Here is a 66,139-nt window from a genome sequence, read left to right on the forward strand (position 1 = left end):
GAGTCTTGGATAAGCTGGTCTATACCCTTCTGTTGTTTAGGTACCGTACGTTGATAGGCAGCTTCTTTAAGGTATGCTTTCATTGGAGATAATCCTGCTCGACAATGACCTGGGTGAACAAGAACATTCAAACATTGTTTGCACATAACCTTTGGCTAGCCGGTTTTCTCATCAGTAACCTGATCAAAATGCTCCCAGTATGATGAGCTCTTCTTCCCATCCTAATGTATTATATCCTGTAATTCCTTCTTTGATCCAAAGTCTGTCTATAGCCACTACCTAACAAAGTTATCCTTCGACATATCAGAATAAAGGATCCAATTTTTGCGAAATCTAGGTCTAACACGTGAAAGTGTCTCAGGGGGGCGCGATCGCGGGGGTGGGAAAACAAAGTCCGAGTCTAATGTAGAGATAATAGTATATTGACTATCAGGGATATACTGTGTATTATCTGAATATAAGAAGTCAGGTTCATAGAAAGAGTCAGAGAATTGGGATTGCTGGCTTTGTAATATCTTCGGGTAGGATACTGCTAGAAGTAATGATTAAGAGAGAGGTAAGGGGACTTACGAAGCATTAAGAGAGGGAATGCTTAGAGGATAGATAATAAAACCTGGGAGTTACAGGAATATGATTGTAGATTTGATAGATCAAGTTTCTAGATTCTCTTCTATCATGATTGGTTTACTAGTAACATTAGTGCGGATATCTACATGATATCCATTGGATATCATGCGATTATCCACGGATTATCCACAGATTATCCTCTAATATCCATGGATAATCAGCAGATATCCATTGGATGTCGTGGTATCTGGCAGATATCCGGCAGATATCATCTGATGATCTCTTAATATCCACAAGCTCCGAACAAAACCAAGGAGGTCTATACACCCATGCTATATAATCAGACTCAGGCTCCTTAAGTTATACAAGCAGGATCGAAGAATATGGGTAAGGTAATATAGCATGAGAAGGCTGAACTAATCGATCTACAAGATATTCAAGTTCTGTGCCAATAAGGTGAACATACCAGCAGAGGTAATAGCTTCAGCAGTTTTATATAGTAATCTCTGGTACTGATATATATTTTATAAATGCCAGGCGACAGTATCATGCGACGCCGCCAGGTGGTACTGGCAAGCCTGTCACGACCAGAACAGGCGTATATTACGGAACTTAATCAGCTAATTATGCATCCTGTGCCAGGCTAGATTGGGTTAATCTAGCGAGAATTATGCTAATGCGGATATTAATAAAATATCCATATCGTATCCGCGCGGATTTTGATGTGGATAAAGATAGCAACTCAGGTATCTGGTATCCGCATGGATACGATATGGATAGCATTTGCTATCTGATATCCGCGGATATGCCGCAGTCTAATGGAGATTGACCCGGAACATCATTCACGACTCTGGCTCTTGAAGAATATTCTTATTCTATGTCGGGTGCACTTTCTTCGAGGTATTCGTGAAACTATTCGCAAAAACCGTTTAAATCATCATCTTCGGGCACGAATGGCAGCACTTCTAGATTGTGAATCTGAGGAGGACTATCAAAAATGGTGTGATTATTTGATCTGTAAGTACTTTCTAACTAGTTGGACAGTACTTTGCAAGTACTTGCTAATCAGCTACCTTAAAAGGTTATGAAGAACCGGCCGTGCAAAACTGGGCTCGGCACAAGAAAAGTGCAGTTATTGCAGCAGGCCTTAACAAGTACTGCTCTCTTATTCCCCATTATATTTTTGATCTAGTTCGGAAGAGTACAAATGCAGTTGAGCAGACACATAATAAGTCTAATCGCCGTGGAAAGCACTTGACACTCTTACAAGCCATTCTAGAGTAAGTACTAACTGCTCTTTTAGTACCTGCAAACTGCTTGCTAACCACTTATTCTGTATATGTAGGTCATGGAAGCTAGATATACAAGATATCCAGCAAAATCGAGCATATAGCTCTTATGGTATACGACACCAGCATGCAACTCGAACTCTTGAGGCAGGATATCTTAATCATATGGCTTACTCTGGTATGTTTGATCTATACTTGTAAAATACTTAGCAAGCATTTTCCAAGCACTTTACAAGCACCTATACTAAGGCCTTTTATAGAGCTAGCTCGACAAGAGGAAGAATCTAACTCTTCTGAATTAAATATTGAGGATAATAACCAATTATTCTTTCCATCTTCTAGTAGTGGAAGGCCATTACAAAGAACTCCAAGTCAAAGAGGCAGTCGAAGAGGCAGTCGAAGAGGCAGTCAAAGCCAGCGAGGAAGCTCCCGGGCAAGATCAAGGTACGATACCTTTTAAGTATTTAAAAACTATTTATTAAATACTTACCATACACTTTACTAGCACCTCCCAGGTTAGTCTTCAAAGAGTTGCTACTGCAAATTCACGCGACCAATCTCAGAATTCCGAGCTGCAGAAGTTGGAGGACGAGTTAAAGATCCAGAACTTGAAGGCTGAATTGCTTGCAAAACAGATTGAAATAAAAAAGAAAGAGCGAGAATTGCGTGAGTTAGAGTTAGAAAACCAAAAGTAGTTTTAGTTATTAATCAGTTTCCAAGTACTTATAAAGTGGTTCGTTGACTAGAGGTTATAGTAGTCAAGATATATATTTTTCCCGTATCCTTGATGTATCCACAATTCATCCCAACCCTCCATGAATTTCTATATTGATTACGTTATAAATGCTTTTGAAGTACTCTGCAAGTACTTTACAAGTACTTGACATTGTATTAAGGGTTGTTTCATCACTTTGTACGCTTGCTTTTGACCTCTAAATAATGTATGTAAGTTTGTTGATGGTAAAGGTATTGAAAGCAACAAAGCGGTAAGGGAGATACAGATGTAAAGTCAACGTGGAATCAGGGGCACGGGCCACATTCCACCCGCCTTTCTGCCTGAGGCAGACTAGTGCGTCGATGCCAGCTTTTAGCGCGTCGAACTCAGCTGGTTTCTGACCGAACGACGAATTTTTGCTCCACGTTACTACTTCCTCTCTTCAACGCGTTATTTTATCACCACCACCTTTAAGAATACCTTTATCTAAAGAAAATCGGATGCAAATGGCAATTTCTGCTTATCAAAATGGAAAAGCTAAATCAGTACTTGGTACTGCAGATATCTATGGTGTATCTGATTCCACCCTTCGCGCCCGTCTTGAAGGAAGAAAAGCACGCTCAGAAACACGCGCCAACAGCCATAGATTAACAGCTCTTGAGGAGGATGTCCTTGCTAAGCGTCTGCTAGATACAGATCAACGAGGCTTTTCAATTCGACCAGAGTTTCTGCGTGGAATGGCGCAAACCTTACTCAGGAACTGTACACGGAATCTACTCGAAACCCTAGGTATTAACTGGGCATCTAAGTTTGTTAAACGCCATCCTGCACTACGCACACGATACAATCGAAGAATATCATACCAGCGTGCAAAGCAGGAGGATCCAAAGGTCTTAAAACCATGGTTTGAGACTGTACGAGCAACTATTCAAGAATATGGCATACACTCAGATGATATCTGGAATTTCGATGAGACTGGCTTTGCAATGGGCCTCTGTACAATATCTAAGGTAATCACTGCAGTTAAACGCAGTGAGAGACCTTGTATAGTTATCCAAGGAGATCGTGAATAGGTTACCATAATTGAATGCATCAGTTCGAAAGGGAGCTATATACCGCCAATGGTTATTCTAAAGGGAAAAGAACAACAAGCTACTTGGTATCAGGAACCCAACCTTTATCAAGATACAGGTTAGAGGCTTGTACTAAGTCAGAATAGCTAGACAACAGATAAAATAGGCCTTTCCTGGCTAAAAGAACTATTTGAACCCTATTCTAGATATCTTTTAACTGGTGCAAAGCAGTTGCTTATCCTTGATAGTTATTCAAGCTATCGAACTGCAGAATTCGATAATTTCTGCAAAGATAATACAATTATCTGTCTTTGTATACCTCTATATATATCTTATCTTCTTCAACTATTGGATGTTGGTGTCTTTGGACCATTAAAACATGCATATAGTAAATTAGTTAAAGATATGATGGCAGCTAGGAATAATTATATTAATAAAGAGGATTTCCTATACTTATATCCTTCAGCACGCGCCCAAGTCTTCACTACAAATAATATATACAATGGCTTTGCAGGAGCTGGTCTCAAACCACTTAATCAAGACCAGGTTCTTGAGAAAATCACCTTTCAACTTTGTATACTAACACTACCTCTTCATGAAGTTAAAGGTTCAATTTCCTCTACTTTTTAGATACCTCAAAATCCTCGCCAGCTTGATTATAAAGTCCGCAGCCTACAAAGAAGTCTTCAAAAGCAAAGGACACTTTCTAGCAGCCCAGTCTCCCATATTCAATATCTTGAAAAAGCCGCGCAAATAGCAATGAATACAAACCTTCTTCTTTAACAAGAAATCAAGGCTCTACGTGCCGAAAACAAGCGGAAAACTAAAAAAAAGGCAAGAAAACGTGCTGTACTAGGGGGTGATGTTATTCTATCTATACAAGAAGGTCTTGATCGCATTCAGCAGCTTGATGTGCAAGATCAGGAGCATGTTGAAGGGTCAGTATCTATGCCTCGCCAGCGCGCTCCACCACGTTATAGTGGGTGCTGTAAGGGGACGTAAATAGATGGATCTTCCTATCTAAACGTGCCGTATGTACAAGAAGGAATCGCTGAAGAAGAGAACAGATCAGGAGGGGCAGACAGAAGGTAGAGGGGCAGGAACCACGTAACCACAGCCGCGTAAGCTACGCGGTGCATGTTATGGGATCAACCCATAACAACCGGCCCTATTAAATAAACAGATAGAAAGTAGTTAGTAACTACTTGATAAGTACTCGGAATATGGTTAGGTTAATATATAACACGGAAAACCAATGTTAGTAGTCACTATATAAATGTATATATCTACATCGGGAATATAGAACATATTTTGATCAGTTAATAACCATTTATTTACTACCTAATGACTAGCTAGATTCTCATTAAGTCATTATGCTCAAAGCTTCGTAATATCATGATTGAGTTAACTGCTTGCTAACTACCTACTAAGCAGTTCCCCCTTCCTGCCCCCCGGATGCTGCGGCGTGGGTGGGATGCATGTCACCGCAATCAAAGAAGATAAAAAAAATCGCAGTGGTTAATGTCTTTGCAGTAATCATTGCGGGTACTACAAGAGTCGCAGGGAACTTTATGCCCTATCTTGGTAACAGCAGCGCGCATATTGGTGACGTGAACCTGGATTAAGCAGTTAGCCAGCACTTAGTAAATAGTTAAGAACTACTTACACTTCCATCTTTCTTCACAGGCAAGGGCGGAAGGACGGACGACGACCCAGCCTTGCTGGGAGAGGTTGGGTCGTATTCAGCGACAGAAGGAGTACCCCCGGCGGAGGGCGAGGTAGCAGACCCAGAGGTACCGGAGGCGCCAGGCTCAAGTCCTCCATACAAACTTTTATACCACTCTATAACCAGTTAGTAAGTAGTCAATGAGTAGTTAATGAGTAGTTAGAAAACACTTACTCAGACCCTCATCAACAAGTTTCTGGGGTACGCGACCGCCAGAAGTTCCTTCCGGTAGCGAGATATTATCATGAGTTTCAATATGGGTTCGCAGGTTGTTAGTGGTCTTGTAGTTATGCTAAGCAGTTACCAAGTAGTTAGCAAGTAGTATTTAAACAGTTAGGGGGTACTTACAGTGGACTTCGAGCAGTCAGGGACACGGCAAAAGACTTCGCCATAGTGGATATAGATATCGACGTTCTTGTCCTATTAACCATTTAGCAAGCAGTTAGGTATCAGTTGTATTGCCAAGAAAATAACTTACTGGTTGTAATCGGGGAGTACGAGGCAGCCGGCCTCAGTGTCACGGAGGTACCACTGGTACTACTTCTAAACACTCAATTAGTATTCCAAAAGCAATAAAAATGTGATTATTATTAGACTATAGCTGATAATAATGCTTTATAAGTGATTTTAAATCGGTTTGAGCTCACATTGGTTGAAAGCGACGCCATAGAAAGTTGATGATGGTAAGTGTTATGAAATGGGTGGCTTGGGCTGAAAGATTTCTAAAGTTCGGTCGTGGGTCGGGTGATTGAAATCCAGCTTACATCAGCGGTTTCGGCTCGAGCGACCGATTTTGAGACCACGGGTGACCTGGAACCACTCGTACCGGCCACCCAATAGGACGAGACATCCATCGTTTCTCACAATAATTAGGGGTCACCTGACCGTCAAGGCCATCATGTGACCAAATTAGGCTCGAGCGACCGAAATTAACACCCAGGCTGACCTGCAACCACAAAAACGAGTCGACCTGCGCTGGATCCTCCACTTGCAAGGACATCACGCACTCTATGTAAGTCGGGCAGCATATTTCTCCCAACAAAGTCAATTGAATAGGACAGAAATGGCCCCGTCACGACGCTCCCGCACCCTCGGTGCTCTCCTCGCTCTCCACGCCGGTGACGCCCTCGGCGCACCCCTCGAGTTCAAGCCCCACACCGTCATTCGCTCCCGCCACGCCACCAACACCGCATTCCCTCGGACCCTCACCGGCGGCGGCTTCCTCTCCTGGGCCCCTGGCGCTGCCACTGACGATACTGACCTCACACGCGCTGTCCTCCTCGCCTACCGCGATGCCATCCTCAGCGGCGACGACGTCATCACCAAGGCCGCCGAGCACTGTCTCGCGTGGTATCGGGGCGACCACTGGCCCGGTCGCCGGCCGGGTACCTTACCCCGCGACATCGGGGGTGCAACAAGGAGGGGTCTATCCTCGTTTGCTTCTTCCCGTGATCCCTCCTCCTCGGGTGCTGGCCAGGGCAGTGCCGGCAATGGCAGCCTAATGCGTTGCATCCCCACGGGGCTCTTCCAGACCGACCCGGAGCTGCTCGTCAAGGAGAGCCAATGCATCAGCGCCATCACGCACAATGACCGCCGATGCACCATCGCCTGCGCCGCCTACAACACCATCGTCTCCGCCCTGATCGTGCGCGGCCTGTCCGTCGAGGATGCCGTGTCCGCGGGCGAGCGTGTGGCCGTCTCGCTCGAAGGTGGCGGCGCGGATGGGCCCGTCCACGCCGCAATTAAGATCGGGCGCACAATCTTCCTCGAGGTTTTGGCCGATAAGGGGCCTAGAAAGCTTGGCTTCCCCGGGTCGTGTAGTGGGTTCGTGCTCGATTCGCTGACGCTTGCTGTTGCCGCCGTCCTGGATGAGCGGAGACTCGACCAGGTTCTTGTCGATGTCGTCAGGGTCGGCGGGGACACAGACACGAATGCTGCCATTGCAGGTGGCCTCCTCGGGGCGAGGGACGGCGAGGAAGCCGTGCTTGACGAGTGGAAGGACTTGCTGCAGTTTGGCGCAGAGTTCCGTCGCTTTGTTGACCAACTCTTGACAGCTCAGGGAGTCCTACCAGGAGAGGGAGTGGGACAGGGAAAGGGGCCATCATGACTTGAACGTCACCGTCATCTCGGGACAGACAAGGCGGGTTCAATGACTTTAATAAATGCGATGCGTCTAATCAATCTTTAGGACAGACTATCCATAGACTCCCTGCAACGCCCGCACAGGACCTGTTCTATGGACGCCCAGAAAATTCAAATTCTGTATATAGTGATAGCCAAAGCTCTAAGTCAACATACCATCGAGACGCTCACTAAACGCCTTCTGGATCTCAGAAATTTTGTACGTACCTACAGTGGGGTGACAAAAGTATTCGCCATGCCAAGAATTCCACAGTAAGCACTAGTGGTTAACCGCTTCTTAATTAGGCCTAGTCGAAGCTATTCTGCCTGCCAAAACAACGCGTAGATATCCAAACGTGTTGGTGAAGCTATGCCAACACCAACACCATGGGACGACGAGGCAAGGAATTGACACCAGATATTCGAGCGAGGCTCTGTGAGCTGAAGTCGCTTGGATGGAAATATATAATGATCCACAAGCGGTATCCCCATATCCCATACACGACGATTCGCTCTACAATTCAGCGTGAGAATAATCGAAAGAACCAGGAGACTTCCCCACGCTCTGGACAGCCGAAAATAATCTCTGCAGAGGATCAACGATATCTACTGAATCTTATTGAGCAAGATCAATATATAAAAATACGTGAGCTTTCCGAAGCTGTACAAAGCAGCCCTTCAGTGCATACAGTTCAATGTTTATTCCGCACGATTCATATGCAAAAATGGAAGCAATGTGAGAGGCCAGAAATTACTCCCGAAAATGCAGAAAAGAGACTGAGATGGGTATAAACCTATGCAGAATATACCGCGGAGGATTTCTACCGAGTTATCTGGTCGAATGAGTGCTCAGTTGAGCGTGGAGTGGGCTCACGAGCGATCTATACTTTCCGGTCACTAAAACAGCAGATTATCGAGCGAGATATCCATGCTGTACGCTGTGGAAAAGGTATAAAGCAGATGTTTTGGGCTGCTTTTGGCTTTAATCGACGGACCGGCTTGCTACCACTAGATGGGGATCCAGAATCTGCCCGTGGAGGAGTTACTGCATGGATTATTCGCGGAGTTTATGAATCATTTTTACCAGAAATCCTGGGCCCTGGGGATATCTTTATGCATGATGGAGCTTCTGTACACCGTGCTTATATTGTACAAGAGCTTCTTGAGGATATGGGTGTGGAAGTCATGGTATGGCCGCCATATTCTCCAGATCTAAATCCTATCGAAAATCTATGGGCGATTATGAAAGCAAAGATCTATGATCTATATCCTGAGCTACAGAGAGCTCCAGATACAGAGGATACTCTACAGTTGCTTAAACGGGCAGCTATAGAGGCATGGCATGCAATTGATGAAAGAGTGGTTCAAAATCTATGCAAAACAATGCCTCATCGCGTGCAAGCGATCCTCCAGGCGGAAGGTTGGTATACAAGTTACTGAGGGTCGAATAGCTTCATGAACTAGCTATATTAGGAAGGCGGAATCAATTTTGGTTTAGCGTTTACTGTGGAATTCTTGGCATGGCGAATACTTTTGTCACCCCACTGTATGCGACCGCATCATCGGGTGGGGGCCCGAAGGTTGGGTGGGGCGGCGGCACAGCTAGGCTTTAAACCGAATCAACCCTCAAACTTCCTCGCCACTTCATATCCTCTCCTCCGAGTCATGGAGTTCCTGTTGCTCTCACGGGAAATCATGTTCCTTGTCGTTGACAGTTTAGAGTCGGTTGATCTCTTCCATCTCCAATCTAGCCATTATCTATATAACATTCTCCTCTGAGAGCTACGCAAGAGCGATGTCAAAGCCCCCGGCGGCATGGCACTATTCTTCTACGTATTTTATGGCGACGAAGCCGGCGTAACTGATATGCTTGAGATGGGTACTCCGGTGGATCTTCCCAATACACTGTATAGAGATCATCCTCCCCTCGTGCTCGCCGTTAGTCGACATCATGCATCTATAATCCGAGTGCTCATCGAGCGCGGGGCCGATGTCATTTGTAATCACCACATTGTTAGTTATTGAACTCCTCTCGAAACGGCCATTCAGATGGCCCCATCGCATGATCTATCGATGATTGAACTATTATTGGGTCAGGATGCGGATGTCAATCTCAAGGGAAATAAATATCGGACTGCCTTGTCAACAGCTGTCTTATGGGGGAAACCTGAGACAGTCGCACTGCTTCAAGCTCGAGAGGTTGATGTGAATGTGCCCGAAACTGCGAGGGACACACGGCGCTAAAACTTGTCCGGAGTATCAAACCGCACTCACCGGAGAAACAGCAGTGGCTCGGTGCGGGCGCGACGGAATAGACTGGAAGATGAATGGGCAATTGCTTGGAGGCAAATTAATTATCTACTATTCTACTCCATTTTGTTAGATCGAATCCTCTAAGTCTTTTTCCTCGTTCAGTAAAACGGAGTAGAACGCTCGTTGGCAGCACACTGGAAGATACCCGGGTCGATTCAGCAGCGCAAAACAGCAACACCAGCTACCGCAGGTTGTACGAGACATCCATGGCCATCCGCGTAGCTGCGCAGATGAGAGAGGTGTAGAAGCGTGATACCCAATAGTTACTATCTGCGAGGTGCTAGATATGCTACCCTTGCCCAGCATACCAGCACACCGAAATTCAGGTGTCACAACACATGTCGGAAAACCCCTCTTCCGGGCAATCCCGTAATATCTTGTAACAGGGGGTTCCCCACTACAATAGGTACAGTACCAATAGCCGGGCCGAGCCGTAATTAGGAGGGTGTCTTCGAGATGTTCCTGGGGAGGGTTGTAATCCCCTACATTGAACCCCTGGCACAGGCGGAGATGCCTGCTAGGGCTGTCAGCTCTGCGAAGTAGATCCCATTCCGGGTCTAGCCTGCTTGCCGTCGATTTTATATTCTTCTGACTCTCATACCGTTTCTGTAGCTGTCTGTTCGTGCTGTGGCTACTTTCTTTCTTCTTTCTTGTTTGCGCCGTATACCGTGCCAGAACACGCCATAGCCTGGAACCGACTGTCCCAAGTCAACGGGTGATGGGAAATTATGCTAAAACAGTTATATTGACTATATCTTGCTTCGCAATGCCATGACATTTGGTGAATAATCATGCATAACACAACTGTCAGGCATACTGACCAATACTCGCGAGCGGGACTCATGCTAGTCTTAATAGCAACTCGCCTCTTCTAGGGCTACGTAGACAATTCATCTGTTACGGGGGAGATCTAGACTCGGTATAATCAATATTACCCTCTAGCTGGTGGTATGGAGACATACTCAGGCCCCAATCATTCAGCGCAAGATCTTGTCAAGCGGAGTTTTGCTTGCCTGTAGAGCCTCAGAGTCATACAGCAATACCTAACCAGATATACTCTCTAAAGATGTTACTTCTTCACAAGTATATCTTACCCGCCGTAAAAAAAAAAAAGAATGGTTGACGTGTATGGATCTGGCGGGTTGTATATAGTATAAATGGAGGCTTCTCAAGGAAGAGTGTTGAGATTATCACAGCTATACCAAGTGCAATAATGAACTACTACTTTCAGTAGCTCATACTTCCATTACACGGTTATATACTAATATGCTGTTATATGATTTCAATTCAAGAAGCTTGGATATAGAAGTTGTTGAGAAAATAAGCCATTCTATTTTATATATTATACCAGGGTGGACTATTCGGCTACGGGATATGTCAATCAACGTAGTGCACGAACAAGGAACACACGTCAACTTGACACATCACTTTAGCGATATACCTGGCAATCCCCTGTCCTACTGCAGCGCGAGCCATGTAGTCAGCAGGAAGTGGTTGGCAGGACTTACCCTCTCAGGAAGAAAGGGTAAAGCTATTGTCTCCTTGAAGCTAAGAAGTTTAGATAACTACGTGAACAGGATGATTGCATGCATTCTTCTGCCTCATAGTCTGTGGGGTGTAAATGGAAAATAGACAGGACGAGGTCTGTTGCACCTGACTTGTGAACTTGCAGACCTCTGTTTATGTACGTACACCTGTTCGGGGTGTCGTCAGATTGCCGCTTTGCCACCAACGCGAGTCGAGTGATAATCGAACGCCTGGGCCGCCCACCATTATCCGATAAGATCATTCATTGGCTGATAAAACGCTAAGCAGTTCACAACTCCGAAATCGGAGAGCAAACAGGTCTTACTCATTCGCAAATGGAGCTCTGTTGCCAGTCAGTACGTACAACCGTCTTTGGTTTGTGACGTCCCAAATTCTTACGTATGTCTCTCTGCTTGCGCGAACAAGTAAACGGGCCTCTGAGGCGTGGGCGATGCCCATTGGCAGCGGCAGAATTATCCAAGTGGTGGCCAAAATTGCCAGGATTAATCGATGTCCAGACGGGGCTAGAAACTTGGCCCATGGGGATCTCGGGCTTCACCCTTCTTCCTCATTACCTTTGGTTACTCTCCTCCACTTTTGGGCTCCTTCGCGTATATTATGGCTGGTAATCAGCGACAGGTAGCGGGTTAGAAGACCAGATAGGTTCGTAAGGAAGGACGCGAAAGCGCCTGCTGGAACGGAAGGGCACTTCACATTCCCGCACAGACCCTCCTGCTGCGTTAGGGCATGGAACAGGATCACAAGTAGTTCCAATTATCGGCCATCTAGCCGCTGTGGTTCAAGGTATAAGATCCTTGCCAACCGCGGAAGTGATAAGCCACGTGATTAGAATCCTGAACTCTCAACCCCAGCATGCTGAAGTGCTTCTGCCTACAAAGAAGCCTAAGCGGCAGTATTCTAAGCTCCTATGAGGATCTTCCTCTGCCCCAGGGCATATTTCCCCCCCCCCCCCCCCCCCAGGAATCCGGATCTCCGATTATCTACGTGATTTATCTCTCGATCATCGCGCAATGTGGTGCGAGCTCTCTGACGGCCAGATGGCCGTCTGCCTAACGTAAATCCCGGGTGGTCGGTAGTTCCGGGGTGATCGGTAGTTTTCCCTCTAAAATCCAGGCTTGCTCGACTTTGAAGTACTGTACAACAACCAAAAGTAATTCAGATTGTAGAAACTAAATACCAAAACAAGTAGGATAGCTAGTTCTTTTATATCGCTGAATATTATATTCTGAATATCTTGGTAGAGCACGTTCAGGTATACCTAAACTTTGAGGAACACCTCCGCTGGTACCCCCCCCTCTTGCTTCTATCTCCTCATTTCTGGACGAAATTAGATCCCTGGCTTCCTGGAATGAAAGGCCTTCTGTAGAAGCTATCTAGCGCTTAGAATGACTCTTTTTCTGCCTGTCATTCTCTATAGCTAAGCGGAGATTGCTGTTTTCCCTTGCTAGTAAGCTAGCATTGTAGATAGCTAACTCACACCCTTTGACAAACTTATCTAGGACCTTTTTTGTAGGAGTAGGAGGGCTTTTAGACCTTCTTTGAAGTATCTTTTTGACTAAGGAACATTTTCAGTGCACGTGGCGCACGGTATAGGGCGTACCAAGCTGAGAGGAAGGAATCGAAGTATTCCGCTCGCTGGGAGGGGGGGTAGGAGTACCCAGGTTAAGGTTTAACCTTTCTAGTACTGCCTTAGGGTTGGAAGGAATTAACCCAGTTGCTCTGAATCCACTTTGGATATTCTCCATAGTAAAGACTTCCTGATGGGCTGCTGGGTATGCCTTCAAGAAATCTAGCTTGTTAATATAGTTGTATCCTAAGCGCCCTTGATCCTCAATAATCTTGCCGTACGCCCTTTTTAAAGGTCTAAAACAACCAACATCCAAAGGCTGTAGGAGATAAGATAAATGGGCAGGCATGTAAAGACGTATAATATTGTTATCCTTGCAGGTACGGTCGAATTCGGGCGTTAGGTGGCTTCCATGGCCATCCAGAACCAGCAGTTGATACCCCCCCCCCTCGTACGCCCGTTGGTGGCTGGAACAAAGACCTTTTGAAGCCAGCGAAGGCCAATTGCATCTGTAGTCCATCCATTGGCGCTCATTTCAATTCTCCAACTGCCAGGAATCGCGCCTTCATCATACCATCCCTCAATATGGACCTTCCCTTTAAAGATGATGGTAGAGGGTATTGACCACCCTCTAGTATTCACGCATTCAATCGTAGTAACCCTGTCAAGGTGCGGGCTCAGGGATGTAATCAGGACAGGATAACGAAGTAGATACACGGGCAGAACGCAGGATCAGACTATCAGATAGGCGCTTAATATAACAAGACATTGCTCAGAGATCAGGAACAGGATCAACATCAGAGTTAAGGAAGTATCGGTCAGCCAGGCGGTCAGAACAGGCAGAATCTCGCGATCCTTATTCCAGGCACCGTGCCCGGAGTGAGGCTCCAAGCTGGCACCGTGACAGTACTCCCCTCCTTCACGGCCGAGCTCCGTCGAGGCCAGGCCGGGGCTTGTGGGGGTATCGGCGGTGGAAGTTGTCAGTAATTTGTTTAGCGTGCTCCAGGTACTTAGCAGGTTCCTCAGTAGGGTTATTATATCCAGCCTATTTAATAGTATACTTCAAGCAAGGGCCTCCTCGGCCTCTTTGTTCCCAGCGGGAATCTAGGATATCCTCAACCTCCTATTCCTCCAAGCCTTCGACTTCCACGGGTGGAGGAGGGTCAATTCTCTGTCCTGGCACAGGGGTACTAGATACCGGGCGGAGCAGGTTCATGTTAAATACTGGGTATATCCGCATGCTGGCAGGTAGCTCAAGCTTGTACGCATGTGCGCTGATCACTTTTATTATGCGGAATAGTCCCAGGAACTTCCAATCAAACTTCTTTTGCGGGCGTAGTATACAGATATTGCGGGTATCTAACCAGACTAGCTGGTCAACTCGGTACTGGCGGGCAGGGTGGTGGCTTCTATTTAACTGTTCTTCGTAGCGAGCTTGAGCAGATGTTAGTTCTGTGCGGACATAGTTTGATATGGCTTGCATCTTCTTGGCGAATTCTTCGGCATCTCGGCTAGCTAGGCGACCAGGAACAGGAACAGGCTTGAACCCCATGCGGGGGTAAAAACTGTAGTTAGCAAAGAATGGAGATGTTTTAATAGGTTCAGAGTATGTGGTATTCAGGGAGAATTCGGCCAGCGGCAGCCAGGTATACTAATTATCTTGCAGGTAGGTCATATAGGCTTGTAGATACTATTCTAGCATCATATTTACCCTTTTAGTTTGACTATTAGTTTCAGGGTGGAAGGTAGTTAATAGTAGGCTCTTGATACTCAGGCGTCTGGTCAGGTGCTTCCAGAATTCCGCGATGAACTGGGGTCCTTGATCAGATATAATAGTCTGGGGCAGGCCATGTAGCTTCCAGATGTGCTAAGTATAGAGGTAGGTAACTCCCTTAGTATTAATAGTAGCTTGGCAAGTGATCAGGTACTTCATTTTAGTTAGGCGATCCATGATAACTAAAATTAAGTTAAAACCTTGACTATCAGGTAGGTATGTTATAAAGTCCATGGAGATATCTTGCCAGGCTCGTTCAGGAATAGGTAAGGGATGTAAGATACCTTGTCGAGCTTCGCGGGACGGGGTAACTCTCCGGCAGGTATGGCAGTTTTTTACCTATTAACCTACATATTGGTACATGTTTGGCCAGTAGTATTCTCGAGTTAGGAGCTCGTACGTGCGAGCTCTTCCAGGGTGTCCAGAAGCAGGTTTGTCATGAACCAGGCGGGTTAGTTCTGCTTTTAGATTACTGTTGTCAGGGATATACAGGCGGTTCCGGTAGAACAGGAAGCTCCCTTTTCTTTCATAATCAGCCAGGGTAATATCTGGGTGTCGAATCTGCCTGGTGGCTAGGGCTTTTAAAATCAACCGCACGATAGGATTAGATTTATACGCGGTACGGGTCAGATCCTTAATATCAGGTGGCAGCTGGAGCTCTTCCTTATCTCTAAAAGATACTGATTGTCTTGTTCGGATCGGAGCAATAGGAATTGTAAGTTCAACGGGTTCGGCATGTTTGACAGGTTCAGCAGGTTCAGCCGGTTCAGCCGGTTCAGCAGGTTCAGCAGGTTCAGCAGGTTCAGCAGATTCAGCAGATTCAGCAGGTTTAGCAGGTTTAGCAGGTTCGGCAAGTTTGGCAGGTTTAGCTAGGCAGGCGGAATCGATGTTCTCGCGCTTTAGGACGGTTTAACTCTAGTAAAGCAGGCACTTATCCCCCTCTTTAGGAAGGTCCTCTGACCTCCTGGTCAGGGCATCGGGCTTAACTCCTTGTTTACCAGGGCGGTATACAATCTTGAAGTCAAATTGGGATAGAAACTCGGACCAACGGGCTTGTTAGTGGTTTAATAACTTGGTAGACATAAAATACTCCAGTTTCAGTAATCAGTAATAACCTTAATTAGGTTAGGGGTTCCTTCTAGCTCAGGGCGCTATTCTTCAAAGCAGTGGATAATTACTAGCAGCTCCTTATTATATATCTTATAGTTATACTCGGTAGCAGAGTATTTCTTAGAGAAAAAGGCAACAGGATACAGAATCCTATTGTTATTATACTGGGATAGTATGCCAGCAGATACAAAATCAGAAGCATCTGTTTCAAGAACAATATCTCGGGTCTAGTTAAATAGTTTCAGAACAGGGGCACTGGTAAATACTTCTTTTAGGGTATCCATGACTAGCTAGCAGGTCAAGGTCTACTTAAACACGATACCTTTCTTGGCCAGGTTAATCAGTGGTGCAATAATCTTTAAAAAATCTTTAATAAATCTCTGGTAGAAGTTCGTAAACCTAATAAATGCCTGTACATCAGTAATACAGGTTGGCGTGGTCCAATCAGCGATAGTCTTAACCTTCTCGGGGTCTATCTTGATCCTATCCTCCCTGACTATCAGGCCCAGGAACTTTGTTTCATTAACCATGAATTCGTACTTTGAAAGCTTTGCAAAGAGACCAGCTTCTCGGAGCTTCTGAAGGACCCTTCGGACGTGCTATACGTGCTTAGATCAGGTATGGCTGTAGATTAGGATATTATCAAGATAGGCGGTACAGAATACATCCAGGTAATCTCGTAGTGTGTTATTAATATAGCGCTGAAATATTGCGGGGGCACCAGTGAGTCCAAATAGTATAACTAAGGATTTATATAATCCCAGGCGGGTATAGAAGGCGGTTAGGTATTCTTGTCCTTTCCTAATTCATATGTTATTAAATACAGAGATAATATCAACCTTAGTAAAGTACTTCATCCCTTTTAGGTTGTTCAGAGTTTCCTTAACCAGCGGCAGGGGGTAGCAGTCCTTGGCTGAAATTGTATTTAGGGCTTGATAGTCTACACAGAAACACAGGCCTCCTCCAGGTTTCTTAACAAATAGAACAGGCGAGGCAGTTAGTAATAAGCTAGGATAGATAAACCCTTTCTTAAGGTTCTCCATGATTTATTCTCGCAGTGCTAAGAGCTCTTCTCGTGATATCCCGTACAGGGGACTAAATAGCGGGGTCTTCCTGTCTAGCAGGGTAATTAAATGGTTATATAATCTGTGTGGGGGTAGCTTGTTAGCTTCCTTGGGCGAGAAGATATCAGCAAAGTCCTTGTATTCTGGCGGTAATAGAGCTTCGGGACTGGCTTCTTCTGGTTCCTCGGCGATTGCTTGATCGATAGTATCAATCGTGACAGTAAACAGGTGGTAGCCCCGGCGGGCATAGGCAGAGCAGGCGCGGAGGGAGACTGGAGCAATATCTTGATTCTCTAGTCCTTTTGGACATGGTATCATGTTCTTCGGACGGGTTCAGGGAGGTATATCATGCAGGGCCCTAACCTTGATTAATCAGGCAGGTATATTACAGTTCTTCTGGTAGTAGGTACTACTAAAAACTAGAGCATGTTTAGTAAATCCCTATTGCGGGTTATGGGTTCTCAACCATGGCAACCCAAGAATAATCAGGTAGTGTGCTAGCTGTATAACCAGGAAGCAGGTTCTTTTCTTATAATAGTTATAGATCCTTATATTTATCTCGGTATAGTAGGTAATTAGTCTACTTTTAGATTCTCTCCTATTAAAGCTTTCCAGGCGGATTAGTTTCTTCAGGGGTAGTAGCTCAAGATAGTTATCTTGGGCCTACTCACGATTGATAAACCTCTTTCCATCAGCCCCAGTATCTAACATAGCATAGCTTGATAAATACTTCCCTCGCTGGGCTAGGGTAACAGGCAGGATAGTCAGGTCAGCACGGGTAGTTTCTTCTTCAATAGATAATCTTTTTGTGGTAGTAGTAGAGAGGTAGATAACATGCTTAGGTATTAGTACCTGGTTACAGCTTAGGCCAGGCTCACGCCTTCTGGGGATTGGCAGCAAGATCCTTCAGAGATAACAGTAGACTCAGACTCTATAGATAGTAGTATATTATATCCTGGGCAGACAGAGCGGATATTAAAGGCATGGTTATCAGGATGCGGGCAGTTCCTGACCATGTGTTCCTTTGAACCACAGCGGAAGCACTCTCCTCGTTCGCGGCATGTAGAGCCGTACTGGCGGGCAGACGACAGGTCCATGGCATCAGTACTGCTTGCAGCAGGCTGGGGGGTAAAGCTTCTAGCAGGCCTGGGCGGGCTGGTTGCATAGTTAACTCTAGGTAGGGAACTAGTAACGGGTTTGGCAGTGGTTGAATAGTTCCGGGTGATTAACCGTGTGCTGTTCTCGTAGTACTGGCGGCGGTTCTCAAGTTCTTGCAGGAATTTGGCAAATCCCTGGTATTCTCGGGTAGGCGGTTGATTATGTACGAGCATTCCCTTGAGCTCTCGATTAATTGACTATTCTAGGAGTATAGGCAGAGATTCTTTAGATATCTCTCCCTCTAAGGTCAGGCGTTGAAATTCGGCAAAGAATATATTGAATTCCCTATTATTCTGCTGGAATCGGAACAGTTCCTTACAGGTATTATTCACGCGGTTTAGGTCCCTAAAGGCTCTCTCTAAGGTATCCAGGATATCTTTATAGTTATCTAATTGATAGATTCCCCTTTTGATATAGGGCAGTATCTTTGTGTACAGGGCCCCTTTCAAGTAGTTATTTATATACATTATCCGGCTCTAGAGTATAGGGAAACAGTCACGGTTGATATTTATCTTTTCATGGATTTAAGATATAAAGCGGTGAAGGTCCTTTTAATCTCCTTCAAATTAATCAGGGTCAGGGAGGCATTCTAAGAGCTAATATATTGACTAGACTATCATGGTATCGGACGTGCTAGTAGCAGGCATAATAGTAGCAGGTGCTATAGTCTCAGTGGTTCTAGGCTTCTCCCTTGCAATTTAGACGAGCTCTTGGTCTTTCTCCTTAGCTCGTAGCTTCTGGTATTCTATAATCGCGTCTTATTTCACGATCTCGGTATAGAGGTATTCTGTTTACTGATAAAGGGATTCAACCTAAAGCACTTGTTTAGTATCCCTTGATACTAGTAGAGTTGCTTTAGTCTTGTTAATATATCTATCAGTATTCGCGCAGTACTCAAACCACTGAGCTAGGTGATTGGCAACATGATTCGCGAATTCAGTGGTATCCTTTGGTAGGAATGGCGGTCAGGGCGCGGTAGCAGGCATGGTGCAGAAGTATCGACTTCGTGGGGTAGGAGCAACGTAGTATCAAGGTGCGGGCTCAGGGATGTAATCAGGACAGGATAACGAAGTAGATACACGGGCAGAATGCAGGATCAGACTATTAGATAGGCGCTTAATATAACAAGACGTTGCTCAGAGATCAGGAACAGGATCAACATCAGAGTTGAGGAAGTATCGGTCAGCCAGGCGGTCAGAACAGGCAGAATCTCGCAATCCTCCAGGGATAGCCTGTGGTTCTGGTTGCGAAGCTCTACCTGGGATAACCGGCCCTTCAAGCGAGCACGTAGGGTTGTAGGAGGTAGATTATAGATTCGAATAGCTTCCTTAATTTTGCGAATTTTTCTATTTTTTAAATTATTTATAGCATATTTAATCCTACCCTCCTGCTCTATTAACTCCTGGCGCGTTTTACGCGCTTTCCGTGGCATGGTAGTTGGTTAAACATAGAGGGTGGTTGACGCGTTCGAAATTTTGGAATTCTACCGACCACCCGGGAACTACCGACCACCCGGGATTTACGTTAGTTAAATATATTTAGCTTACTACATAATGACCAAGCGAGGTCGAACCCCTAGGGGCAGGCGGTACAGGACGGCAGTATGCCCGACTCGCAAACCATGCCAACTGTTGTGGTTTGCACAGGGGAAGAAGGTTTGAGGGGCAGAATGAAGCTGTACCGACTACACGTAAGACAGCAAGCCAATCAGTAGTTCTTTATTCACCTATCTGGTGCTTTTTGTACAGAATTCAAAGCGTGAAGAAATAAAGAGAAGTCCGGAGTCGAATGTTTTGAAGGCCTTCCGCGAATCGACGCTAACGTATATAGGCAAGCGGTCAGCGTACCGGCAAAATACCTACGACTGTGTCGTTCTCGCTGACTAATCACCTCGCACTTCTCGATGTCGCTGCCTCCGTCGCTCGCCACGCTCGGGATCGTGAATCACGGCGATCGTGATAACACGCACGTATCCTACTAATGAGCGGATGCCTTCATCTATAAGGTCTCTATCCTCTAGACGATTGTCTCTCTTCTTGATAGATACAACGATTCACACGATGAGGGGTAGACGCTCGAGAGTTGGAGTAGCCAAGCGGCTAAGCTAGAGATCACGTGGTCTCATACTTTCGTATCACCAACAAAGAGAACGTCAATTCTCTAAGAGTAGGTCGTTTCCTCCGAGACTCTCCGGGTTCCAAAGGGCCGGGCAAGAGATGCCAGTGGTACCTGGTCTCTAGAAGTTGCTTAAATAGCCCAGGTATAATCAGTGCAATGCACGACCAGTGCAGCATATTTCAGCGATTACATAGATTCGTCGGCTGGTAGCCAGGGCGCGAAGGCGACAAGGTACGAGGAGACCATGGCCTGTCTGTCTACTTTTATACTTAAGTGTTCGACTATATCCTATCTAATATTCTGTCACCGGTTGCTGGAGTAAGTCTGTCGGTCTCCATACGCCATTCTGGTGAAGAATGCGGTTATATCTACTATCATCATGACGTCGACACACTGCTTTTCGAACATATAGCAGGTTTCAACTTGAATCTAGCGTAAATTATGCGTCATTGCGATTTAAAGACTACTGGGATAGAATGAAAGCAGATACATTTTGTTTCCCTCAGCTTATGCCACCGACGAAAGAGAAAATGACTGTAATCGACGAAAAGGGTAAGACTACCTCTTACTCTGTATACCATGCATCTGTATGCTCATTATTAACCAGCAATCTTCGATACGATCTTCAGAGAAATCACAAACATTAAGCATCTCTTCACGGTCGATACACTCTCCCTAAAGCGCATCACCGATCACTTTGTCCATCAGCTGGAAAATGGTCTCACTGAACAAGGCATCTACTTACAGGCACGCAGTCCATGAACATAACCTGGGTCCCCTCCTTTCCGACCGGTCTCGAAACAGGTACGTCGTTATCGACCTGGGAGGGACAAATATTCGCATTTGCAACGTGGAGCTAACAGAGCAGACGGGCGACTACAGAATCACGCAGGACGAGTACAGACTCCCCGACAAACTCAAGACAGGAACGGCGGCAGAATTATGGGAGCTTATCGCGGACAAATTACTCGATTTCTTCGCAAAGCATAAGCTCCCAGAGGAGAAAGGAACAACTCTCCCGTAGGCATTTACGTTCTCGTATCCCGTTATGCAGGAGCACATCCAACACGGCGTGCTACAGCGGTGGACTAAGGGTCTCAATATCCAGGGAGTGGAGGGCGAAGATGTAGTGTCCCAATTTGGGGCCGTCCTCGCGAAAAAGGACATGCCCGTGCACATAGTGGCCCTGGTTAACGACACCGTCGGTGCACTCATCACGTCGGCTTATAAGAACCCCGACATCCGCCTGGGCAGCATTTTCGGCACGGGTGCAACGCGGCGTATATGGAGAGGTGCTCGCGCATTCCAAAAGCCGCAGATCAAACCAAGGCGATCCCCGAACACTCGATCGTTGCAGTCAACTGCGAATATGGAGCGTTCGACAACGGCCACCAGGTCCTGCCGCGAGCAAAATTTGACCTGGAAATCGACGAGACTTCTGCCAGACCGGGACAGCAGACGTACGGGAAGATGGTCGCGGGGATGTACCTCGGGGAATTGCTCAGATTGATCCTCCTTCACCTGCACGAGTCTGTCGGACTATTCGGCAACGCGGACATTAAGCGGCTTCGATACAGTGGCAAGATTGATTCAAGCTCGCTTTCGATGATGGAGGCGGACGGGACTGAAACGCACCGTATGGCAGAGGCGAAGAAGATACTGCAGGACACGTACGGGATTAATGCAACAGATGAGCAGTTACGTGTCAGCTGTATCCTGGCAGAGATCGTGTACACTCGGGCGGCGAGGCCGTATGCCTGTGGCATAGCGGCCCTGTGCAGGAAGCAGCAGACTTCAGCGTGCTCGGTAGGAGTTGATGGATCTGCGTTTGAGAAGTACTCGCGATTTCGCGAACGGGCAGGTGCAGCCCTACGTGAGATTCTCGACTGGCCAAAGGATCAGGATCTCGTCAAGCTGGTCGCTGCAGAGGACGGGTCTGGAATAGGGGCAGCGTTGATAGCAGCAATAATATTGAATAGATAGGTTCCCACACATCCTAAGTGATGGCGGCTTCTTGAAATTAGACCATATATAGAGGGGAAATTCTGAGGAATGCTCGTATAGCAAAACAGCAACTGGGAGTCAGCGCAAGCAGTAGATCTGCGCTGAGCATTTCCCGAACAGATCTGCACCTTGTTCCTATACTAAGTCCTGAACCCCTGCCAGGAGAGGCATCAGTGCACCTGGGCGAACAGCGAGAATGGAGTCATGACAGGTGGATGGGTACTGGGTGTATCGCCATAAGAAAGGGCCTTACCAGTTTTCCCCGTGTCCTGGGAATGTTCGCCTCATTGATAAAGCGTGAAGACGCACTCATCCCCGGGCCCGCGCCTCGAGACCCAGAACGACGTCCTCTTCCTCTAGCCCGAAATGAGCAAGGTGCTGGTAATATAACAGACTATAATAAGGATGCTTAGCTATAACACTTCAGAAAACCGTCTAAGTTTAGCTGTCTGGCCTATAGTGGCAGAATTGTCTAATATATCTGTCACGCCATCCGTAGTTATTGACAGGGCACAGATGGCCTGGCGCCAGTTCTCTTTCAGAGTATGCATTGATTCGTTTTTCTAGATCGCGAAACGAAACGGTTTTTTAAGCGGGAACCTATCACAATCTGGACTTGTAAATTGTCCGCATTTATCTAGCAATGAAATGGCGATACCTAGTATTATCATTACCTACGGATTTAACGCCTCGGCTGTGGATTGGGAACTTTAGGGCCGAAGTCTTCTGTCCGTCATTTGGCAGCGAAGGCATACGCAGAAATGGTGGCACTTAAGATAGGCTGCGACAATATGAAGAACTAGAGTGGCCGTTATTTGTAACTTTTGCCACATGCAGAATATTAACGATCGAGAAAATAGCTCCTGCAATAGTTGTCTTGCTCATAGGCTACTAGCTGAATGCCATGCTTACTTAGTAGAAGGATTCGGCATCCCAGATGTATGCGGCCAAGTGCGGAACAGATCAGCAAGGTGATCAATTGGCGCCGTCAGGAGGCCAATAGCAGTCTCGAACGGCGGCTTATCCGGGGCACTGGGGTGCGAGCGACTGGGTATAAACATCTTAGTCCGACCAAACGACTTGGACAGCTTCTCGCTCTCAGTGCTAGAGATTGCATTCTCGAGCTTGAGCAGATCCTCTGCCTCCTCTTCTTTGATGTGCTCGGAGAGATCGGCCATGAGCGATTTGATTGTTGGCTCGAACTCAGGGTTAGAGGCTTTCAGGTTTTGGAACTTCTTGGGCTTCTCTTTGACCAGGTACTTTGCTAGACGGGCATGCTTTAATTGGCTGGTTTAGGCTCGGGAGGTGTACCCCGTAATGCTCCTTACGGTCTTTGTCTGCCATAGCACGGCCGCCGGGACGCTCTTTTCGAAGACGGGGTAAACAACAAGTTCCTCGCCGATGGAGTGACGGGCAAGTTCCCAGGTAAATTGGTTCTGCCATTGGGTTTTCTTCTTGTCGGTGCTCGCTGTGAGGATCTTGTTATAGTAGTCCTCAAGCTCGCGGTGATCATCTTTGATTGCGTCGATGATGCGAGGCGACATGACAATGGGTGATTGGGAAATACAGCGGTACTGGATAGGAAGTATGAACCTTCTTATTGGGAAGCGAATTGAACTGGTGAGGCAGATGGCCATCTTGAAACAAGTGGTGTTCGGAAAATATATTTGGTTGTGCCACTCAATGGAACGGACGGCCGCTACGGCTACTTTATGGAGTTAACGCTGAACGTCATGATGAAGTCCAACTGATGCGATTGCGGAGTGCAGAAATTTGACTACTACACAAGGCGTAAATTGTTGGGTTAGAGCCACCTGGTTAGTGTTTGCCAATCAGGGCTGGGTTTAACCAGCGTCATCATGATGGTGCTTGGTGCTGGTTGGGTACGGGAGCCAATTAGGAGCTAACAATTACGGGAGTGGTCGACCGGAGATTGCAGTTGGGAACAAGACGTTGATGTTCTAGACCAGCTATGCACTCAGCGCATAAACGACAGGTTCCGATTACAGGCCCAAATAGCAGGCTAATAAAAGCCGGCAGACAATTTTTTGACAGATGAATTTATCAACCACCCGTGTGCTTGGTTTGTTAATGACGGTATACATGACATAGGCTGCGAAAGAAACAGCATCTCAAATTAATAAAACATTAAGAGATCCCCAACTGGACGTGAAGACTTTTGCGTCGGTTGGCTGCGAAAACAGTTGGCTGCGAAAACATCTCATGGGTCATCCCGGTATCCTTAACACCGCTTAGCAGGTCCCTTGTATCACCCATGCTTATTGAGATGTGCTGGGGGTGCGGCGACTCCAGACCAGACAGGTTGTGACCAGGGGAGTTTGCGTATCTGTGGGATCTCCCAACTGTATCGCCAGAAGGCGACGCCGAGTTACGAGGGTCCCCGACATCCAATTCATCCGCTGTTGAGGAGATAGAATCGCGCTTCGTCGCTTGTTTGACCATGCCGCTAAGATAAAGATGGATGGCCTCGTCCTCACAGCGCGAGTGCAAGAGTATCTGATCCTTCAATGACAGTAGTTGTCTGTGCAGTGTTTTTATTTCGTTATCAAGGCTAGACCTTTTGTGAGATACTTCTTGGAACCGGCTCTGAAGCTCACTCGTCTCCCGCTTCTTCTTCTGACGTGATTTGCTGGCTGCCGTGCGGTTCCTCTCCAGATGTTTCGCACGCTTGTCTGTGTCGCTGTTCTGCCAGCGCAGCGAAGATGGGTGTTTGTCCCTGCTCATGTACGGGGGTGGGGAGACTCGGTTGCTGGCGAAGCCGAACTCCGTATCATGGCTGGCAGCGCAACACCTACTGACTGAGATGGATGAGAAGCTCGACGCAGATGGGTACGAGTGCAAGAACGGTGGCGCATGATTGATTTTAGTGTCAATCGACTCTTCATGGCTGTCACGCGAGACTGGTCGGAGTGAGCGGTCGTGGAGGCGTGGTAGGTTAATGTCGTTATCTCCGCCTTGCATGTTTGGTGCCATGGCCTCCATGGTGGCTGTCTGGTTGGATAAAAATGGTATCTCCATGTTTTGATGCTGGTCCCCTTTCTCTAATAACGATAGAGATATAAACTCGGGAAACCAACCGTTTTCCAGGTATAGGGAATCTGAGGCGATCAGCGAGTCCGAGGACGGATCACCCTGGTAGGAAGCAGCCTGGGCAGACATTCTGCTGATTTGCAAAAGACGGTCCTTGGTTCCAAGATTTGGCGTACAACTTAACCAGCCGTGCGTATTGGGTGCCTCTCTGCACTTCTGAAACTCGATTCTCTCGTGTTGGCAATAGTGTACGGATTGCTTGAAGTAGGGTCCCTTCCGACAAGGGTGATTTTTTGGAGTACGCACACGCGATGGTGAACACAAATGAAACAAAAGGTCTCAGATAAATTCACGTGGACGAGGTTACTAAGAAATTGACCCAAGCGTCAAGCTTAGTTTGCAATTGACAAGGACATTGGCATGGGACTGAAGAAGAGAACAATGGGTTCCGCAGAGTAGAGAATGAGCTCCTATATCAATTTTCACGACAAATTGCTGTAAGCGGGGAAACCTACATTTGGCAAGCGACCCCACATCAGCTAAGGTCTTGACGTCTTCCAAAGAAAGTATTTCGCCAATCAACTAGATGTATGACGCTTTCGCAGCTTGACCCATGACAGTGCGGACTCTCGCTCAATCAGACCTTCACAAGGATGGTGAATAGTGTCGACTCCTGTTGGAAAAAAATGAAACTCGGATGGCCCTTTTTGCTCTCTGGACTTTTGTAATTAAAGCTGACTATCGGAGTTAGGCCTGGGGTATTTGTACTATTTACTATTCCTCGGCCAGAAGTCAGTGGCTAGAACAGATTCCTTGTTGCAACGTCCTAGAGTGGCGTGTCTGGCACCTTTCACGCTGGTGATTTACAACTGCTCAGTCCCCGTAGGCGACTTTGTTCGGATTAAAGTACGATTGCCATCTAGCTCACAAACCGCCGCGTACTGTCACAGTATGTTATTGTGATCTCAAGCGGCCGGTCTAGTTGTGTCAGGATCTCACTAATCGATACATTGATTCCCTTCCCAAGTCCATGATTTGTCAACTCATCAACCAGCCATATATCTTCCAAGTGTAGCGATTCAAGGTATTCTGCGTGGTGAATAAGCTCTTCTAGGGCTGCGAGAGACAACCAAATGTCTATAAGCTCCAGACGCTGAAGCCGCACAAGAGGCATTCCGCTAATAAAAGGAATATTGGTGATGCTGAGATAATGCGTATTTCTTTGACCTCTGATAGGGCCCTTGAGGCCAATGCCTGCAGGAAGCAGTCGTCTATTGCTACCTGGTGGTAGAATCCGCTTATATGGAACGCCTGGACTGTCACCCTATTTTGCTGAGCCATAAGGGCAGCTGTGAGAAGTTTTTCCAACGGACCATGATAGTAGTCTTGATGTGGAAGCATATAGCCTGACGCATGGCCGAACTGATCCTTAATTCCGTGCACGAGATTCATCTCAATAGTATTGAGATTGGGAAGGCGTGGAAGCGTTTCGCTTAGGACGTCACTTGCTTGTGGGAATTTCCGCTTCTCGTCAATGCGCGATTGAATATTAGATGGATGTACTATGCCTTTGCAAGATGGAAGAAAGCTGGGTGCCACTGGTATCTTTGAGACTTAATCTGTTATGCAGATATAAATAAAGAACTTACTAGGGTCAGGGAGAGTATTTGCCTCGTAGCGGATGACTCACAAATGGAGCGTAGGAAGAGTTTGGTATTTCCAGCAACTGTCAAGGTGCGGGCTCAGGAATGTATTCGGAACAGGCTAACGGAGTAGATACACAGGCGGAACACAGGATCAGGCTAGTACACAGGTACTCGAGGTAACAAGACGTTGCTCAGAGGTCAGGAACGGGATCAACATCGGAGTTCAGGAAGTAACGGTCAGCCGGGCGGTCAGAACAGGCAGAATCTCGCGATCCTCATTCCGGGCACGGTGCCCGGAATGAGGCCCTAAGCTGGCACCGTGACACAACCCCTCAAATTGCGCTGGGGTATTTCCAACCAAGATTGACCGGAAAAGCAGTGGGTTGCACAGCTCCCGTAATAAACTATTCACCATTGAAAGCCTCTTCAGTGAATCTGGTGGAACAAACGAGATAATGATTTCAAGCAGCTCTATTAGAAGGCAGTTCATGGCGGATTCCTTGAGCAACTTCAATACCTAGCTGGCTTCATATTTATTTTCTAGTAAAATACGTCCATCTTAGAAATACAAAAGTAGCTTACACAGTAGTAATTTTGGTTTTAAAAAATGTCTGGCGGTCTACAGTGTTGGGCTATATAAGTGCCGGACAGGAATTAACGCAGTCACTTCTTGATGTAGTGGAGAGACTTAATAATGAGCCAAAAAAATTTATCCTGCCTCTGCCAATCAGAACCAAAAATACCTCAACCAAGAAACGGTACGGAAGCAGGACTGCTTTTTTCTACAAAGAAGCCTGACACCTGCTTTTAGCCTTTATACTATATCGCCAGGCAAATTACGAGGCAACGGCGGCAGCCCAGACTCAACCTGTCTCTAGTTCTACTATTTCTAAGATCCTCGGTAAAGAATGGAATGGTTCCAAATAGGACCAAAGATGAGTAGATGAATCTGGCAGAGGTTAACGTTAGAATGCACAAATGTGGATGCTTGCTAACAAATTCCAGGAAGAAAAAAGGCAGTATCAGCAACGGTACGCCAAGTACAGATGCTCTGAATGTGGCAGCAAACATTGCGAGACGGAGGTGGCTGGAGAGTTAGTCCGAAAGCGCTGTTGACCGGCTTTCAGTGATATGGATCGCTTGAACCGCTGGAGGACCTCGCGGGCCAAAGTGGGGGAGGTGAGATATGAGCGGGCTTCTTCAACAATAGGACATCTAATGGGTCAGATAAAATGTTGGCAACTCAGATCTGCCTTGAGTTCCGTATGCCAACAAATACTCGGTTTCCGCACCGCGACGTCGAGTATTGTGGCAAGCCGTCTCTCCTGTCTTTCCAAAATAGCATTTACTACCCAGTGTGTAGGATGAGATTCCCAAATTAGGACGTCAACTATGTCGCTATTATTATTTAGGCTCTGAATAGCACTCATCGACCAGATTAATTACCACGGCGATTATCACGATATCTCTTGAACCTAACTTCTTGTACGTGCAAAACCGTGATGTACCACCTTGATCTTTTTGGCTAGACGGTGCTTGTCTCTAGAACACAGTTCAACATCTGAAACTGTCGCGTCGAATTGATAGTCGACCTGAATACTCCGCAAATACCAATATACGGGGAGGAAGATCGACTGATCCTGGTAGTAGCCGGTGATATCGAGGCAGCTCACTATACTTCAACTATCATACTCCGCCAGATATTGGAGAAGCGAGTGCTTGAATCAACTGCACTGTGCCAAGGCTGAAAGCAGAATCTAATGGCAACATGTCAGTCCAAGACAAGGAGAGATTGTACTGTCGAAGGGTCGTCGCTGTTAGTGGAAAGATGTTATGTTGCTCCGAATTAAAATAGACAGTCTCTGCCGGATCTAAATATTCAAAGAATGGGGCCACTTTACTGCCTTAAACCAGTCCGATATTTCGAATTGAACAAATGGGAAGACGGAAGCATTCTCGGATTGGTCCTCAAAACACGGGGTAATAATTGTTCGTTAGACATTTATCTTCCCTCCCGGAAATTTATACAGGAAAATGGGGGGTCTTTCGTTCCTCCTGGCCGGTCTTAGTTCGTGGACGTATGTTTAAGTTGTTATCCGCCCCTTCAGCCAATATGAGACGTCTTCTAAGAAGCCTTGTCTGATCAAAAGAACTGCAGTACTCGCGAAGAGCATCATCTATCTCTGCTGCGGACATGCTACTTTCGCCAAGCCCATCATTTGTAAATGCAACCGAGCACTTTCCAGACTTATTTATGTTGCACTCATACGCAACAGTCAAAGAGTCCTGCCAAGTCGATGAAGAAAATGATATATTGCGGGTAGAATTCTCGAAATAATGGTGGAGCATCATTGAACATGCCGGAAGCCTGCAAATGTGATGGTACAATCTTTAATAAGGCGCACGGCTCTTGATCCTGCCATCTGTGAATACACAATTCGAGTTGCGAGAGTTAACTTACTTGAATTTCGAACTTCAGCCTTCCAAGCACCGCGAATGTAGGTAGTTGATAGGGAAAACCAAATGCGATGTCTTCACCATTGTCGCGCATCTTGTCACATGATATATATAAATTTATGTCCTCAATGAAGTCATCTAGTTGCATCGTCCTAGTGCGGAGGGCGGCCCATTACATTTTACAACTCATCAGTGATTGATGGACCACAACGGTAGCCCGTCATCCGCACGACATTTCACTGGCCAGCGTGGTCCTACGGACCAATTTGGGGCTGCAAATCTGACTAAGGTCAAGGTAGCAGAAACTCCTACCAAGTCGCGCACCTCATTATATGTCCACACGTCATAATACTGAAGAGGAGCTTTCCGAAGGTACGGCATCGTGGTTCTACCCAAAGTCCAGACGGCAGCGGTTCAAATGCTAAGCGACTAGCGAGGCAACGATGTGGACCCGCCACGCACCTGTTTTCCTGTATCTTTGATTGGGCGAGAATCCGCAATGCCGTCAGTCGAGCTGCGAAAGCGTCACTGATTCTATGATTCCAATCCCGCGGGTCTCGCGCCATCTACTATGCGGTCATGACCGATCTCCCTCTGGTGACCGTCTAAGTTGATTGATGGGACGCTTCCATGCGAAAAACGTCAAGACCTTAACTGATCTGGGTCTCTCACCAAATGTGGAGTAGTCTCGGAATCAGAATAGTAGCTCATTCTCTACTTCACTGAGCCCATCGTTTTCTCCTTCTTTTAAAATCTCGTGCTAACTGTCTTGTCGGTTGTCGGTTTCTCTAAGCTTGACGCTTGTGTCTAAATCCTCTAGTAACTAATTAACCTAGTTGATCTGAGGCCTGTTGTTCATTACTATTGCCTCATCACGGACTCTTGTTACTTTGAGCTTCTGTGCCTCGGAGAGCGCACGTATTCCAAGAAAGCTTTCTCGTCAGAAGAAAGCTTACTTCAAGCAATCCGCCCTTTATTACCAACGCAAGGAGATCAAAGTCAGAAGTAGAGAGAAGTTTTCAAATAAACAGCCTGGTTAACTACGTACGCCAAACCTTGAAGCCATGGCCCGTCTTTGCAAATCGGCAGAATGTCTACCCAGGCTGCTTTCTGCTAGACTGATCCGTCCTTGCACTCTTTGGTCGCCTCGGAGCCTCTACACCTGGGAAACGGTTTCTCTCCTGAGTTAATCTCTCTATAGCTACTAGAGAAAGAGACGAGCACCAAGACATGGGGATGTTCTATATACAATCTTTGTCCAACCAGACAGGCTCCGTGCAGGCCATGGCACCAAACATGGAAGACGAAGGTAACAATGTCAATCAACCACGCCTCCGTAACCGCGCACTCCGACCAGCCCCGCGTGACAGCCGCAAAGAGTCAATCGACGCTGAAATGAATCAAGCAGCACCATTTCTGCATCCCTGCCCATCTGTGCCGAGCTCCTCAGCCTTTTCATTCAGCGGCTGGAGCGCTGCCGGACGCGGCACGGAGTTCAGCTTCGACAACTATCGAGTCTCCACTCTCTGACATGAGCAGCAACAAATCCTGTCTCCGCTGCACTGGCAATACAGTGACACAGACAAGCGTGCAAAACATTTAGAGCGGAGCCGCGCAGCAGCCAGCAAGTCACGGCAGAAGAAGAAGCGAGAGACAGAGCAGCTTCAGAACAGGTTCCAGGAAGTGTCCCGCAGAAGGTCTAGCCTGGATATTGAGATCAAAACCTTGAACAGTTAACTACTTTCTCTAAAGGATCAGATCCTCATGCACTCGCGCTGCGAGGACAAGGCTATTCATGTCTACCTTAGCCGTAAGATTAAGCAGGCGAAGAATTACACTGGTCAAGCAGACGGCGGGGATTCTCGTAGCCACTGGCAGGATTCAGACTCGGTGTCGCGTTCTCATGATGCAATTGCGGGTTTCCACGGACGCCCAAACTTCCACGGCCACAACCCGTCTGAACTGGAGTTGTCGCGCCCTCAACATATCCCAATGAACATGGGTGATACAAGAGGCCCATGCGGTGTTGAGTTCGATCTAGGAAGCTACCCGTTTAATAGTTGCGCTTCAATCGAATGAACCCCATGGTTATCAGTCCGCCTGGGTGACCGCCAGTCTCCCTCTCTACAGCTAGAATGTTAGAATCTTGGAAATCAACGCCGAAAGTGATCACTTTGGAAATCAGAAACGCCATTCCATTCCAATTATTAAGCGGCACTAGTGGCCGTGGGAATTAAAGGTATGCTTAAGGGGGCCAAACACCTTCACGGAAAATTACGCCTAGAAGCATAAATATAAATTTCTAGCAAAAAGCCCACTAATTCGTAAGACATTGCTAAACTATTATCTTGTTTACATCATGAAACGAGTGAGCTCGCGGCATCCCTCAACGACAGCGATGTTCTTAAAAAGGTCTAAGCGCCAACTAATTGCCTTCCCCAGAGGCGACGAAGGGAATAGGAATAACAGCAACTGTCATAATTGCAGAGATGAGCCTACAGAGTTTACTAATAATCGGCAATGCTAAAAGCCGCTTCACAGGATGCCATAATGTATATTTTTATAAACTTCAGTGCTCGGATTATACGAACTGTATTCACTGACATTCTGCAGCAACTGCAGGAAATGCAAAAAATGCGAGCAGGAGCAGTGTTCTAACATGACGAACTATATCAATTGCCAAAATTACTCGAACATGGTAAACTGCACGAAGTGCAAGAATTGCTCCAATTTAAAGGCAGGTGCAACAATTGGAGCAGGCTGTGACTACTGACTGACCGCTTTGAACGCATAGGACCGGGACGGTGCTATCAATGAGTCTGGACAGACACTTTGGAATCAAACTTGTTTACAATGAATATTTTCTCAATCATGTGATCGCCGCATGAATAACAAGTACTTCGTTGAAAGGGTTTACATGCGACCTGGGTGTAACGACGGGGGTGATTATCAGGAAGGCAGGAGGGAGGGGCGCCCATTGAGATGCCGTGTATCAGCGAACTGATTGATGCAAATGATATACGATTCCGATGGGATCCGAGTAATTCTCTAGTAACTCTCTGCCAGATCCAACACTACAATTTTATTAGATAGTCAGCTCCGGTAAATTGCCGTGGACTAATGGCCTTTGGCGACTCGCTTTTGGTGAGCAGGAACTCAGATTATACACGGACGAGACTCGCAGTCGAAAAGGGGTCTTCTTCCGCTTATGAAGCCATACCAGCCCGTCCGGCACTCAGTGTGCGGGGTTCAGCGAGTCAGTCCAACGACGCTGCCGTACCACACCTGCACATCTGACATCATCACCCTTGAAAAGTATCACAGCTTAAAAGAAGCAATCTCGAGCTATTACTGCTCTCGGCTTCTTCAACCGCCCTTTCGCCATCCGGAAACATGATGTCAGTCACAAACCACAAATCCCTGCGTGCTATCGCCCCCTTCTACCCTGACGATACCTTACGACCCAGCGGGCCTCTGCCCAAGCGCTCGAAACGCTTCATGCGTGTATGGCGTGTAAGGCGCGGAAGTCGAAGGTACGTGGATTGATATCAAAGTTGTGCGATGTGGTGAACACCGGTTGACTTGACAGCAGTGCGGCGGCGGCCAACCATGCAACAAGTGCAATGAAATCGGCGCTGAGTGTATCTTCGACAGGGGGCTTGATCGGCGCAGGAAATATGCTCATCATCCCTTGAGTTTAGCTACTGATAGAGTCTAAACTTTTCTTGAAGGATATTTCAATAGTACTTTACAAAGTTAACTAGTCTCCTATAATCATCATGGCCTCTCCAGTCTGCATTGTCAAAGTAACGAAGCTTCTTTGATGGTGTTAAAATAGTTACAATAGCATAAACTGAGCCATAAGGTTGTTCATCAGTTTTAGCGTAATACTTCCGGAGCTTTGTGTTGGCAGCCTGAATTACTATAAGTATATTCTTTTTCCAGGGAACAGACTTGTGTCTAAGCCTCTCCTCAGCCTGATCAAGATAGTTGAATAGCTTGTTGTAGATACTGAAGATATGCTGGATAGTTATATCTCTTGTCTTTGATAGCACGCTAGTAAAGTCAAAGAAAGGCTTTGTAAGTAATAAAAGATACTTAACCTGACGCCACTCCTCTGAAGCAAGTTTGAATCGAGTATGGTGATAAGTATCACAGTATTGATTAATATCTACCTGGATCCTTCGAGCCCGATCAAGCATCAAGAAGGTAGAATTCCATCGTGTACGAATATCTTGGATTGGTACCAGCCTTGGCTCTATCGTTTATAGCTCAAGAAATGCTTTCCGGCGCTGTGGACTGGCGTTAATAAAGACAGCTAGGTCTCGGATCTATACAAGAGAAAAGTAGATAACTGTTAGTAACTAAGTTATAAAATAAGGAAGGTATAACAGCTGTTGATCCAGAAAAAAATATAGATAGCTAGTACTACTTACCTTCTTAAGAGTCTTTATAATACTTGAATATTACTGATTCTTTGACTACTGTGATTGTTCTGGCGTGTCGATCCATGTTAATTCAATCTTATTATTAACCGGGTTTGCTTTTATCTCTCCAAGCAGTTCCTTAAGGCTCAGTTGTATAACATGAATAATACAAGGGATACGGAAGAGTTGATCTTCACTAAGCCCAAGTGATTGGCTAACTTCCTGGATACCTGCAGCCATTGTATTATTGTTTGATATATTATCGGTAGTGACTGAGAGAACTCTCTTCATGATTTTATGCTGTTAAAGGATTTTAATCACAGTTTTACTAAGACAAGTACTAGAATATAAGCCCTCTAGTGGCTTAAATCCAAGAAGCACCTCACAGTAATTCCAATCTTGATCTAAGAAGTAGCCGGTAACCGCTATAAACGCTTGGGAGAAGGGTGATGTCCAGCAATCTAGTGCGATGGATAGACTGCTTCCAGCTGGAAGTCTATTAAGCACATTTAACTGGCTTGCAGTAACGTTCTCATCAAGAAGCCGTCAAATACTGCGTGCGGAGGGAATTTCGAGCTGCGATTCAGCATACCGGGCGGTTTGAAGGAGGTCATGGAAGGCTGTGTGTTCAACAATTCGGAATGGGAGACGGGCAGTTGTTATCAAATTAAGTATCTTCTGGTTAAGAAGATGCTTATTGAAATATATTGGGGACCATTGTGGCTAGAAATAAGGTAAATATATATATTATTAATAAGGTTAAGCTGTTTTTCATGAACAAGAACTTACTGCTTCTTGTAATATCTGGTTTACTCCCTTTTTAGCTACTTTTTGTACCCGACAACCTCCTTTGGCAAAATAATGTTGAAGAGAGGATGTTCCAGCACGCTTTGCAGCTAGATATGCAAGTATTGCTTTACACTCCTTACATATAACCTTTGGTTGCCTACTTTGTTCATGTGCTACTTGCTCAAACCCTTGCCAGACTGTTGCTTTCTTTCTACCATCCCAATGCATGTTTGACTGTCCTTTATATTACTTACTATATCCAGTTGTAAGCCACCACTTGACAAACTGCTTCCGAGAGTCCTCCATATCTGGATGTGCGTTATATAAAACCCACACTCGCTGGAGTGGTGGCCTAATACGTACTAGATCTTTTGGGGCGCAGGCTGGTAGAAGTAGGCGTGGTGGAGGAAGGAAACTTGGATTTACCTTATAAAGACTTAACTGGCTACTTGGGAGCTCTAAGGCTTCTGGAAGAGAATCTAGTAGACTATTCTTAGCCTCAAAAAGTAAGTTGGAGTAGAAGGAAATATGTGATTGAGATATTGTAAAGTATTCTAGTAGAGAGTATCTCTGCAAGTGGTGATCAAAAGAGTAAAAAAGAAAGGGAAGAAAGGGACTTATAGATGTTTTTAATTAATTATGGCCTTTATGGTTGCAAACAACATGAATTCGACGTGTAAAAAAGGAATGCTGGATGCTGAATAGTTAGATAAGTAAGCCAGCGCGGGGATAACGAGGTTAACCGCGGTTAACCTCACCATGACCGCAACAGAGCCGCATCATAGCCTCACGGGATTATAGCCTGTACCATCTTTGAATAATATTAACATTCTTAAATAGATATAACGCAGGAAATCGCGGACCTCGAAAAGCCAACGCGGGGGACCGCGGGGGACCGCGGGCGATCAAGAGGACTCGCGGGGAATCGCGGGGGTTTGATAATACAGTAGTACTATGTAGGAATGACGAGGGCACTACAAGGCCGAACACCTTGGTAAAATATATATCTTCACGATTTGACTTGCAGATTATCCAGAATCTTAAAAATATAAATCTAAACAGCACAATATAATATAAAAAAGATGTTAACCTAGCTAAATAAAGAGTCTATTTGGCATTTACAATCTAATTTCCCTAATTTACACTACAGTTGTCACGAAATAAGATGTCTGTACTGGAAAAACCTGAACGCGTGTTTAAAACAGAGAGTAATCAGCTCATGTAAGCTTCATAAATATCATGCAGGAGGCTTAAAACTGATAATTAAGCGAGAGTTATGCTAGTGCGGCCATAGCGAGGTTAACCGCGGTTAAACCGCGGTTAACCTCAAATTTGCGGTGATGGTGATGGTCATCAAATCTCATGACCATGACCGCATCTGCGGTGATGGTTATCAATCCTATAGCCGCGGTTGCGGTTATGCCGCAGCCTAGTTTGCACTACCTCAAAAGTGATTACTACAGTGGAGCGCAGTGAAAGACCTCGTACGGTTATCCAAGGGAGCCGGGAATAGGTTATAATTATTGAATGTGTGAGCTCTAAAGGAATATCAATATCACCAGTGGTTATTTTGAAGGGTAAAGAATACCAGGCTGCTTGGTATCAAGAACCAGCGCTTCCTAAGAATTGGAGACTTTCAACAAGTGAGAATGGTTGGATGACAGATAAAATAGGCCTTCAATGGCTAAAGGAGGTTTTTGAACCATATTCCTGGTAATACACGACTGGTACTAAGCAGTTGCTTATTCTTGATGGCCATTCTAGCCATCAAACTGCAGATTTTGATATATTCTGCAAGGAAAATGCAATTGTCTGTCTTTGCATGCCTCCTCATACATCTCACCTTCTTCAGCCTCTTGATGTAGGTGTTTTTGGACCACTTAAAAGTGTATATAGCAAGTTGGTTAAAGGCATGATGGTTGCAGGCAATAACTATATTGATAAGGAAGACTTTCTACATCTATATCTACTAGCACGTGAAAGGGTCTTCCAGCAAAGAAATATATACAGTAGCTTTGCAGGAGCTGGTCTTAAGCTACTTGGTCAGGACCGGGTTCTTGAAAAAATTACTTTTTAGCTTTGTATACTAACACTACTACTTCTTGTTGAAGGTTTAATATTATCTGCTTTTTAAATACCTCAGAATACTTGTCAACTTGATTATAAGGTTCGCAGCATGCAAAGAAGCCTTCAGAAAAGAAGGCTTTCTAGTAATCTAATATCTTATATTTAACATCTTGAGAAATACGCACAGATAGCCATGAAGACAAACCTTCTTCTTTAACAAGAAATAAAGGCGTTAAGAGCTGAGAATGAGCGAGAAGTGAAGAAGAGGACAAGAAGACATGCCACCCTAGGTCATTATACCCTCTTAACTGTACAAGAGGGTCTAGATCGTGTTCAGCGGCTTGATATACAGGTTGAAGAGCAGGCTCGGGAGCAGGTATATCTGCCTTCCCAGCGCGCTCCACCACGCTGCAGCGGTTGCAGAACTATAGGACATACTATCAGAGGTTGCCCTAACAAGTAGCTATATAACTAATAGAATTTTATTCTAGATTTAGTAGTATTAGTGGTTGAAAAGATTCAAAGCATTAGGCGAAATGGAGAAAGTTCGCCGTTCGGTCGTATCCGTCGCTCGGCCGTGGATTACGTTACACCTGTTCTGGCCGTGACAAGCTTGTCAGTACCACACAGTGTTTCTGCATGATACTATCCTCGAACAGAGATAAAATATATATCAGTACCAGACCTTGTTGTATAAGCATACTATATGTAAGGGGGCAATATGTTTGTGCTAAACTATACCGCGCTGTATGTACATGAAGGGTTCGTTGAAGGAGGAAAAGATAGATAGTCATGTGTGGAAAAGGTAGGAGGTAAGCGAGGGTAGGTCTTCGTACAAGGTTATATAATGACCGAGTAACAACAACTGAAGAGGTACCTCGTGCAAGGAACCTATAATAATATGCTCCCTCCCTGTCAAGATAGGCGTGAAGTATAGGATAATCTGCTTAAAAGTAAGGGAATTTTATAGTAAGTAATTTATCGTGTAGATAGGTCCGGACCCAGGTAATAGGGGATATATATATAGTCTTAACCCCTCTTCTAGGGAGGTCCATAGGTCTTTGGAAAGTTTTTTCCTAAGCTTCGTGATTAATAAGTAACCTCTCTGAGTTTATACAAGGATAGTAATTCCTTGGGCCAAGCTATTAGCTAAAACTTCTATAATACTCTATAATATTATCTAAAAGTCTCTCAGTTCCTGATCCTCGCGCTGACCAGTTCCTCGCTCGTTGCTTGTATAACCCTAACACGGAGGGCAATGCTGGCCAATTTATCAACAAATTTACTATCCTAGTTAGCGGATTCGAAGATAAGGCAACTGGATAGTTATACGCGGTTATCTATCTTACTAATAAAGATAACCGTGCTTTATTTAACCTTTACTATAATAAGGTCTAAAAGGAAGTCTAGTCCTTCCCTTTATACAAGTTTATAGTTCGTGTAGGTTTACTCTCTATAAAACAGGTAATATTATCCCTTCCTCTCCAAGCTCTATAATACTTTATTAATTCTTTGGTTTAGCTCTAAACAGCTTGTCCTTTATATTAATACTATCTTTATCATGTCCCGTGGTATTATAGTCAAGGAACCGTGCAAGAATAATACTTGGTAGGTATTTAGTAAGCATGTATATATCCCTGGGTACTGGAACGGGTACTGCGCCGGATATAAGTAGAAAGATAGTAGTGCTAAATATACTTATTATAACCTGTATAAGCCCAAGTATCTACCTGCTAGTATAGCGGTATTACCTCGGGCTCCCCTAGAGGAGCTGGAGGATTAATTCCTTGTAATATTTATAGGTTTAAAGAAGCTAGTTATATCCTTCCCTTCTCTTGTAGTTTATAGACTTGTATAGCCTTAGTTTCCTCGAGTACTTAGGCTAGTTCTCATGTAGGTTTAGCCTATCTTATTTATTTAACTAAGTACTCCTAATAGCTGCTTCTCCCTAACTTCTTCCATTATTTGTTTAGTACAGAGTTAAGGTAATATTCTTCATTATTATCTACTAAAATAGGAGGAGGTTAGGAGTTATCTTATTCCTATAATAGTAGTTTATTACTGCTAGCAGGTTGTACAAGGTTAACATGGAATACTAGGTATATCCCCGGAGGAGTATTTAGATAGATAGCATGTGTGCCTACTAACTTAAGTATCTTGTATTTTATATTTTTCTAATCCAGCTTCTTGCTAGGCCTCTCTGTATAAATATTTTAAAGGTTTAGCTATACCTTGTCCCCTGGTTTATAAACAGGTGCAGGGGCTTGCTTCTTATTTACTTGGTACTTGGCTTCTTATTATATATATACCAGGGAAGCTTTGGCCTATTCTATAGCTCCTTTAATTATATAAATAATATTTTCTCTGACCTGGATAGGGTTCTAGTTACTAGGCTGTTCTAGTAGTTCTTTTGTTAGGTTAAATAGGGAGAGTTTATATCCGTGGGCAAGGAAGAAGGGCGATACTCTAGTTATAGTACTTATACAGGCATTAATAGTTAACTCTGCGAGCAGGATAAGTCTATCCCAGTCCTTTTGGTTATAGTTTATATATAAATAGAGGAATATTTCAATAATAGTATTTATCTGCTTAGTTATTTTATCTGTCTAAGGGTAGAAGGCTATTAATAAGAGTTATTTAATACCAAGGAGTTAATAAACTTATTTCCATGTCTTACTAATAAATTAACTCCCCCTATCAGATACTATCATGCGGGGTATTCCATGGTACTATATCAGGGTTTGTACAAGGGTCTATATAATATCTTGGGAAGTTATTTATACTATTAATTTAAGAATTACCCCTTTTGTAAGTTAATCAGTTATTACCAGGATCACTGTACGGCTATTACTATCTAGCAGATTAGTAATAAAATCCAGGGAGATATCCTACTAAGGTTATTCAGAGATAGGGAGGGGCTTTAGTAATCCCTTTTTTTATTCTTTCTATGTTTTTATCCTCCTACATATATCACAGTTCTGTACAAACCACCGTATATCATTTGATATATTCGGCCAGAAATATTCTTGACTTACTATTAGGTAGGTTTGCTCTCGTCCGGGATAGCTAGTTAGAATAGAGTCATGGCTGGTTTAGATCAAGCTTGTATATAGAGGCTCGTTATTTAGGACCCATTTCCTTTTTTAAAATAAAAGGTTATCTATTGAGTTAATACTGTATTCTGCTATTGAGACCTTTAACTAAAGATCCGGTAGGAACTTTCTAGCTCCTTCTCGTACAAGCTTCTAGATTTCAATATATTAAGTATTATCTGCTTGCGCTTGTGCCCAGGTAAGGACCTCTACTTGGGGAGTAATAGGGCTAAGGGTAATGTACAGGGAAAGTACCTTTATTACCCCTCCCCTGTGTTTATCTTGTAATAATTATATTATATATAATTCCAGTTATTTATCTGCTTCCTTCAGGTTATCTTGGTCACGGCAGGATAGTATATTAGCTTGCTTATTCTCGGAACCTCTGCGGTAGGTAAACTTAAAGTTAAATTAGCTTAAGAAAAGGCTCTATTATACATGCTATTCTAATAGCTTCCTTAGTGAATAGAAGTATTCCAGATTCTTGTGGTTAGTAATTACTTTAAACTTAGGTACTAAGTGTAGTTTGGTATCCCAAGCTTCCAGGCATCGTATAACAGCTAGTAACTCCTTATTATAAATTTTGTAGTTACTCTCTACGGGGGAATAATATTTAGAGAAGTAGGCGCAGGGGTAGAGCTTCCCTTCAGGATTATACTAGGATAATATTCCCCCAGTAGTATAGCCTGATAAGTCAGTCTTAACTATTGTCTCCCGCTCTGGGTCAAAAGGAGCTAGGACAGGCTCTGTTATAAAGCATTCTTTTAAGCATACGAAGCTCTGTTAGCATTCCTTTGTCTAATAAAACAGTATATCTTTCTTTGTAAGCTCAACCAGGGGTTGTGTAAGGGATAAGAAGTCTAGTATAAACTAGTAATAGAAGTTTGTAAACCTAATAAATCCTTGTACGCCCTTTATAGTAGTAGGGACTTCCTATTCCTTAATTACTTTGATTTTCTCTGGGTCTATAGACATGCCTTCTCCTGCCTGTATAATAAATCCTAGGTATTTGGTTTCCTTGCATTCAAACTTGCATTTATCAATATCCAGGAACAGGCCGGCTTTGCTTAGCTTGGCAAGGACTTTCTGTACGTGTTCCCTATGAAGCTCTCGGCTGCCGTTGGTAAATACTAGAATATTATTAATATAGGCAGAGCAAAATTCGTCCAAGTATTCGCGGAGAGCCCAGTTAATATACTTCTGGAACATACTAGGGGCGTTTGCTAGGCCGAACGGCGTGACCAACTATTCAAAAAGACCATACCTCGTACGAAAGGCTGTTATCCATTCTTGGCCTTTGGCAATGCGGATCTTGTAGAAAGCAGCTGACATATCCAATTTAGTGAACCACTTTGCTTGCCCGATCTGGTTCAGTGTTTCATGGATGTCACGGCCCAGGTCACGGGGACTAGCCCTAACCTGTCACCTGACCCACTGAGCCCTATCGGGATATCTCCACACCTCCCTACCACGGATTCTCTCTCTAGCTTCGCATTCTTAGGATAATCGACTTATTGCTCGGAGTCAAGTCCTCACAGGTGTCTAGTGGAATATCTCCTGCTTCAGCAGAGTTCTGGAGGAGATTGCGGGCTAGGATGTCGCGTTTAGCCTGTACACTAACGGCTGGGGGGCTTTCTGGTTGCTGAGGATCTGTCATTGGGGGGCTGCGGTAGGATCCTGTGGTCCAGATGTCTCTGGCCCCAAGGGAGAGTAGTGAGGAGGGGACGGTGGTCTGATGTGGCGTCTAGATGTCCCGCAACCCTGGTATATGCCCCAGCCAGAGCAAGGGAGTCTGATGCAAAGGTTAGGTCTAGGGTATTGCCCTTGTCATGTGTAGGAATATCTATCTCTGAGATAAAAACTAGTCCAAGTCTGTCAAGCCATACAGATACTGGCTCGGCTAAGGTAGAGGGGCCCCGCTAAAGCGAGGGCTGCCACCTGCTGTGTAGTAGGTTGAAGTCGCCAGCTAGTAAGACTGGCTGGGTGAAGTAGGAGTCAGGGAGTTTAAGAAGCTCCTGTATAGCCCCGTTGGGCCTGATTAAGGACGCGCTGGGGGCGTTGTAAATATTCAGGATTAGAGCAGAATGGCCCGAGCGGGCAGAGATTTGTAGTAGGAGGAGGTCTGATAGTGCTTCTTGGTTTTGTGTATTAGGGCGCAGCTGGGAGGCCTGTATGCCCTTCTTCTTCCGGATATATGTAAGGACACGAGGTCGGCCGCTTAGCCCCCAGTCATCTGTAGGGGAAAAGCATTCATACGAAGGATGTTTCTTGGTGATCTTGCGGGTAAGGTCCTTGTAAATATAGGGTTCCTGCACTAAGATAATATCGATATTGTTGGAGTAAGCCCGGGATAGGGTGATTTCATGAGCTGTGCCTGCGCGGCCAACATTCAGCTGGAGTATTGAGAGTGATTCCTTTGTATAGTTTTGGTATTTCATAGTCGCTCGTTCATTAGAACGTCAAAGCTGTTTTAAGGCTTGGGTAATGCAAAGCGGACAGCCCTGGCTGTGACTGGGGGGGAGTCTGCTGGCTCCCTGGGTGGAGGGGTAGATGACCGGAAGATAAAGGGTGACTGTGGAGGGCAGCTATTGCTGTCCATATCTCTGTCCTCAGGGGCCTGAATTTCTTGCATGCAGCACTGTCTTTCTAGGCGTGCCTTTGCGTATCCTAGGGAGCCGGCTTTCCGGATCTCTGCTTGTTGTGCCTTAGTACAACGGGTCCCTGCCTTGCTAGGCCGGAGAAGGCATTTCTCGTAGCCAGCTGGGTGAGGACCATGGCAATGAAGGCATCTTGGGGAGCATTTATGGGGAGGTCCAGCATTGCATCTGTTTGTGTGTTCTTCCTCAGAGTGCTGAGTAGAGCCACAGAGGCGGCACCTAGGCTCGCGGGCACAGGTTCTGGCATTGTGCCACTTCCAGCATTGATTACATTGTATAATCTTTGTCCTTCTAATCAGGGGCTGGGCGTTGGTAATCATGCCAAACAAGGAGAGTCGTACGGGGAGTTTTGCCTTGCTTTCCTCAGGGAAGTTGATGAACCAGCTTGAGGAGATGGATCCAGGATTAGCGGCGCTGGCTGCAGTTTCGGAAACTATAATAGGGGTGAGACCAGTTGCTTCAATAATCTCGGCGGTAATTATTTGTGGGTTAACAGGGACTGTATAGTATTGGCTTGCGCTGATCTGGCCAACCTTCCTTGGTATATTGGTAACGCGGTACGAGATCCAGCGAGAGCTGCGCTCGATCTGGGTGGTGTTGAAGAAGTTGGAAATAGTCTCCTTCTGCGCCTCAAGAGCTGCAAGGGTGTCTGGGGATGAGGGTATAAGGGCAAATCCAGTCTTAATAGGCTACACGCCCTTGAGTATCTTGCTGTTCTCACCAAGTCTGGAGCGGAGGCTGGAGTATATGGCAAAGGCGTCCATATCTCTAGTAGAATGGTTAGGCGGAAGGCGTACGAATAGACGATTATCAGGTAGTTGCTGTTGTGCAGTATAAGCTGAGGTTCTAGGCTTGATGCCTGTCTTCTTCCTGGCCGCGTTGGTGGCGCTGGAGAGAGGTGTTTGGATAGCAGTCGCGTAGGTGGACTGGCCAAGACCAGAGGGGGGACGGGAAGGGGGACAGGAAGGGGGAGGGGAGGGGGGTAAAGGGGCATGGGGAGGGGTAGGGGTAGGGATAGGGGCGCTGGTGGTCAAAGGTACGCCACTGATATAGGCATTGAAGTGTTGTTGGGCTATATTTGCCAGGTCGATGCTAAGAGCTTCGAGCGCGTTTTTCTGGTGGGTGGCCAGGCCGGGTTGGTCTCGGTGTTTGTCAAGGAAAGCTGCAATTGGGCTGAAGATTTTCTGTCCTTCAGCAGCTTTTATAGTGGCTGCAGTGGTTATTTCCTGCAGCGCTGCCTGTAGAGGGCCACTGGGGTGGGTGTTGAGACGTGCCATCGCGACGGCGCGTCGTGACGCGGGCTGGGCGCCGGGCAGGCGGCGGCTGGGCTGCGGGCAGAGGCCGGGCGCCTTTGTGTGCCGGCGTGTGTCGGAGGATGCAGCGAGATAACAGTGCTTTCGAAGGCTTACGAACGTTGTCCGACTGTGAATGCAGAGTTGTTGCGTGGTGATGAGTGTCGGGGAAAGATGGTGTGTGTGTGTGTGTGTATTTTACGGCCGTGGCTCGTGACTTGCACGTTTTCCACTATCCCTAAACAGGGCAAAGGCCGCCAGAGGGTGAGTCCTGGGTGTCTCTAACTATCTGCTAGTTCTATGTACAAATAAGGGACCTCAGCGCGTCTGTATAGCTGTCTTAGTCAGGGGGGAGGGTCTATTCTAGTAGACGTCGGGTTATTGCCAGCTGCATAGATCCACCTTCCCACCATGATCTACCTGTCCTCCACTGTGAATTTTTTTTTTTTTTTTGGGAAAATAGGAAATTTAAGAGGGGGTTAGACTGTCACGGACATACCCGGGTAGAGGATGTCTTGGACAGATATCTTCATAGAACCGAGTTTCTGATAGCCATGTAGCCAGCTTGGCTGCTCCTTTGGGAGTGCCTAGCAGGAAGGGGATTATCTCCGAGGAGGGCCCTGGGGGCAGGGGCGGCCTCCTCCTAGCTATTCGGCAGAAGAGAAAATGTAGTGGGCTCTTTCTGCTTCCGCAGCTGCAGTATAGATAGGCATCTTCGTGATTAAATCGTTCATGGTATGTTGCAAAGTCACCGTGTCCGGATCGGGCAGCTAGGATCCTTGCGAGCAGGTGGCGAGGTAGGTGAAGTTCTGCTGGGCACCGAGGAGAGGAGGTAATCTGGAGGTCTTGATAGGATTGTGGTGCTGCAGTTGCCCAGTGGTTCTGTAGGGCTAGGAGGGCCTTGCTCTTGGCTTGTCGCTTGAGTGAGGCATAAGAGTAACTGCAGCGCATCGGGGGCGGGGAGGCTGCGCCTTGCTTCGCAGCCTGGTCTGCTGCTTCATTTCCAGGGACTTTCGCGTGTCCAGGGACCCAGCGGATCCGTACAGAGCTACCATTAGTGTAGGGGAATCTCTCTCTCTCAAGCCAGGTTGAGGCTAGGTTCCGGAAGGCCTCGAAGATGCTCTGCGATGAGCCTGCGAAGGGTGAGAGAAGGCGGGTCGTGACCTCCAGATTGTCTAGGAAAATCCATAAATTCGTGGCAAAGCAAGCAGTGTGGAACTGTATGGCTGCTCTTAGCCCCGCAAGGGCTGCTTCTACTTCTGCATCAAAGACCTCTTTGTTCGGGCCTAGAGGGAAGGACGATTGGAGGTATAGTCTCCCTGACTGGTACAGCGCGAAGCCAGCGCCCGCCATCCGCGTGGGCAGCTTAGATCCATCTGTGAAGATCTTGATGTCTGTCCCTGGGAGAGAAGAGTAGAATTCTTGGAACTTGGCGGCTGCCTCTTCCTTTGGCTGTCCAGTCGGGGCCTTTATTCGGAGTTGGGCATCCTCGCGTGTTTCGCGTGGGAGCCATGGGGCATGTTGCAGCGGGTTGAGTTGTTCTGACTCTGGGAGAGTAAGTACACGGCGCGCGAAGTGGCTGTCATGTCGGCCAGCTTGCGTTATTCTTGCGGCCCGCCTGCGCAGAGGGTGGTAGGGGTCAAGACAGCGTAGGCGGATTGTAGCGGAGGCAGCTATATAATCAAGCTCAATTTCAGCTGGGAGAAGCCCTGACTCGCGGTAGAGTATTGGTTTTGGGGTGGTACAGAAGGCGGGGAGGATGGCTCTGGCTCCAGCTAGTATAACCTTGGATATCTTTTCTAGATGTCCCTGGACTAGATTAGATGTTGGTTTTTGACCTGACCGTGGATTTGACCGCGAGCGTCCTGGCCACCAGGTCTCAGCACCAAAGTAGGCTTTGCGGAGTACACATGCTATCACTGCTTGTCGCAGGAGGTAGGGTTTGATACCTCTGACTGTATTGCCAAGGCCGCGGAGGGCTGTTATAACTGTCAAGGCCTTGGAGGTTATTTCCCTCACATGATACTTGAAGGAAAGCTTCTTGTTAAAGAGGACCCCTAGCCACCGCAAGTATGGGCGAGTTGTGTTCTCAGAGATTATGATAGGGCCGGCCGAGACACTTGGTATGTAGCTAGGGTCTTGATCTGTTCTCTGGCGTGAGAAATAGATTAGCTCATATTTATCTGGTGCAAAGGTGATCCCTTCTCTTGTGCCCTAGTCAAGGACCTCTTGCAGGGAGTTTGATAGGTTTTCGCAGTTATTCTTGAGAGAGGTTGAGATTGCTAGGATAGCTCCATCATCTGCGTATTCAAACCTAGTCCCCGGTCTTCCAAACCAGAACAGGGGGGCTATGTAGAGCATAAATAGGATAGGGGATACAGGTGATCCCTGGGGCAGCCCGCAGAGTATCTCTATTAGGGGGCCTGTTTCTCCGTCAATCCGAATTTGTACAGTTCGACTGGTGGTGAAGGAGGCTACCCAGCGGACTAGGTTATCAGGCCAGCCTTGTGAGCGGAGTCTGTGAACAAGTCTTCCTGGGAGGACTCCATCAAAAGCCCCCTTAACATCAAAGGTAAGGAGAGAGGCTGTCAGTTTCTGGTTGAGCGCTTGTTCCACGTCGTGGAGTAGGCACGTAGTTAAGTCGACGGCTGAGCGAAGGGGCAACGCCCCGAACTGTTGGCTTGCCAGGACCTTGTAGTATATCGCGAGCCATGCCATGTTCCGAGCTATTAGTCTCTCAAGGCCCTTGCCTAGTACTGACAGGAGGGCAATCAGCCTGTATAATCTAGGATTGGACCAGTCTGCCTTGTTTGGCTTTTGAATCATCGCGAGGACTGCCCGTCGGAAACATTTTGGGTGGTAGCCTATCTAGAGGCATCCCTGGTACAGTACGAGGACTCTGTCCTTAATTAAGGGCCATGCCACCTTAATTATGCAGGTTGGTAACTCATCTGCTCCCGGGGTTGTATTCCCCGCGTGAAGGATTGCCTTCTCAACTTGGGCCATCGTGATGTCTGGGAAGGGTAATGATTGGGATAGGACTGCTGGTATATCCAGAGGGATATCTCCTGCCTCCGCGGTGTTTTGAAGGAGGTTCCGAGACAGGACTTCTCTTTTATCCTGCGAGGACACTGCTGGGGGTCTGTCTGGCCTGAGAGGGTCTTTTAGGGGAGGGCTGCGGTAAGTACCACTAGACTTGTGCTACTTAGATATATCAAAGACCTCCTTGCTTTCAGTTGCATTGCTAATCTTGTCTCTCCAGTATTGGGACTGGGCTCTCCGGGTTACTCTCCGGAGGTCTCTTCGCGTGTTGAGTCCTGCCCGATAGTTTTCAAGTGCCTTCTTGCATTCTGCATTCCACCATTTCTGGCCTCCTCCTTGGGGCAGGGACTTGTTTGCGGAGGCCATGTATGCACTGTGCGTAGCTGAGATAATACCTTGTGCGAGGTAGTCTAGGCTATCTTTATCTTCTGCCGAGCTCCTGAGGTTGCTTAGGTTAGAGGCAAGAAGGGTATGAAAGCGGGCATGGTCAAGTGTATTAAACCTGAGCTTTCGCGGGGTCTTCTCTGATCCTTGTTCCCAAGGTAGGTCTGTGTGAAGTAGGCGGTGGTCAGAGGTAGTATCTAGGTCATTCCTCACTCTAGTGCTTGTTACTAGGAGGCTCGGGGAGCTTGAAATGAAAGTAAGGTCTAGGACATTACCCTTATCTTGTGTAGGGGTGTCTATCTCGGACGTGAGCAGGAGTCCTAGTCTATCAAGCCAGACTATAAATACTTCCGCGGAGGAGGTTGGTGTATGCTGGAGTGACGGCTGCCATCGGCTGTGTAGCAGGTTAAAGTCCCCAGCTAGCAGGATTGGAGTTAAAAAGTAGGAATCAGGCAGGCATGTAAGGGCCTCTATTGCCTCACCTGCGCGTATTCCTGTTCTTGGGGCATTGTAGATATTAAGGATTAGGACTGATTACCCTATATATGAGGTAATCTGGAGTAGGAGAAGGTCTGAAAGGATCTCCTGGCTTAGATCTGGGCGTAGTTGGGCGGCTCGGATGCCGGCTCTTCGGTGAATATATGTGAGTACTCGGGGGCGGCCGCTTGTTATCCAGCTGTCTGTTGGGGAGAAGCATTCGTATAATAGGTGTCTTTTTGTAATCTTCCGTGAGAGGTCTTTGTAGATATATGGTTCTTGAAGAAGGATAATATCAATATCCTCTGAGTAAGCCTGTAAGAGGGCAATTTCATGGGCCCCTGGTATGCGGCCAACATTTAGTTGGAGTATTAAGAGGGATCTCTTGTGGTTTTGGTATTTCATATTTCCTTGTTTATCAAGAGTTCAAAGCCGCTTTATGGCTTAGGGGTTGCAAAGCGGACTGCCCTCGCGGTAGCTGGGGGAGAGGTTCTTGGTGTCTGCGGCGGGGGGGTATTCGTGCGAAAAGGAGAGAGCAGGGGGCGGCTGTCAGAGGTCATATCTAGGTCCTGGGGGGCTTCGGGGGCCTCAGGGGCTTGCTTGCAGCATTGGCTCTCCAGGCTTGCCTTGGCTAGTTTTAGTGAGCATGTCTTGCGGATCTCGGCTTGCTGGGCCTTAGTACATCGGGTTCCAGTCTTGTTGGGTCGGAGCAGGCACTTTTCATAGTCGGCTGCGTGCGGGCCGTGGCAGTGTAGGCATCTTGGTGGGCATGTATGGGGGGCCAGGGCGTGGTATCTGTTTGGGTGGCCCTCCTCAGTATGTTGGGTGGAGCCGCAGAGCCGGCAGCGCGCCTGGCGGGCGCAGGCTCTGGCGTTGTGCCACTTCCAGCAGCGATTGCATTGTACAATCTTTTTTCGTCTTGCCAGGAGCTGGGCATGCGTGGTCATGCCGAATAAGGTAAGTCATGCGGGGAGTTTTGCATTGCTCTCCTCTGGGAAGTTAATAAACCAGCTTGAGGAGCTGTCCCCCGCTTGCGCGGCGCTGGCGGCAGTCTCGGTTACTGCTATGGGGGTGAGGCCAGTTGCTTCAGTAACCTCGGAGGATAGGATCTTAGGGTTTACAGGGATTATAGAGTACCGGCTTGCAGTAAGCTCACCTACTTTCCTTGGTATATTAGTAACTTGGTAAGAGATCCAGCGAGAGCTGCGTTCAATTAAGCAGGTATCAAAGAAAGATGAGATTATCTCTTTCTGCGCCTCTAGGGCTGGGAGGGTATCCGGGGAAGTTGGTACAAGAGCAAATCCAGTTTTAGTAGACTAGGTGCCTTTAAGAAGCTTGCCATTTTCTCCCAGTCTAGAGCGGAGGTTTGAGTAGATGGCAAAGGCATCCATATCCTTAGCAATATGGTTCGGTAGGAGGCGTATAAACAGGCGGGTATCCGGCGCTGGTTCCTTTGCAGCAAGAGTCCGAGGCTTCGGCTTGTTGCTAGCCTTTGTAGTTGCTTTGGCTGGGATTGTTTGTACCACAGACGCGTATGTAGACTGGGCAAGGCCAGAGGAGGGGCGAGATGGCGGTGGGGAGGGGGGGAGGGCAACGGGACCAGGGGCAGGAGCAGCAGGGCTGGTGGTCAAGGGAACGCCAATGATATAGGCGTTGAAGTGCTGTTGGGCTATCTTGGCCAGGTCGTTACTGAGCGCCTCGAGCGCGCCTTGCTGGTGGGGCGCCAGGCCTGTCTGGCTTCGGTGTTTATCAAGGAAGGCCGCAATGGGGCTGAAGATCTTCTGGCCTTCAGCGGCCCTAGCAGTAGCCGCTGTGGTTGTTTCCTGCAGCACTGCTTGCAAGGGGCCGTCTGGTTGAGTGTTGAGTCGTGCCATCATGTTAACGCGTCGCGACGCGTGCGGGGAGCTGGCGGGCTGCGGTCGGCTGGCGGGAGGCAGGGGTTGTCCCTCGTCGCCGGGCACGTTGCCCAGAATGAGCGCTGGATCTGAGTATTCGATCGGTATCGTGGGGCTTGCGATTCTCGCGAGTCCAGGAGCTTTTTGAGTTGTCTGCGAACAAAAGTGTCTTGTCGGGGAAAGATGGTGTCATTGGATACCTACCTACCTTAGGGGAAGACGGCCTGCAGTCACGTGTCCGCACCTTCCTCGAAAACACCAAAATATGTCTCTCACCACGAGCGAGCCCAACCCATATGTTGCTCGATGGTGACGGCAACAACCATCGCAAGCTTACCATCAACCATCAGCTATGCCTTTGAATCCCCGAGCTTTCATACTCCATTTTCTCTGACCCCTCCCTTCCAAAAAGTGCCTGACTCAGTTTGCAGCGCAGGGTGACCAATTGGCTGGGCCCTTGCCACCGCATCAGGATGACGATCCCCGCGCCTGTTCCTGGCCTGGCCATTATCATATCAACTTCTTATCATCCTCTCACACCATCCCAGCCATATATTAGCGATCCATATTATGATACGCATACCTGCCACCGACGAATACTACAATTTGGGTTCCTTTCACCGCCCAATCTCCACAGCAAGCCCCGAGGCCCAGACATGGTTCGACCGCGGCCTAATTTGGGTCTATGGCTTCAATCACGAGGAAGCGGTTCATTGCTTCGAGCAGGCTATTGCTCATGATGAAGACTGCGCTATGGCATACTGGGGTCTTGCGTACGCCGTCGGTCCGAACTATAATAAGTCGTGGGACAGATTCGACCGGCGTGATCTGGAGCGATCCGCTAAACGGGGGTATAAGGCAGCGAGAAGGGCGAAAGAGAAAGTCGAACATGTAAGGCCTTGGGAACGAGCGGTTATTGAAGCGATTCAGTCTCGGTTTGATTCTGGGAAACCTCCGATCGACCCTTCGGTTCTCAATCGGGATTACGCGTCCGCTATGGAGCGCGTCTACGATGCATTTGGCGACGACATTGAGATCGCTGTTCTTTATGCTGACGCCCTGATGAATATCACACCGTGGGCTCTTTGGAATCTCTCCACCGGCGAGCCCGCCCCGAATGCTCCGACGATGTTGGTGAAAGCTGTTCTTGACCGAGCCCTCTCTCGACGTAGAGCATACAACCACCCGGGGTTATTACATCTCTACATCCACTACATCGAGATGTCGCCTACCCCAGAACTTGGTATGAACATAGCCGACCGTCTGCGCAATCTCGTTCCAGACGCCGGTCACATCCACCACATGCCCACGCATCTCGACGTATTAATCGGCAACTGGACGCGGTCAATAAGTTCAAACTACAAGGCAACGTTAGCCGACGATCGATACTTATCGAAGGCGGGACCATACAATCTCTATACCTTCTACCGAGTACACAACTACCACTCGCTTATCTACGCTGCGATGTTTGCGGGCCAAAGCAAAACTGCCCTAGACGCAGTCACGCGCATGGAGAACTCTGTCCCCGAGGATGTCCTGCGAATGAAGTCCCCGCCTATGGCGAGCTGGCTAGAGAATGTTCTGGCTACTCGGTTACATATTATGATTCGATTTGGGATGTGGCAGAACATTATACGGACTGATACACCACATGATCAGAAACTATACTGCGTTACGACGGCTACAACGTATTACGCCAAGGGTCTTGCATTTGCCGTTACGGGGGATTTGGCCATGGCAAGAAGGGAACGCGATTTTTTCTACAAGAGCAAATCTCTAGTCCCTCCCTCGCGCCGAGCATACAACAGCCGCGCGACCGAAACCCTCGCTGTCGCAGCCGCAATGCTGGATGGCGAAATCGCCTATCGACAGAGGGATTATGGATCAGCCTGGAAATACCTCCGCCGCTCAATCGAACTAGATGATAAACTCCCATATAGCGAGCCCTGGGCGTGGATGCAACCGAGTCGACATGCCTATGCCGCTCTTCTCCTGGAACAGGGATACGTCAAGGCAGCTGCAAAAGAATACCGCGCGGACCTGGGACTCGATCATACGTTGATACGTCCAAGACGGCATCCGAACAATGTTTGGGCGTTGCAAGGGTATCATGAGTGTTTGAGGAGGATGGGAAGGGATCACAAAGCAGAGGAGATTGAGCCTGCATTGAAAGACGCCCTGGCCGCAGCGGATGTTCCGATTGGAGCGTCTTGTTTTTGTCGACTGGATACGAATGAGAGTTCGAACATTGTTCCGAAGAGCGAGTGCCGAGGAAGCCGGTTATAGCATTTTACCTACGACTTGGAGCTGAGTGAACAAAAAGTCCTTGGGTGACAGCCCGCGGATCCCGAAGTGAGAAAGATGAGACACTGATATAGAGAGGCTGCAGGTTGCTTATGATCTCGTATCCAATCGTACAGCTCGGCTGGTCGAGTCAAGGGCGATTTATAAGTGCCAAGCGCGAATACGAATAGCTTCACCTTCCGAGCCGCAAAGTGAAGACTTTGGAACGTGGTCGAAATGCACTCATTTTTGGAGCACTGGATGCTTTGAAATCGACCTCAGGCATTTCCTGGAATGTTATAAAGAAGCATGTTGGTCTCGCAACAATATACCTCTCGGCAACACTTTCAGCAGCTCAGAGACTCCATACAGACTCCAACTTACTCAACACCTCTGAATCTCATTACTATAGCCTCAATGGCCCGGCAAGTCAGCGTCTTCGGTCTTGGGGCCATGGGTAAAGCCCTTGCCCTCCAATACATCGGCACCGGCTATACGACTACTGTCTGGAACCGATCTTCTGAGAAAGCCCAAGCCCTCCTCGCCCAGGGAGCTCGATTGGCATCAAAAGTTGCTGACGGTGTTGAGGCAAGCAACCTCATCATCCTCTGCCTCCTCGATAATCCTTCCGTAAAGGAAACCCTTTCCAAGGCGACCTCTTCTCTACCCGGCAAGATAATCGTCAACCTAACGAACGGCACCCCATCCCAAGCCCGCGAGCTCTCGGAGTGGGTAACCTCCTGCGGCGCAGACTACATTCACGGCGGCATCATGGCCGTTCCTGATATGATTGGTTCAACGCACGCAGTAATTCTGCACAGCGGCAGCACGAAGGCATTCGCACGCGTCGAGGCGGACCTCGCGCATCTCGGAACCGCCAAGTTCCTCGGTACAGACCCCGGCTCCGCGTCCCTTCACGATCTGGCTCTCCTCTCGGGAATGTACGGTCTCTTCTCTGGGTTCTTTCAAGCAACCGCCCTGGCTAGGTCCCATGGGACATCGGCGACGGACATTATTGACATCCTGAAGCCTTGGTTGACGGCGATGACGCACTACCTTGGTGTGTTGGCGCAGCAGATTGATGCGGGTGATTACGCTACTCAGGGGTCGAATTTGGCTATGCAGGTGGCGGGGATGCAGAACCTCGTGGATACCTTTGCCGAGCAGGGAGTCACTCCTGCTTTGATTCTTCCGTTTAGGGACTTGATGCGCCGTGCTTTAGAGGGAGGGTATGGGAGTGCGGATGTTTCTGCCGTGATTGAGTTTATGGGCAACGAGTCCCAATAGATTGTGTTATACTCAATGCAGCCAAGTACTTTTCCTATACTTCTAGCCGGACGCTATACAGAAGGTCCGGCAATACCATTAAACCTTGCTGGCTTCCATCTTCTCCTTCTTGACCCTCTCCGCATTCTCGATCTCATTCCCACTCTCCTCACCCCTCCCCTCCAAGGCTTTAACCCTCCGGTCCTTCTGCCTAACTAAAACCCAACTAACTAAGACCCCACTTATCGCCGCTAGCAGAAAGCACAAGCAAATAATATAAGAAACGCGATACGTCGGCCCAAACCGCGTATTATAAACATGCGGCCCATAAATGCCACTAAACTGCGCCATCGCATTCGTCAGCCCTATCCCAATCCCACTCGCGACTGTTCCCTCCAGTGCCCTGATCCGCTCTGGCCAAATTACCGGGTATGCGGAGCCGGCGCAGGCGGTTGCGACGATCAAGGCGATGTATTTTACGATTGGGTTGCTGACGGTTATTAGGATTATGTAGCAGATTATTATTGTGCTCTCAACTAAATGGTGTTAATGGGGTTTCAGAGCAGAGGTAGAAGGTGGGAGAGAGGGAGGGACGTACTAGTCACAGCGGTCGTCCAAGGCCTAATCCATTTCTTCTGCAGGCAGTAGCCGACTGCGTTGAGGAAGAGGAAGCACGCGACGTAGGGTGGCTGACACTCAACAATAACAGCTCACCAATATTGGAAAGGAGGAAGGGGCCATACAATATTCATCAGCTGCGAGTTGGCGGTCGTCGTGAAGCCCAGCTCATATATGACCGTCGGCAAGGCATAATTCACGCCGAAACCACCGATCCCATGGCCGATCCAGTACACCGAGAAAGTGTAAACCGTCGGGCTCTTGAATAGCTCTTTGAATTTCTTCCAGCTCCAGTTGTGATCTCGTCCTGAGGGCGCGGTTTTTGCCAGTCTGTTGGACAGGTACTCCCGTTCCTCTCGTGTAAGCATCTTTGCACTCTCAGGGTAATCAGGCACACCAAAGAGCGCAACAAAGGCAAGCAGAATAGCAGGGAGACCCTCGAGGATAAACAACCATCGCCACTCCGATAATCCACCAAGCCGATTCATGAAACTAATCGCATACGCAAGCAACCCACTCAACGCACTGCTCAGCTGCCCCAGCGAGTAGAAAACCGCAATGCGCCACGGCATCTCACTCGGTTTATACCAAAACGCATAATGATACAACACACTCGGATAGAAACCCGCCTCAGCTAACCCAATCGCAAGCCGGACGCAGTCGCGCAGACGCCCCACGCAAGGATAAGGATGAACATCCACCGGCTTGGCGTGAATTTCTTAAGCAGGATTGTATTCGTCGGCTCGAAGAGCATGTAGCTGTAGCTGAAGATGGACTGGGACCACGACCATTGCGAGGGACTGAAGCCCAGCTCGACTTTGATCCCGTTGCCTTCTTCGAGGTTGATGATTGCGGCGTTGGCATAGTTCCCAGAGTCGATTACGCGAAAGATATACACGAACGAGTAGAACCCTACTAGCCAGAAGTCGACCTTGCGCATGACGCGCTTTTCGAAATTGGGGTCGTATTGCCGGGGTGGGGAGGGGTCATCGGTGGTCTTGGGGGTGTCGGACAGAGAGGGTGAGATGCTTGATGAGGTGACTTGGGCATTGCCCTTTTCAGGTGCGATTTCTGAGGCCATCTTGAATCGCCTGAGGATCCTGAGGACTCGGAGGGACTCGGAATGCCTCAGCCAAAGAGGACATGTTGATCGTAGTTATACCTCGTTTTTATAGCTAGAAACAAAGATGGCAAAACTCTCCACGAGTCAGCTGTGATACCACAATAGAGGATATCACGACATTGGAGTAACTCGGCGACGCGGCTCAGATATTGTTCGTCAGGACTCGGGTACCTTCAAGTGGCATCCAGAAGTGCTGATTGCTTACTCGGGGGAGATGTGCAGTATTGCTCATCGTTGGCACAGATTGTGAGATTAAATCCTGGTATTCGCCATCTCCGGCCCCAATGTTGCTAGGGCAAACCCCCTGTGCATAGTCAATCTGCAAAGATTAAGCATCTTACTCCTCAACGACTTTACGTAACAAGAGTATAAAATACAATCAAGCTCCCAACATGAGCTCAAACATCTTACTATAACTGGGCACCAAGAAGTGACATATCTTGGTCTCCTTGTCTTGTGCTACTTGGCTAAGCCTGCTGCTTGGGGTATCTATCACGCAATTCAAGGCGAGAATGAGAATCACCACAAACCCCGCTTCCTGCGGCATAAAACAGCTTCTCCAACTCTTGTGCACATTTCTGACTGGAAGACAGAATGACTCGCATGGATTATCGCGGAGTTAAGCCGGGTGGAGGGTGAAGGGAGGGGTATATAAGCGTTGTGCTCGTCATGGGCATAGTGCAATGCATACTCCGGACATTCCCTGCTCAAAATTATCGAACGCCTAGTTATTGTTGACTTGGCTAATTTGACCCAACATGGCCCCCTCAGCTGTCCAAGAATCGGCCATCGAGCCCGTCCCCGTCAAGCCGTGGGCTCGCCCCGCCCCAACCTCAGAGAACCTCGACTGGGCGCCCCTGGCCGAAATCGACCTCTCGCGGTTCGACGAGCCCGGCGGCAAGGAAGCCCTCGCTAGGCAGCTCCACGACGCCATCACCCGAGTTGGCTTCTGGGTAGTTGTCGGGCATGGGATCGACGATGAGCGTGTACTGCGGCAGTTCAGCTTCGGCAATGCTTTTTTCAAGCAGCCGCTTGAGGAGAAGAGGTACTTTCCTTGTAACTTTGCCGAGGGGAAGTACTTTGGGTATCGGGAGAATGAGCGGTGGATCGGAGATACGGGGGTGAAGGATAATGTTGAGATGGTATTTCCTCTTCCCTTGTGCAGAATATTGCAGGTTATGGCTGACATCCAGCTAGTTGAACATTCCGAAGGACATCCCCCAGTGGGCCAACCTCCCCCGCCACAAAATCGTCGCTGAGAATTACGACGAGATTGCCTCGTTCCAGCGGGAGTTGTTCGACAAAGTCGCCCGTAAGCTTTTTGTGCTCATGGCCATCATCCTCGAACTGCCCGAGAATTTCCTAGCGGACGCCCACGACTACGATAAGATTTCCGATGACCACCTCCGGTATATGATTTACAACGTCCGCACTCAAGACGAGTGGGACAGAGCCCAGAACTATTTCAAGGGCGGGCACACGAATTTTGGGAGTCTGACGCTGCTCTTCTCGCAGCATGTCGCTGGCCTTCAGATCAGGACGCCTGAGGGGAACTGGAAGTGGGTTAAGCCGGTTTCTGGGGGAATTACCTGCAATGCGGCGGACACGTTGACGTTTTTGACGAAGGGTACGTATTTGAGGCCTGTTGGGCATAGAGGCTGGACTGACTTGGCCTTCTGGTAGGCTTCATCAAATCCACCATCCACCGTGTTGTCACGCCCCCCAAGGACCAAATTAACATTGCGCGCCTCGGGCTGCTGTACTTTGTCCGACCGGGCGACAACACGATCATGAAGCCGGTGTCCTCACTGCTGCTCGACAGATTGGGTCTGCTGTCAGAAGAGGACAAGGACCCCAATATTCCAGCGCCGACAGGGACAGAATACGTGCGGGCGAGAGTCAAAGACGTACACCATAAGAAGGTCATTGATAAGCGCGAAGGCACACAGTTTGAGTTCAAGGGGTTGAAGGTCAACAATTACTATGCGTAGGCATAGATGTACTCACTCCATAGGCAGTTGATGTGGTTTCCTGAGCCAACGACGTTGTGTTGTATTTCATTTCGTAGCGCAGTCTGTTTCTTCACGTCGACAACTCCCAGAATGAACGCCTTCGAATTCTACGTCAGATGGCGGCCTCTAGCGCCGTCAGAATCCTCGTCAGAGATTGTTCGCTCCGTCGAGAGACATGATAATGCCTTCTTTGTCACACTGAGCAGCCTCTCTAACAAAGACAAAGAACGGAAGAGCGGCGCTCCGTTCACGCAGCCCTTCAACCCCGTCGACGACAACAACAAGCGCGTCTTTCAGTCCGTGGTCGCTCCATCTCTACCATTCATTCTGGACGGCAGCACGCACGTAGGACAGTCCATCCGAAAAGTGTCATTGAGTTTCCTAAGAGACGAGTGCGCGAATCGGAGTTGCGCAATGGGGTGGATGGTAAGAGGTATGGAACTCGTTGCTTTGCTAGAGCAAGCATGATCCCTGGGTTCCAAAAGGATGTACTATTAGGAGTCGCCGATACCAAAGCATGATTCAGCTTGATCCGCGCTTCCTTGAATCCCGCTGTGGTGCTGGTCGGGTTGCTGGTGCAGAAAGCTCGAGACTTGAGTTGGTTGATGGCGAACGACTAGGCGAGCGCAGATAAACTAGACGCCTTCAATTTCAAGAGACACAGGCAGTGAGAGAGTGAAAGAGCAGAAGAATGCTGTGCTCTGCACCCATTGCGGCCCTTTGCTTTCCCGCCATTGGCATATACCGGTTGCGCGGGGCCAGGTCTTTTCCTCTACACTCTTCAGTGGCAGCCTCGATCGATGTCCCATAATTCAACGTCAATGAAAAGGTAAGTCAAAAGTTTTCGGTATCTTACATTACTGCCACGCGGTCTACATCTACAGTGGATATTTCAAGTCCGACCACTCAATACAACGTTCTTGCCCATTTGCTGCTATCCCGGGGACAAGTTCAACTTACTTGACGAAAATTTGAGAAAATTTGGCCCATGGGCCGATAATGCTTTGAAACTGGAATAATTGGTGGTAGGAAATCCAGCTACTCCAGGACGATAATATGTGGACAATAGACCTAAGGAGCAACGACATTATCAAACAACACAACCAAAACCCCGCCGTCGCATCCCCAGCTCTTCCCCGAGAAAACCAAATGCAGATTCTCCCCCCAAGCTGGTGGAATCATCCTCGCCCCACGCCCATCCAACCTCCCCATTGGGAACTCTTGAATGAGCGGCACAGTGTTCTCCGGCTCCCCAAACTCGGACTCGCTGTCGACGTGATACCCGTCCCAGTAGATGTCGCCCATTAGCTCGGCATATTCGTGTTCTTCGTCGCACTTGATTTCGGCTTGTTCGACGAGCATTTCGTCGGTGGCGGGAAAGTAACTGGGGTCGTCGGAGTCGGAGTCTGCGCTAAAGGACATATCGAGGAATCGGATGCTCTGTGGTTGTTCGACGTCCATTTCCTCATTCGTCGTCTTGGATGGCTGGATTTTGGCCAGGTCCAGAGTGATATCTTTCCCAACGTACCGGGTGAAAAGCACATTTGGATCGGTTCCAGGGCTTACGGTGATTTCGCAACAGAACAGACGCAGCGTGCGTATATTTCTCGAAAAGCACCAGGGCACGATTACCGTCTCGAACTCTACGTCGGAGAAGGCCATATTCCGGATATCCAAGCATTTCAAAGGCTGCATCTGAAGCGCTTTTTGCGCGACAGAAAGCAGGAGAAACGCACGGTCTGCGCGATCCCGAATACTCTTCAGAACAGTGACAGGAACATCGTATTCTGAGCCTTCAACCACGGCCCTTGCCCAGTTTTCAAGTTCCATTTGTTCGTTTCCCTCCAGCCTCATTGGACTAGGCGGCTCGATCAACTCGATGGCTTTGACAGGATCAATCTTCAATTGCTGGCACATCCTCATGGCTGGTGACTTGAGGATGGTGTGGTAGCAGGGGTTTCGTGATTTCCGCGCGCCTGAAGCTCGACGATGGCAATTACGCGTCCAGTTGAACATGAGCGCATCAACCGTCACCTGCTGCAGGCGAGGGAACTGCGTTAGTGATTGGAGCAATATATAAAAGTCGACGCCCTCTATGGCAACCTTGCTATAGTCTTTAGCAAATAGAGCATCCATGCCTCTGTTTAGGTGTTTTTTGTCGCTAGAGTAGGCATATCGAGCTCGTGTCGCAGAACAATCCCAGACCAGCTCCTTGACACATCGAGCCAGACGGGGCCGGAGGGAGAGTGCTTCCAGCACCATCAAGTCTCTGATATACCCCCACACATACGCCCTACTGAACAGTTCCGATGCTTCGGATGCGACCAGTCCGTCCATGGCCCTGCATGTCAGACGAAGCCTCTTGAGATGTTTGCGCTGGAGACAGCTGAAGACAACCTGCGAGCATTCGTAGATGCGCATGACATCAAGAAATCCGCGCGGTGATGCATCCATGGTCGGTAACCAGCGAATAATCGGTACAACAATCAACGATTGGAAGAAGCAACGTTAGAGCGAAGGATGAGACGCAGGAAACCAGCAGAATAACGATCTTAAGTGGGAAGGTCCATTTCACAGTGGCCATTGTGGCGATCTCTGCAGGAAAGGGCTTCATGGTTCTCATTGTTGTGGTTGGTTTACGGGTGAATCTCATTCACCCCCTCTCACAACAGCCGTGGAAACAAAGGCTGAATGGCCTTCTGGGGCAGTTCCAACTCGCCAGTCACATCTCCGATCCATTCCATTCATGCATCAAACAATACGTTTTGTTCTCGATCAGAAGTTTGCTGGCGCAGCTCGTTCTCGCGGTTGGAGGATGTGCAGATGCAGCTCAATATCCCACGTTCCGCGCCAATCAATCGACAACTCGAGTTTAGGATGGTGATAGTAGCATTTGGGCTCGGCGGGTCTTGAACAAATGCTCAAGTCCATCGCCGTTGGGAAAAGGGATGCTCTAACCATTTGCGTTCCGGATCGTTGAGACCTGGGGTGTTGTTCTTGCGCTTCAATGCCCGGGATCCCATCCAAAACGACAGTTTCTGACCAGGGCTCGTGTGTTAGACCCTGGCATATTATCTACCATTCTGCCAATATCCCACAAATGGGCGAGCAATGGCGTCTTTCGCAGTATCGTGGCCGTAGTTTGGTTGCGAAAGTTGGCGTCAACGTCTTGCAGGAACTACAGTCGTAAAGCTGGAGCCCCGAAGTAAGACCGATTGCTGTGATAACAAGACGCCCGTCGATGATGATACGGGAGGGTCTGGTAGACCTTCGAAACGCCAAACTCCCTGGGCCTCTACAGCCAGATCCCAGAAAAGAAGGTGCCCGTGATCTAGGCTCGATCGTTCCTTCCGTCAGGTTTGAGTGCGGCCAGAACTAACTATGGGAGTGCAACGGGGGATTTCCGTAGACTAGATAGGAAGGTGCTAGTTGCTGGGGCAGCCGTGAAGTGTCGTTGAGGAAGGAGCGATGGGTGCGCCTGCCTTGTATTTTAGCAGAGAGCTCGTGGCTTAGCTAGAGCTGAAGACAAAAACAGGAAGGCTCAATTCGTTAGCGCTTAATAACAATATACAGGACGTCGATCAAAGATATACACAGCTCGAATGGATCAAATCATGACTCTCCAACAGTGACACCATTCGACATCTTCAACCCAATCGGCAGCCCCCTGATGAATTTCTGCCGGAAGGGAATACCCCGCTTGGCCGCAATCACTTCCTCAATGTCCTTGTACATATCGTACCTGCGAGGCTCATTAGTTTGACATCGCAGTATGAAAGGTAGTGAGATCAGGGAACTCACGCATTCATCTCCTCGATAGTCAACTTCTTCTTCTCGTCCTCAACCTTATAGTTCGTGTTCCCCGTGTTACTCGAGAATCCAATTCGCTCGTTGATGTTGTACGCGGCCTTCGCAGAGGCAGCCTGCACCTTCGTGGCGCGGGGAAGTCGGATCTCCTGGTAGATGCGGAGCGTCTCGGCCACATCGCCGGAGAAGTTTTCTTCGTTGAAGAGAATTCCTAGCGCGGCGGCGTCTTCGATGGCCATGCAGGCGCCTTGGGATTGGTGGGGCATCATCTGCTACCGTTAGCCGAAGCTGGTGTCATATCAGGGACAAAGACGTACGGGGTGTCCTGCGTCACCGAGAAGGCAGACCATGCTGCGGCTGATGTACTCGTAGGGTTGGCTACAACATTAGTATGTTTCTGCAGATGTGGCCAATAGTGACTTACTGCACCCAAAGACGCCAAGGCCGGACCTCGATACCAATAGCTAGATGGTCGCGCACCTGCTTATCTAGCTGAGGATACGGCGCAAGAAGCTCCTCAACAGGACGGTCTTCTCCACCCCAAGTATGAGTAGTATAGTCGCCCTGCTCACGCGGGAAGAAGCAGTAATACGAGAGCAGCTTGCCGCCGTTGCAAGGGGACAGCACGATCTTGTCCCACTTGCCCTCCTGGCCGCCCCAGTATTCAAGCGCCGAGTCCTGAGAGTAGTCGACGAGGCCCAGACGGACGGCGTCTTCGGTCATGACGTTGGCGTGGAGACAGCTGGAGGGAGCGGGCTTCTTCTCGGGGTTCAAGCCGATGATGCGCCGGACCGCGGAGCCGATGCCGTCTGCGCCGACGATCAGGTCGTGCTGGGCAGTGGCGCCGTTCTCGAAAGTGATGACGCCCGAGTCGATATCAATCTCTTTGCACTGAGAAGGTTAGTTTGGGACTCCGGGTTTTGGTGATGGGTGACGTACTGGGTGGTTGACCAGTAGCTTGACTGGCGAGCCCCCCTTGCCCTCTTCTTGCAGAGCGCAGTCCTTCAGCATGGCATGCATGTACTGGCGGTGGAACATGTTGTAGACATAGCCCCAGCGCTCCTCGTAGTCATCGAGGTCATACACACTGACAGGCTCACCGGTCTTCCAGTCACGGTTGATCAGCTTCTTCAGGATGACGGGGTCTCCTTTGGGAATATCCACGCCCCATTCGTGAAGCCACCGGGTACCGTTGGCAGCACATGAAATCGAAGCACCGACCTCTCCAGCAAAATCGTGTCGCTCGTAAATGGTAACGTCATGGCCAGCGCGGCGGAGCGATATAGATGCGGCAAGGCCGCCAATACCTCCGCCAACAATGGCGACGTTCAATTTTTTCCAGCCGGAGAGGGAGCCCATGCTGGATGTGGATGTAGAAGGATGATCTGACGATTCTGAGAGCATCATATCATCAGGAAGGGCACGCGCGCATTATATCGTCCTCGACGAGAGTCGAGATAAGCCCGTGATGGGCGGGGGCGATATCAAGAGGAGGCGGGCCGCGCACCAAAGTGCATTATCCGCCAGTCCGCGCCTCTTCCGCTATCTGCTCCGCCATGTCGACTCGTGGGTAGCTTTTTCGTCGGACGCGTAAAGATAACGAAAGGATTTGATAGGCATTGGCCATTATTCCCTGCCCGGATATCAGACAGTGGTAGCCGGTTGCAGCTTGAAGCGTTGATTGTGGGACTGGAATCCGACCGGCGGAGATGTTTGTGGTTCCTCAGGCGTCCACGGTCACATGACGTGTCTGCAGTTGCTGCCTTGGCTCTGGCCATCACATTAAGGCGCCAAGGCAACGATTAGGCACAAAGAGAGACGCCGTGACAGGCCAAGGAGCTCGGCCTACTGGTCAATACGGAAGACAGAAGTAAATGTTGTATACAAAGCTAGTTTACATCGGAATAAGATTCAAGTCCATCCACCCCGCCAGCGGGTTATCAGGCTGACCCATATCAGTAAACATGGGCCATTGCAGCATATTCTCCGCCACTCCTAGGCTGCCCATATCTCCCATATTGAGTTGCACTGGTTGAGATGGATAGTCCACTGCCGTAGTAGATGGCGGCGCAATGTTTGTCTCCTCCCCTGCCTGGCGTGTCAAGTATCTGTTGTAATGCCGTCCGAACCATTCCTGAATCCATTGCAGCCACCCCACATAGTCGAATCCGGTCTTCTGAGACGAGCCGCGCGAGCGATGGGCCAGTTGACGGTCAACGCAGGTCTTCAGCACCCGAGGCATGTCCAGCGCATCGCAGAGTGACCGTGCGTGCGGGTGGCTCTGGCGCAATTCTTCATCAGATAGGGCCATCAAGGCTAGCTTGCACGAGAGAATGATGTTGAATCCGGTCTGAAGCCACTCGCCATAGCAAAAGCAACGCTCGGAACCGACGGGGATTGAGATAAGATCATCAAAGGATGCCTTTGCTGCGGCGAGTCCATGGCAAACAATCTCAGCTCGAAGGTTGGGCGGGATCTGGGAGATGGATTTGCATTCGAATAGACTGAGTTGGCACAGATACAATTTGACCGTATGCAGTTGGCATGTCAGAAGGTCTTGTGGAGTTAGCAAGGAGTCGCCCAAGCAATCGGATGCTACTCACAGTTGTTGGCGGCCGGTTGGGACGGAAGCTGATTACTGAATTGCTCTATTTCTGTTTTGAATGTTCGAAACGTGTGCTGGAAAGCTTTACCGGTTTTTTCCATCTCCAGGGAATCAGTATCTGGGGAGACTTGATCCATTTCCTCGAGGACGTGCTGCAGGCGGACCAAATGAATGATGGACTGATCACTGGCATATTCAGGGTTCTGGGCCAGCTCAAGAGCGAAAGCTTCCAGATGTGCTGACCAGGGAAATGTGCAGCGTTTCTGTGTGATAATCCCAAAACTGCTTATAATTAGATGGAACTTCGCGTCGCACGTGGACATCTCACCATGAGCCGAGAAAGGAACACCCAATGGCTGCTCGCTGTTCGGCCCGTTGTAGGTTGAGCGGGCGGACGTCGGCACCAATGTCGTGAATACTCATCCGTCTGCAACGTCGATGCATCTCCGGAGGCTTATCATATTCGAGGTCAACCACAAGGCCGATGGCGATATGGAGGTAGTTCGCGTAGTCGCGCGGTCCGGATCGCCGCTGGGCCTGATGTTGGCTCCTATTATTGTTAGAGCTAAAAGGCACGATGCGCGACGGAGTCTCACCATGCTAGAACGATGAGAATACCCTGCAGAGTTTCCAGTGACGGCGGGTGTAGATGGTTTGCCAGCACCGTTCGCTCGGCCAGCGCATTTCTGAATTCATCGTCCAAAGTTCGCTTCAGCGCCCGATCATCGGTCGCGGCGACTGATAGAATTGCCAGAAATAAAAACGGCTTACGCTCGCGAAGCTCGCCGGCAGTTGATTGAGAAGGAAGCACAACGAATGGAAAATGCGGCATCAGATACTGCAGGAAGAAGTCCAGCAAAGCCGCGGCATCGTCTAGCGTACATATGCCTTTGTCAATGACATCGCCGATCTTCTCATCGGCCGGGCTGTGACCCTGTGATGACTGTCCTTGGCTCAGCAGTTGGTCGAGTCGCTTTTCGAGGGATTCAATGCGTGTCTCTTTCTTAGGCCAATTCTGCCGCAGCCTGGCGGGCCTGAAATAGCAAGGCTTGCCCAGTCTCGAGCAGCTGTGGTTGTTTAGCAAAGGACAAAATGCTCAGGCGTGTAGGGGACTGACCGGTCGCAGGTGGTCGCGCCTGGGGAGCGTAAGCAGCGGATCTTGGCGGTGGCGCAGGTCTGACATGTTTTAATGCGGGTTGACGAGGCAGACATGATTTTCAGGGTCCAGCGATGATATAGAGTCGCGATACGGACACGGACACGGGAGAGAGGGGACAAGTAGATATAGAGGGGTGGGAATGTTGCTGGCTGACCGTCGCTCGGACTCGGACTCGGACTCGGGCTGTTGGCGCTGCGGCGGGGGGCGCTTGGCACTAGGTCGGCGCTATTCTTGGTATTTTCGTAATCGTATGATAATGATGTAGTAATCCATTCGATAATGATGGATGTGACGAAATGGGCGTATGTATTGACGGAGGTAGGTAGTTGTTGGTGAATTGATCTGGTGTTCGAAGCGGAGTATATAACCCCTCCGCGCCTTCCCCAACAGTATACGAGGTATAGGAATAGGCAGAATCAGAGCATTGAAACGGAGACGGATTCGATGGGTTTTAAGTAGCACCGCCTAGATAAAGAAAAAATGGACCCCGCATTGTGTACCCTGGAGATTTGCTCGATCGAGGGTGCCTATCCAGTACCAGGCTAGCAGCCCAGCATCCCGGGCAACAGAGTCTGGTCCTGCTTGTGTACAGCTTGATCTCTGGGTTAGCCCTGGTGGTGCTGGGTTATTCTCTTTCATGGCAACCCCTCTTATTGCGACTATTTTCTGATGTAAGATTCTAAACAAAGAAACGTCGCTCGCCAGCTATAATAAGCCAGGAATAGTCTCGGCCCCGTCCGAAGCTAGGCATTTCTCTTTGTCTCATGCGATGCACTTGCTCTCGCTCTGCAAAGCGCCGGTAGTGCGATAATGTCCCCGGCAGGCGATCCGACTTGAGGAGCGTGGGAGTCAAATGTCATGATCGCAGGCCTCGCCTTCCAGGTCGCCATTCTGCCCTTGTTCATTGCTCTGGCTGCGGAGTTTGCGTTTCGTTTGCGTCGTCGCTCAGACCCTTATCGGCCGTGAGCCGTGAGTCTAGGACGGATGAGTTCGCCCATGGGATGGAAAATACTAGAAGATCTTTCTGCTTGGTATATTGACTTATCCGCAGGCTAACCACTGCCAGCGCTTATTCTCGCAACCGTCGCCGTCTATACTCGATCCATATTTGGTGTTGTGGAGCTCAAATGGCACTCAAGACGCGACAGACTAAAAAAAAAAAAAAAAAAAAAAGACAGCGAAGTACTGGAGGGTGAGGGAGTAGTGTTGAGCCAAGAAAGATACTGGTGATGCTAGGTGGTGTTGCTCAGTGCCAGAAATATATATCGTCGGATCGCCTCGAACATCACCAGCACAGAAGTCAACAACTCTTCTTTTCGTCGGAGATAATTGTCAGTGCCTCTCTTACAAAGACCTTGTTTATTTTCGCTTTTCGAACATGTTGGAGTTCTTATTATCATGGAACGATCCAGACCATGGACTACGTAAGAGAATGGTGACTCTGTTGCACTTTCCCGATGTTATTTCCGACCGGGAATGACGCTTTATATCACGTCAATTTCTTCAGTACTTCCAGGATCAAGATATCATTATACTCAACCACAATCACAATGATAGCCAAAGTCACTGAGCCATACAGTTTCCTGGACGACTACAGCGAGGGCGCCCACCCCCGCCTGCTGGAAGCGCTCCTTCAGACCAACACAACACAGCAGACCGGCTACGGAACAGACGAGTACACCCAAGAAGCACGGCAGTTGCTCCTTTCCGAGTTGCAGGCAACGGAGGAAGAGGTCGCTATTCACTTTGTGCCTAGCGGGACATCAGCAAATCTGGTTTCAATCGCGAGCTGCTTGCGGCCGTATGAAGCTGTGCTCGCTGTGCAGACAGGACACATCATCGA

General features: G+C 48.0%; 18 protein-coding genes across 18 annotated transcripts in view; 9 read left to right on the forward strand and 9 right to left on the reverse strand.

Annotated features, from left to right (window-relative positions):
* Positions 1-5,134: 5,134 nt before the first annotated feature.
* Positions 5,135-6,038, reverse strand: BDV17DRAFT_285273 (uncharacterized protein; the record flags this gene model as incomplete). The annotated part of the gene is made up of 6 exons (XM_073760681.1): positions 5,135-5,260; positions 5,311-5,486; positions 5,545-5,662; positions 5,719-5,790; positions 5,869-5,901; positions 6,018-6,038. The coding sequence occupies 6 exons, from the start codon at positions 6,036-6,038 to the stop codon at positions 5,135-5,137; spliced, it is 546 nt and encodes a 181-aa protein (XP_073610449.1).
* BDV17DRAFT_234185 (ADP-ribosylglycohydrolase family protein) lies at positions 6,010-7,734 on the forward strand. Its single transcript, XM_073755837.1, has one exon. The coding sequence runs from the start codon at positions 6,434-6,436 to the stop codon at positions 7,475-7,477; it is 1,044 nt and encodes a 347-aa protein (XP_073610450.1). The 5' UTR covers positions 6,010-6,433; the 3' UTR covers positions 7,478-7,734.
* A 1,334-nt stretch (positions 7,735-9,068) lies between these two features.
* Positions 9,069-9,925, forward strand: BDV17DRAFT_276510 (uncharacterized protein). The gene has a single exon (XM_073759343.1). The coding sequence runs from the start codon at positions 9,307-9,309 to the stop codon at positions 9,514-9,516; it is 210 nt and encodes a 69-aa protein (XP_073610451.1). The 5' UTR covers positions 9,069-9,306; the 3' UTR covers positions 9,517-9,925.
* A 10,099-nt stretch (positions 9,926-20,024) lies between these two features.
* Positions 20,025-22,126, forward strand: BDV17DRAFT_301654 (hexokinase-domain-containing protein; the record flags this gene model as incomplete). The annotated part of the gene is made up of 7 exons (XM_073764297.1): positions 20,025-20,695; positions 20,751-20,861; positions 20,891-20,947; positions 21,007-21,163; positions 21,225-21,226; positions 21,256-21,435; positions 21,501-22,126. The coding sequence occupies exons 1-7, from the start codon at positions 20,620-20,622 to the stop codon at positions 22,124-22,126; spliced, it is 1,209 nt and encodes a 402-aa protein (XP_073610452.1). The 5' UTR covers positions 20,025-20,619.
* Positions 22,127-23,055: 929 nt separating this feature from the next.
* On the reverse strand, positions 23,056-23,784 carry BDV17DRAFT_285277 (uncharacterized protein; the record flags this gene model as incomplete). The annotated part of the gene is made up of 2 exons (XM_073760682.1): positions 23,056-23,406; positions 23,476-23,784. The coding sequence occupies 2 exons, from the start codon at positions 23,782-23,784 to the stop codon at positions 23,056-23,058; spliced, it is 660 nt and encodes a 219-aa protein (XP_073610453.1).
* A 452-nt stretch (positions 23,785-24,236) lies between these two features.
* Positions 24,237-24,906, reverse strand: BDV17DRAFT_276514 (bZIP transcription factor). Its single transcript, XM_073759344.1, has one exon. The coding sequence runs from the start codon at positions 24,890-24,892 to the stop codon at positions 24,296-24,298; it is 597 nt and encodes a 198-aa protein (XP_073610454.1). The 5' UTR covers positions 24,893-24,906; the 3' UTR covers positions 24,237-24,295.
* Positions 24,907-26,016: 1,110 nt separating this feature from the next.
* BDV17DRAFT_276515 (uncharacterized protein) lies at positions 26,017-27,025 on the reverse strand. The gene is made up of 2 exons (XM_073759345.1): positions 26,848-27,025; positions 26,017-26,796 (listed from the first exon to the last, which is right to left on the reverse strand). Coding segments are annotated over exons 1-2 (462 nt in total). The 5' UTR covers positions 26,849-27,025; the 3' UTR covers positions 26,017-26,335.
* A 5,471-nt stretch (positions 27,026-32,496) lies between these two features.
* Positions 32,497-33,038, forward strand: BDV17DRAFT_276519 (uncharacterized protein). Its single transcript, XM_073759346.1, has 3 exons — positions 32,497-32,557; positions 32,618-32,834; positions 32,894-33,038. The coding sequence occupies exons 2-3, from the start codon at positions 32,695-32,697 to the stop codon at positions 32,994-32,996; spliced, it is 243 nt and encodes an 80-aa protein (XP_073610456.1). The 5' UTR covers positions 32,497-32,557; positions 32,618-32,694; the 3' UTR covers positions 32,997-33,038.
* Positions 33,039-49,699: 16,661 nt separating this feature from the next.
* Positions 49,700-51,862, forward strand: BDV17DRAFT_234292 (uncharacterized protein). The gene has a single exon (XM_073755839.1). It carries the CDS (start codon positions 49,994-49,996, stop codon positions 51,707-51,709), a length of 1,716 nt encoding a protein of 571 aa, XP_073610457.1. The 5' UTR covers positions 49,700-49,993; the 3' UTR covers positions 51,710-51,862.
* Positions 51,863-52,123: 261 nt separating this feature from the next.
* On the forward strand, positions 52,124-52,993 carry BDV17DRAFT_285281 (NAD(P)-dependent oxidoreductase; the record flags this gene model as incomplete). The annotated part of the gene is made up of 1 exon (XM_073760683.1): positions 52,124-52,993. The coding sequence occupies one exon, from the start codon at positions 52,124-52,126 to the stop codon at positions 52,991-52,993; it is 870 nt and encodes a 289-aa protein (XP_073610458.1).
* Positions 52,994-53,071: 78 nt separating this feature from the next.
* On the reverse strand, positions 53,072-54,162 carry BDV17DRAFT_296185 (major facilitator superfamily domain-containing protein; the record flags this gene model as incomplete). The annotated part of the gene is made up of 3 exons (XM_073763232.1): positions 53,072-53,508; positions 53,571-53,661; positions 53,716-54,162. 3 exons carry the CDS (start codon positions 54,160-54,162, stop codon positions 53,072-53,074), a joined length of 975 nt encoding a protein of 324 aa, XP_073610459.1.
* Positions 54,163-54,224: 62 nt separating this feature from the next.
* Positions 54,225-54,671, reverse strand: BDV17DRAFT_296186 (uncharacterized protein; the record flags this gene model as incomplete). Its single annotated transcript, XM_073763233.1, has 1 exon — positions 54,225-54,671. One exon carries the CDS (start codon positions 54,669-54,671, stop codon positions 54,225-54,227), a length of 447 nt encoding a protein of 148 aa, XP_073610460.1.
* An 800-nt stretch (positions 54,672-55,471) lies between these two features.
* Positions 55,472-56,704, forward strand: BDV17DRAFT_285283 (uncharacterized protein; the record flags this gene model as incomplete). The annotated part of the gene is made up of 3 exons (XM_073760684.1): positions 55,472-55,855; positions 55,911-56,340; positions 56,397-56,704. The coding sequence occupies 3 exons, from the start codon at positions 55,472-55,474 to the stop codon at positions 56,702-56,704; spliced, it is 1,122 nt and encodes a 373-aa protein (XP_073610461.1).
* A 111-nt stretch (positions 56,705-56,815) lies between these two features.
* On the forward strand, positions 56,816-57,193 carry BDV17DRAFT_296188 (uncharacterized protein; the record flags this gene model as incomplete). The annotated part of the gene is made up of 1 exon (XM_073763234.1): positions 56,816-57,193. One exon carries the CDS (start codon positions 56,816-56,818, stop codon positions 57,191-57,193), a length of 378 nt encoding a protein of 125 aa, XP_073610462.1.
* Positions 57,194-57,796: 603 nt separating this feature from the next.
* BDV17DRAFT_296189 (uncharacterized protein) lies at positions 57,797-59,179 on the reverse strand (the record flags this gene model as incomplete). Its single annotated transcript, XM_073763235.1, has 1 exon — positions 57,797-59,179. One exon carries the CDS (start codon positions 59,177-59,179, stop codon positions 57,797-57,799), a length of 1,383 nt encoding a protein of 460 aa, XP_073610463.1.
* Positions 59,180-60,337: 1,158 nt separating this feature from the next.
* Positions 60,338-61,891, reverse strand: BDV17DRAFT_296190 (FAD-dependent oxidoreductase; the record flags this gene model as incomplete). The annotated part of the gene is made up of 5 exons (XM_073763236.1): positions 60,338-60,467; positions 60,527-60,801; positions 60,850-60,910; positions 60,957-61,423; positions 61,472-61,891. 5 exons carry the CDS (start codon positions 61,889-61,891, stop codon positions 60,338-60,340), a joined length of 1,353 nt encoding a protein of 450 aa, XP_073610464.1.
* BDV17DRAFT_276545 (uncharacterized protein) lies at positions 61,865-64,205 on the reverse strand. Its single transcript, XM_073759347.1, has 2 exons — positions 63,136-64,205; positions 61,865-63,088 (listed from the first exon to the last, which is right to left on the reverse strand). The coding sequence occupies exons 1-2, from the start codon at positions 63,458-63,460 to the stop codon at positions 62,427-62,429; spliced, it is 987 nt and encodes a 328-aa protein (XP_073610465.1). The 5' UTR covers positions 63,461-64,205; the 3' UTR covers positions 61,865-62,426.
* A 1,641-nt stretch (positions 64,206-65,846) lies between these two features.
* The window catches only part of BDV17DRAFT_285286 (pyridoxal phosphate-dependent transferase), a gene marked incomplete at both ends in the record, with an annotated part of 3,059 nt that continues 2,766 nt past the window's right edge, over positions 65,847-66,139 (forward strand). Inside the window, one exon of the mRNA XM_073760685.1 lies at positions 65,847-66,139. This exon is cut by the window's right edge and continues 729 nt beyond it. Within this exon, the coding sequence (XP_073610466.1) occupies positions 65,847-66,139 (293 nt within the window).

The sequence above is a fragment of the Aspergillus undulatus genome (genome assembly GCF_047715775.1).
Source record: "Aspergillus undulatus strain CBS 261.88 unplaced genomic scaffold BDV17scaffold_85, whole genome shotgun sequence".
Classification (NCBI taxonomy): domain Eukaryota; kingdom Fungi; phylum Ascomycota; class Eurotiomycetes; order Eurotiales; family Aspergillaceae; genus Aspergillus; species Aspergillus undulatus.

Bases quoted from the DNA above. Each gene is read 5' to 3' on its own strand.
- BDV17DRAFT_234185 (XM_073755837.1), top strand. From the start codon at position 6,434: ATGGCCCCGTCACGACGCTCCCGCACCCTCGGTGCTCTCCTCGCTCTC.
- BDV17DRAFT_276510 (XM_073759343.1), top strand. From the start codon at position 9,307: ATGGCACTATTCTTCTACGTATTTTATGGCGACGAAGCCGGCGTAACT.
- BDV17DRAFT_276514 (XM_073759344.1), bottom strand. From the start codon at position 24,892: ATGAGCAGGGACAAACACCCATCTTCGCTGCGCTGGCAGAACAGCGAC.
- BDV17DRAFT_276519 (XM_073759346.1), top strand. From the start codon at position 32,695: ATGATGTCAGTCACAAACCACAAATCCCTGCGTGCTATCGCCCCCTTC. The intron at 32,835-32,893 runs GTACGTGGATTG...ACTTGACAGCAG, and splicing joins GTAAGGCGCGGAAGTCGAAG to TGCGGCGGCGGCCAACCATG.
- BDV17DRAFT_234292 (XM_073755839.1), top strand. From the start codon at position 49,994: ATGATACGCATACCTGCCACCGACGAATACTACAATTTGGGTTCCTTT.
- BDV17DRAFT_276545 (XM_073759347.1), bottom strand. From the start codon at position 63,460: ATGTCCACGTGCGACGCGAAGTTCCATCTAATTATAAGCAGTTTTGGG. The intron at 63,089-63,135 runs GTGAGTAGCATC...TAACTCCACAAG, and splicing joins CCAACCGGCCGCCAACAACT to ACCTTCTGACATGCCAACTG.